At 33.8% G+C, this 72,089-nt stretch overlaps 1 protein-coding gene across 1 annotated transcript; it reads left to right on the top strand.

Annotated features, from left to right (window-relative positions):
- The first annotated feature begins 37,497 nt into the window (after positions 1-37,497).
- LOC111643606 (uncharacterized) lies at positions 37,498-55,356 on the top strand. Its single transcript, XM_089590659.1, has 5 exons — positions 37,498-37,607; positions 37,732-37,803; positions 38,201-38,340; positions 48,312-48,463; positions 55,288-55,356. The coding sequence occupies exons 1-5, from the start codon at positions 37,498-37,500 to the stop codon at positions 55,354-55,356; spliced, it is 543 nt and encodes a 180-aa protein (XP_089446785.1).
- The last annotated feature ends 16,733 nt before the right edge of the window (positions 55,357-72,089 follow it).

Genomic DNA, 72,089 nt, shown 5'->3' with positions numbered 1-72,089 from the left:
GCAGAAATTAGGCGGAAATGAGTCTGTACATAAAACACCCCCCTCTTCCCCGTCGCGCACACCGGAAAATACCCAACTTAAAATAAAGAAAGTGCAAACCATTGAAAACAAATATAAATGGATAAACGTCAGCAAAACGAAGTTGCATATGGCAGATAAACAGAAAAATGAAAATTTTTCAGAAAACACCATGCTGGCCAGTTTCGACTCAATGTTGGCCGCGATTAGTCAGATGATCGAAAGGCAGGAGAAAGAAAACGAGGAGGCAAGGAAGGCAGAGGAAGAACGGGCAAGGAAGGCAGAGGAAGAAAGGCAGGAGGCTGAGAGAACAAGGGAGGAGATAATTATGGTCATGCGCAATTTTGACCAGAGGTTGTCCTGGTTGGGCGAGCGGGTGAACAGGGTCGAGTCATCCGAGGCCCAATCATCAACCGGGGCACCCCTGCAGTCATTAACTCCTCGCAACGACAGAAGACGGGTGAGTCTGCAAGACAAATTGAAAATGTTCTTGAATGACACGAAAAATGAAAATTTGTCAAAAGGCAGCGCGGAACTTCTCGCGACAACCATCAGTCAAATACATAAATTCGGCCGTGATACTCAACACATATACAATTACCATCTGTCTAAAGATATAAAGTTCGAAGTTTTTCTCGATAAATTTAAGTCTGAACTCCGGTCTAAAGGATTATTATATGTCATTGATTCTTCGATTAAAAATACGGAATTTACTAACGAAGACATGATCAAAGAAGACAAATTTAAAGTCAGAGATATTTTATTAATTAGAGTAACAGAAAAATATCATTTAAGAACTTTTCATTTGCAAGATCCAGTTGTAATATTAGAAAGTCTGAAAGAACTTAAAAAGGGGGAGACGCCCCTTACAACGGCCGCGATTCGTAAAAAATTGCATGAAATTAAATTTCACAAAGGGAAAGAATCGGTTGCTCAATTTAAAGAAAAATTTGAGGAACTGGTCAGAAATTATGAGACTATAAGTACGTCTGGTCCCTTTTCTGAAGAAGAAAAGCGAGATGCCTTTTATACTGCCGTAATCGGAGCGGTACCTAGCGTGCAGGTGACAGACTTCATGCTTAAAATGCAAAGCAGAGATGGAAAGGGTATGACATATGAAAACCTCATGTCGTACATGTTAAAGGTCGAGTCAGAAGGCCTAGCAGAAGTCACTGGAGGTCGCCCCACGACGGCAGCTTTGACTGCCTCTTGGCCCCAGGACCGTCTCCGTTGCTTCAACTGTGATGACTGGGGCCACATGGCTGACAAGTGTCCGAAGGCAGGTACCGGACTCAAGAAGTGTTACACGTGTAGCACATTCGTGTATGACATCCCAGCTCACAAGAGAAGCAGCCCGAGATGTGGTGAGCAAAATAAGTCTGATTCATGGGATTTTAAAAGGCAGGGCCGTAGAAGTCGAGGGAATCGAGGTGGCCGCGGCGGTGGCCGTGGCAGTGGCCGAGGCCGCTCCAATTACCGAAACTTTGGGCAGAAAAGGGACTCTAGCAACGTCAGGGACGAAAAAGATCCCAAAAGGCAGAAAGTTTCTGACTAGGGCCGGGAGACGAAGGGAAAACGAGATGCTTCAGGGTCAAATAAAGGTGAGTCTCTGACGTTGATCGAGCCCCCCAATACTCTGTTTTCAAACTCTGCAGGTTGGGTAAATAATTCAGAATCGGATGGAGAAAATAAAATTAAATTTGTCACTGATTCGGGAGCTACTGATCATTTTGCAAAGTCAGAAAAATTATTTACAAATATTGACAGAAACAAAATTGATAAAATAAAATGTTCAAACTCAGACTCATCCGCAGACTTGAAAACGGAGGGAGTGGGAAATTTGCTGCTTAAAAATTGCAATAACGACGTTGAGTTGCAGGGAGTGGTGTGTGCTCGCGACTTGATCGGGAATTTATTGTCGCTTCGGAAATTTGCTGATATGGGCTTGTCAATCTATTTAGATGACAAGGAGATTAGTATTTTCGATCCTAATACTGAAAATGTCTGGATATCGGGAATATATGAAAAACCCTATTGGATGGTTGAATTTGTTAAGTCAGACAACAAAAGAATGAAAGTCTTGACGGCTGAGTCAAAAGCACATACTATTCCTGAAAATTCAACTGCAGATATAAAATTAAATAATAAGTCGGAAAATTCAGAGAGCTCGGTCGGTAAGTTAAATAATGACAGTTTTGAAGATGTATTTTTAATAAATGACAGAAAATTTCATAAAGTCGGAAAAGTCCTGACCGAAGAAATAAAAGACATTCAAAGTCCGTTTAGCGAAAATTATAAAAAATTCAAAGATAACAACGGGGCCATACTGTGGCATGTCAGACTGGGTCATGCTTCGTTGGGGTATCTAAGGGAACTGCAGAAAAACTATCTGGAAGTAAAAAGTCTAAAAGAAGCCGTATTTAATGATGTGATTAAGACTTGTGATGTGTGTTTAAGAACAAAATCCCAAAAACTGCCTTTCCCTTCGGTACGCGAACGAGCATCCCAACCTCTGCAAATAATTCATTCAGATACAATGGGAATTATTAATCCACCCTCTTACCCAAAAAGATACAGATTTATTTCGGTATTTATTGATGATTATTCCAAATTTGCAATTGCTTACCCGATGAAAAACAAAAGTGATACGGGTGAATGTTTAGATAATTTTGTTAAAGGCTGTAGAAATCTTCTCGGGTTTGAAGCTAAAGTGTGTTATCTGAGGTCTGATCAGGGTACCGAGTACACGGGAGGCTCCGTGCGAAAAATATTAAATGACCTTGGAGCTGAACTCCAACTGAGTTGTCCGGATACCCCTGAACATAATGGCACGTCAGAAAGGCTGAACAAAACAATTCAAATGAAAGTCCGAGCTCTGATATGTGATTCGGGACTCTCGGAAAACATGTGGGACTTGGCACTAAACGCAGCTGTATTTGCGTACAATCGTACTCCGCATCGCTCAAATAACATGGAAATCCCTTTAATGAAGCTGGCTCCGAATAAAAGGACAGACCTAAGTCAGATGAAAAGATTCGGCTGCATCGCGTATTTGAGAGTTCAGAGAAACACTGAAACTAAATTCCATGCAAAAGGGAAACGAGCAGTTATGGCAGGATACACGCCGACAGGGTATCGTCTGCTTTGTCCAGACGAAGGAAATTTTTATGAAAGTCGGGACGTCAGATTTAACGAGAGTTTTGTGTATGGAGACGTTTTTGGTAAAAATTCAATTAAAAACTGGGAAAATGTGACTGTAGATATTAAATTAGACGAGTGGTTTTTAAAATTCGAAAAGAAAAGAGAATAGACAGTGTCATCGGAGGAAGCGCCCCCGGTGGTACAACGGAAAAGAGGAAGGCCGAAAAGGCTGATAGAAACAATGGAGGCCAACTTGGTCCAAGAAAGTCGTGTAAAGGACGTCAGCTTTGCGGGCTTAGCTCTCGGGGAAGAATTAACAAAAGGCCTAATTTTTAAGAACGGTGATACTGAAACGTCAGGAAATAATGCCATTTATGCGGAAGATCTAGTTTACCACTCTTTGTTGGCAGAAATAAATAAAGATCCAGCTTTATATAAAGAAGCAATGAAGGCTGTGGATAAAGAAGGCTGGAATCAAGCCATCCAAGAAAAACTTGACTCAATGGCAAAGAATCAAGTCTGGAAGTTAGTAAACAGACCTGCAGGACTGGTAAATGGTAAACGTCCGAATATCATCGATTCTCGATGGGTTCTTAAGAAAAAGGTAGATGCTCAAGGATGTGAGAAACACAAAGCACGGCTGGTAATACGGGGTTTTAAAGATAAAAATGAGTATGATCTTACGGAGACTTACGCCCCGGTGTCAAGACTGACTTTAATAAGGACTGCTTTGGCTGTTATCAATAAATTAAATTTAGATACATGTCAGCTTGACATTAAAACGGCATTTCTAAATGGTAACCTTGACGACGAGATATTTATGGAGTTACCAGAAAGTTTGGTCTGTTCCGATCTGGAAAAACAAAGCAAGGTATGTAAGCTTCAGAGAGCCCTCTACGGCCTTAAAGTCAGTCCGAAAAAATGGCATGAAAGATTCTCTAGAGGCAGCAACGAAAATAGGTCTAAGATCTCCCATCTTGGAACCTTGCCTATTTACTTGGCATGAGGCAGATAAAATCCTGATATTGGTTCTCTATGTTGATGACATGCTTATAGCAAGTAATGATTCTGGCAAATTGAAGTCTGTGAAGGAAAGACTGCAAAGTGAGTTTGAAATGACTGACCTAGGAGAAGTTAAATCGTTTTTAGGCATTGAAGTCAGAAGAGTTAGAAAAAACCAAGTTCTAACTTAAACCCAGACCAATTACATAAATAAGATACTTAAAAAGTTTGGGTTTGATGATTCTAAGCCAGTGAAAACTCCTATGGTCACAGGTCACGTGTTAAATCAACAAAGAAAACAAAGAGAGAAATCAGAAAGGCAGATTGACTTGAATGAGTTCAGATCGACTGAAAGTGTTCCCTACCGGGAGGCTGTTGGGAGCTTATTATATGCTGCCAATACTGTACGTCCGGATATAAGCTATGCAGTGAATGTGCTGAGCAGGCATCAAATAAGTCCGACTAACGAAGACTGGAATATGGTTAAAAGAGTGTTTCGGTATCTGGCAGGGACCAAATCTTATGGTCTAAGATATTGTGGAAGGCAGCAAGGGCTGGAAGCATTCTCCGATGCCAGTTTTGGCGACTGTAAAGGGTCTCTAACCACAAGCGGTTACGTAATTAAAATCTTTGGAGACTCAGTGGCATGGAGAACTCACAAACAAACGTATGTGTCTTTGTCAACATGTCAGGCAGAGTATGTGTCGCTCAGTGAAGCATGTAGAGAAATGATGGCAGTTGATAATTCGATTAAAATCATACTGAATAATACTTTGTGTCCGGCAGATCTATGGTGCGACAATAAGGCAGCTGAGCAAAATGCTAAAATTATAGGCAGTGGTAAATTAAGACATATGACAGAAATTCATGAGCATTATGTTAAAGAATGTGTAAATTATGGTAGAGTAAACGTCAGATGGCTGAATACTAAAGAACAGATGGCCGATATATTCACAAAACCTCTACCGATCGAGCTCCATGAAAAATTTGCTATCAGAATCGCGAACAGCTTTTGCGACTCTGACTGGTAACTAATAAGTTGTCTCTGTTCCAGATAGGCGATAAAGGAGCCATGGACCGACTCATGGACTGCTTGGGTGCATTCCCAGAGCCGTGGAGCCGAGTCAAGAACACACATTTATTTATCTATTTATCTGTTTTAAATCATGATTTTTGTCTAATATACTTAGCTATCTTAAGTCGGGAGGAAGTGTTAGCATGTACGATTTTTCAATAGGCTGTATATATAGTGTGTAAGACAGCGCCACAGGCAAGGTAATACTTGCGGGCCCTGTGGTTAGTACAGTGTAAGCCACCGTGCCTTCTACACCTCTCGTCGTTTCTAGCTTTATTGTCTTTGTCTGATAAGTCGGTTGAAAGTCTGTAAAGTCAGTAAATTGTATCTGTTGTGTTCTACGTCGGTTGGCAGTTTTGTTAAATAAACTTTCTGTCTAACTTGTAATACTCGTTTTATTATTTCGCGCACTCCCTTTACTCACACCTCTTCAATAAAATTTTAATTTAAAATGTTTAAATATTAAATGTAGGCACCATAATAATCAACGGAATCGTAGTATTATTTGTAATTAAAAAATTATACATCATTTATTGTACAAGATATCTTACTAATATATAAAGCAAAGTCGCTAAAACCGTTGTAATCGCTAACCGCGAAAACTACTGAACCGATTTTGCTGAAATTTTGCACACTGATTCATGATACTTCCTAGATGGTTTTAGTATAGTTTTTATCTTAAAAAATTTAATAACAATAGCAACAAATGAGCTCAAAGTTTTGCAAAAATACGCCAGCTTTTCACTTTAGTTCAGTAAAATCCGCTAGCTGGCGTCGACTAAAATCGAAGCTACCTGCAACATAATTAAATAAGTGTGGTTATAATAGGCCGGAGCGTATCGATAGCTGTATAGTCGAGCTTCGGCAGCTCATCAAGCTGTTCAGAGAATGCTGGTGATAGTCCTGCAGCTGGGTATCCCGGTTACGGACGACACTCTTCTCTAAGGGGGAAGGAACCTAAGTGTCCCTTCACCCTGAATCTCGACGAGTGCGATCAAAGAAAAATAAATTAATTCCAACCGATGCCGTCTCTGCCAGAATACCAGGAGACATATCTAGCCAGAGCACAATCTGCACCAACTCTTCAGAGTTGTGTGGCAGTCCCACCATCCCACCTGGTGTAGTTAGAGAATTTGTGGCTACAAATGTAAGCAAGGAAAAACAGCTCTGAGGGGCACGGGCAGCCACAACGGCTACCTTCTTGGTCGTCGCGTCCCCAACGCGCTTACCCACATGTTCCCGTCTAAAGATGAGCAATTGAGCAGTTGGTTATCCGGGGAACGACCCGAGACGAGATATTCTTTGGTCAGCGGCGTACCTCCCTCCATCACAGTCTCCGTACATCGAGACTCCCAGGGTAAGAATTAAGCAACCCGTAGCCAGCTCTTTATCATCAGAAATAATAATAAAGAATAGCCTGGAAGTTTCACCACTGGCGCTTTTTAGGGCCATTATAAGTATTTACGTTCCCTACTTCACCATCAATTTCATCGGTTCTTTTTAGGGGCAACTTTAGTGTAAACTACCTTGCCAACAAATACATTCTTATTACCATTTCCGGAAGCGATTCGTCGACTAAAAGACTATATTAACTAAAGACGGGCACTATTAAACCAAGTCAGCTATTCACTGGCAGACGTCACCTGCGGAGTTGTTCTTCGCAAGGCTGGGAAACCCGGTGACCGACGACTCTATATTACTCTCTCGACTCTAAGCATTCAACCAGGAATCACTGATCCTTTCCAAGGTCTGCGCTGGGCAAACCTATAACAGCTATAAAGGAAAAAAAACTTGAGCCAACGGGACAGCCTCCACTGGACAACTATCACTAACCAATCTCCCCATCTAAGATCACCAAAACAACTGAATCTGCAAATAAAAAAGGTGCTTTAGACACCAACGTCTTCGACGTTATACCGGGAGACGTTGGGAAAGAGCACTACAACTAGCTCCAAAGCTTCGGACTTTGTAATTTTTCTCCCAATCAGTCTGGGTCTTCAACAGTAAGCCAGAGAAGATCACCCTGAGGTATCCAGGCAGTCACAATTGCTGTCAACTGCAGTCAAGAAAGAGTTAACTTAAGAAGCTCACCGGTCTTTTTTAGGGCCATCGGACGTCGAACTACCTTGCCAACAAATGTATTAAAATTAACAAAGTTGACTGAAAATAGCCTTTAGGGGTCATAAAAGTCGTAAGCATACCAATAGTCGCAAAAGGGTATATTGGAAAGAAAACCTTAAATGTATCTAATGAATACAATTTGAGGCGTCAAGAAACTGACGCAGAAAATTTATCGAGATTGAAACAGCAGCGTCAAAATCGTCAACTTAAGAGTCCATTACGTGAGAGATCAGCTTTTCATTGTACCCTCACAGCAATCTCTGAAATCTTTAAAGATCCTACTTCAGATTTTTCAATGAGTAGAAAATGTATTTGTGTTTTTGTGGCAATAAAAATGTTGGGTTTAAGGTCCAGGACTTTGTTGCTCTGGTAATAAAATTGTGAGATATAAGAAAAAACAATTTTTTTTTTATATAAATTTTTTGGGGGTTTAAAATCTTAACAGCTTTAAAAAATAGCCCTTTTCGTAAATTACACAGAAGAAACCAAATCAACAACTTTTTATAGCCATCGATTATTTTATGGCATAAAGAACGCACGGTACTTTTCAGCATAATTATTTTTTTTGAATTTGTACACCTTATTATTTGACCAAATAAACTATATGGATTCCGAAAAAATATGTTTTTAATAAGAAGATTTTTGTTCTGAGATGTATCGGGAAAATGTGTAAAATTTTCTAACTAAAAATGTTTCACATTACGTGTCAACACACTACGGTGTTTTATTTAGTAAGTCTCGGGCGAAGCCGAGACGGGGGGCTGCTAGTATTATTATATTTTCTGTTATAATCTAAACTATATATAATCATGTAACTTAAGATGAGCAAGTTTATGTAGTTTTAAATTATTTTATACAACACAATTTTAATAAAGTTATTAATTATCTAAGATTTATCAATGAAAAAAAACTGCATGTATAGTTATCGGGATTTAAAAAAAAGATTACAATTTCATTGATAATAAAAGTCTTATTTTGTTTACGGTTAACAAATAAAATGTATTGTAAATTTATTTTTTGAAAAACCACGTAATTTTTAAGTGTTTATTCACGTGACTATTTGGTCAACAATATCAGGTGAAAACTCACGAGAATTATCACATAATTTCTCACGAGATTTTTCTTGTGATGATTTTAAGGTGGGTTGGTAATACATTTTTGTAGGATGCCTCTAAGAAAATAGTATAAAAATTATTTTGGGAAGGCTTAATTTCCTTATGATACATACATTTTGTACTCAGCTTATGAGCTCTGAATGACCCTCGTATTTGGAGAGTGATTATTTTAAGTAAATATTACCAATCAAGGCAACGTTGTTAGCAGTTAGAAGCTGCTTATTTGACTCTTCTCATTATGTGTCACTTAAGGTGTAATAATATTTTTTTCAACAAGTGTCATTGAAATTTTTAAAGATAGTAGTTTGCACTTAAGTATCCAACATTATTTTTTTGACTGACGTGGTAACGTGCTTTTTTGCGCTCATAAAAATACTGCACTCTAGGATAGTACTGTAATTTAAGCTAGAAGGGCCAAAAATTTCTGTTTTAAGACATACTGTTCTCAAAGGCAAAAAATCAGGTGCCGGAGGTAAAAAAAAAAATTGCAACAAAAGTATTCCATTTTCTCGAACAAAGCACAATTGCCTTACATTTGGTAAAGAATTTTATTGCTTTTTTTGGCGTAGTTTTTGACCCATAAGTGCATATGTTGTCTCCACTACAGCTATGCAAAGTCCTGTTGGATAGCCTTGATTAGAAAATGCGGAAAGAGATCAAATACAGTCCATTCTAAATATACATAGTATAAAGTGCAGAAGTAAGGAATAACACTGATATCCATTTTAAGGAAGTAAAAATGACACCAAGGCGAGTAACGTAACCTTCATTTTGTAGTATCAAGGCAGCAGAGAATATAGAATATATCCTCTTTAAGTATAGAAGGCCAAAGCGGCCAGTTTCTTGATGCTGAAAGCTCACGTCTCCCAGCTGTAGTAGGCCCTCCATAAGGCAGGTAGCGTTAGCTTCGATGCAGCAGTTACCAATAATACCATAAGAAATCGGTAATTACCATGCGAACTGTTGGTGTCGATAATAATTTTCGTAATAATGAGGAATTCCGAGGAATACACACTAAAACAATAATCTTTCATTAGAAAATAATTAAAACAACAAAATTTGAATAAGAATTTTCAATTTTAACTAAAGCTCTTGTACCTGGTTGAACACTTTAAGTATGGCTAATAACTCTATCGGAGAGGTGTGTCTTAAATAGCTGAGCGGTCAAGAGCGCTGGATTTGCTTTTGCGCTCTAGGCTTCAAATCTGAACTATGCTAGTTTTTATTTTTTATTTTTTTTTCAAGTATATATTATCATAATACTTATTTTATTACATTTCATTTGTTTATAATTATATAATTTTATAAATATAATTGTTTTATAAGACTTCACACTGTAATAATAAGATTTCAAAAACTACTCTTGGCTAATGCCAGTGAAATACTATTGCGAGCATAAATTCAGTACTATACTATTACAACAAGTATAATTTATTTTTTATTGGCATTATTATTTAAGGGCATATTAGATGTGAGGGAAAGTTAGTTCACATAAAGCTAGTTCCAGTTGCCGAAAATAAATCCATACTGATCAATGCAGTAAATAATTAAATAAATAATATTTACACTTGTAATAATAATAATATACAAAAAGTATTTACACATTTTTGCATTAGTTATTTATTGGCATTAGTCAAGAGTAGTTTTTTAAATCTTATTATAACAGTGTGTAAAATGTTGTAAAACAAATATATTTATAAAAATATTTAATAATTATTAAAAAATGTAATGTAATAAAATAAGTATTATTAAAATGTATACTTGAAAAAAAAAAAAAAGGCATAGTCAAATTTGAAGCCCAGAGCGCAAAAGCAAATCTAGCACTCTTGACCGCTCAGCTATCGAAGACACACCTCTGCGACAGAGTTATTAGCCATACATAAAGTGTTTAACCAGGTATAAGAGTTTTAGTTAAAATTAAAAATTTTTATTCAAATTTTGATGTTTTGATTATTTTTTAATGAAAGATTATTATTTTAGTGTGTATGCCTTAGGGGGGGCCTACTACAGCTGGGGGACGTGAGCTTTCAGCAACAAGAAACTGGCCGCTTTGGCCTTCTATACTTAAAGAGGATATATTCTATATTCTTTGGAGGCAGAACGAACTTAGGTGGCCCGTAAAGTGACGCGAGTATAACGTGTATAACGTGAATGTATGTAAAGTACTTTTTACTGGCTTTGTTTAACGTGGCTTAGGCGATTTTTATCGGCTTGATGAAAACCTCTAAAATTCTGAAATTATGTAAATAAAGCATGCCAAATTCATTTGCGATAAGAAGCTACTGGGATCAACGACTTAATTTTTTCGCAAATCGCTACTAAAAATTCAACAATTTAACAACTACTCTCATGGACAGTGGTCACAAAATCGACTATATCTTTGGAAATCTTTGATTAACCTCAAAACTTCGAAATAGTTATTGTGTATTATTTTACAAAGAATCTAATAAATTCTTAAAAATATAGGGTCAATGACTCAACTTAAGAAAAAATCAGATCACATGATTTTTTGATCTTGTACATCCAGGAAAATGTGATTCTTTCCCGGCGCTGACCCCAAATGGCAACAACGCACATTAATTGTACTTTGTCGATCAGAGATGGCGTTAGTTCTGCAGGGCAGCCGGAGTTTGGTCATATTCCTAGAGAAAAAAAGAGAGAGAGAGAGAGAAAGAACCTGATTATTTACAGTTTCTACTGCATCTTCTGCTACCGTTCATGCATTATTTTGGAGTTTTTGGTCCATACATGGAAGTGAGACATATTTTCCAGTTAAGATTATCCTAACGATATTATTTCTGTAATTTATTAGGGTTTGACGTTAGAGTCCTAATGACAGTGAAGTATGAACTCCTAGACAAGAGTGTGCACGTTGTAAGCTGATAGCCACTGCATTTGTTTATGAAAAGCTTGTGTTTATTTCTAGAAACTTTAACTCCAATATATATATGTTGATATCAGATGCATAGAATCAAGAAGTCGTTAAATTCTACGATGAATTCCACGTAATATACTAGAACTGTTTTCATACATGGTTGTTCAAGCTTTCATCTAATGAATTTCAAGACTGCGAGTACAGTTCAAACCTAGGAGAACAGTAAAATGTCAGATAAGTACCACGAATTCTTTTTCAGTTAAATAAATGGAACCCAAGCAATGCGATACTTTGTGTTTTTATGGATTTTTTTCAGGTTGTCACTTTTATTAAGGAATTCCCATCAGCTTACCATAAACATAAGCACAAAAAAAAAATGATCATTTTAATTATTCACACTCATAAGAAGTTATTATGTTTATCTTTCGTAAGCTTTCAATAATGAGATGTTGTCAACGAGTAGCTCGACCAGAACGGGAACAATCTTCTGTCTGTTAAGGGTTTATATTCGTCGATGCTGGTATTTCAACCAAGTATTCTTCAATCATCGTGGCAACTGAACTAAACTCGTCATCCAAGTGGCCTGAATGTGATTCTGATGTCTTTTGCAGCCAACATTATGTAAAGGTTACTTTATCGGGGGTACGCTACTGTGTTTTATGATTATTATTATTATTATTATTATTATAATTATTATTATTATTATTACCTCTTCTCTCAACAATAGTCTTTCAGAAACAGTATTCATTACAAATGTCTTCGTATTTGGACAAAATTTAATGTTAATTACCCGTTATCTTAGTGGACAAGTCACCCGAACACTTATGCATGCATGCGTCTCGCTGAGTTGAGGATGATAACGGAATGGCACTCAAGAAGACTCAGGTAGCTTACGCAAGTTAACGACCGTTGTTTTTTGTAGAATTACTCTTGTTACTAAATAAGTTTGTGGTCTCTGCGAAGCCCCTATTTCGTCTCATACTTTCTTCCTTTATCAGTCACAAGATTAATACATTTTGGAATAAGTATCTATTTTTAGTATTTGTATAAAAAATAGCAGTTTATTTGTACAAAGAATTGAAAAAAATTGTTGATCTACATTTGCAACTTAGAATTCTACACAAATACTTGCTCTAGTGATTAATATAACCACTTTCAGCGTCTATCAGGTTTCGTAAGCGAGTAGACATTGAGTTGGCCAAAGTTTCAAAGTACTGGGGCTTATCGATAAGATTTTGCCATTCTAAAATTTAAATGCCGTTCAAAAATCGAAATAGTCTGGTAATGAAAATTGAAAAATCTATGACTTTTGGTTAGGGAAACCATTCGACATTTAAATTTTTGGTTGAATCACGTCAAATTCGGTGATTAAGTATTGTTCTTCCTTTGTCAGTCTAGTCTTCCTCTTGAATCCAAATGCCAGGTCACTTGTCGAACGATTATAATCTTGTTTAAAGGTGTAATAGGATTTGGTGACAAAGTTTTTTGTAAGTATAAAACGAATAGTAAAAAATATAGTGTGTGAAATAACATTTTGTTTCCGTAATAATGTGAATCTCTTTATTTTTTCGCAACTTACTTGTTACCACAAATGGGTCAAAGCACTCAGTGAATTTATCTCACTTACTGAGACCATTTAGTTGGCAGGTTGAAATCCCCGGCTGTTTAGTCAACCGAGAGGTGACCTTCCGACCGCTTTTTTATCATTCTTGGGGAACTTTCGTTTGTTGGGAATCACTTTTATTTTTTTCTTGATGAGTATTTGATTGGGTGAACGACGCTCTCGTGTTGTGGTCTTCACAGTGGCACGGGCTGTATGTGTACGCTGCCTGTAGATTTTTCTTTGCTTTTGATCAAAACTGTAGAGTATGAGCCGTGGTGCATTTCGATGATGTTACTTTTATCTATAATAATTGTAAACATATAATTACCTTACCCTTTATTATTTTTTGTTTTTGTATAAATAGAATAGTTTGTAAGCCCAACTTTGAGAAAAACGAGTTTGACCGAGAAGGGTTACGTAGTGGCGAAAGGCGATATATAGGGAAGATTCCACAAAAGTTTTCATGAATCAATTATAGATTTTCCTTGTAATCCAAGGTGGTGCGATTTTTGGTTACAATTTTTTAAGTGTGAATTTTGATTCCTTGATCGGATCATGTGATGACCTTTCATAAATTTATTTGGTGAATCCACAAAGTTATTTTTATTCGTATAACTTTTTCTTTAATTCTTAAAACACACAAAGTTTTTTTTGGCGTTAATTATTGTTCTTCTAACCATCGGAAATCAGTTTTGATTATTAAAATAAATGATCGAGCATTGAAGCTGAAAAAACGATGTATATTTTGTTTTTCGTTTGTCATTTAAGTTTGAATAAATATTTCGAAGTTAATCAAAATTCTCATTGAGTTTTGACATTATTCAGTTGCCTATACCCTAATCTCCTCTGTCCGCCATTCTTTAGCCTCGAACCACCCTCAATAAAAGTGGACCGTTCAATCTTGGTACCCCTGGTGGGACAGAGGAGTTTGGAGGTACTTGTAGACTGCTACTCGCTCATTATTATTAAATACACCGTTTCTTTTGCTAATATGACTCTGAGATCACCACCCACTGGGAGTGGCGATTTAACCACCACTTTTTCACAAACGGACAATCTTAATATTCCGGTCGAAACAGGGGAGACACGGCGTAAACATAAGACGAAGAAAAATATTAACAAAAGTGTTCCACCATCGACGCGAGTCCTTCGCTCATCGGAAGAGAACGTAGACGAAGCGAGTGGGGGCTTAAGTAAACTTGACGGTAATAATCTCGAATTTCTTTTGTCTGGCAATACGGGTCACATTTTTTTCGGGGAGGAGTCAAACACAAGTATGATTTTTCCGAATGCCATTAATGCACCCATGACTCAAACTTTGTTTGGGAGGACTGTTCAGACTGATGAAAATGCGCCGGTAAACACACAAGTTCGTGTCCGCGAATTAGAAGACATGTGTTGGTGGTTAACGGATGTCAATATTAACCTTGATCGGACGGTGAGAGAACAGAGGGAAGTTTTAGAACAAACGAGGGAGGAGCTTCGTCGCACTCGTCACGAACAAGAAAATTGTTTTGAAGCGTTCGAGAGAGAATCTCGAAATATACAACGACTTAATGAAAGGGAAATTCCATGCAGAACAACTAGAATGCTTGACGCTGGAGAGCGAGCGATTCTGACTTTAAAATTAGAGTTACCCACGTTCGCCGGGGCACCTTTTGACCACCCACCACGCTTCATACGTGATCTTACCGATTACGTAGAGGGCATGCGCGTTCATCCCAACGAACTTAGGTATGTTCTGGGGCAGGCTTTAAAGGGATCAGCGCACGATTGGTGGTTGTATATTTCGGGAACGATTAGGGATTTACCAAATTTTATGAATTGTTTTAACGAAAAGTATTGAAGCGCAGAAACGCAAAATAAAATACGTAGGGAACTGGAATTTGGATATTACCAAGCAGAAGGAAACATGTCGTGAAGTGAGTACGTCATGTATTTGTATAACAAAGTCAGCCAATTAACTGATGGACCAAACGAGCGGGAAGCTGTATGCCGATTTGCATACCACTTCGATGCTCAAGTCCAGCAATTGATAACAATGCGCGAGGTTTATACAATTAGTGAATTAACAAGAATATTAGACTCACTTGACATGATGGGTGACCTACATTCTCTTTACGAGAATGAATCTCTTTCACGTGTTCGTTGATACCTCCACGCCAATCAAGAACGTGCCTCAGATCTTCAATAGACAAAATAATAGGTCAGATTGCAATCGTAATAATAATAATAACAATAGCCGTTTTAATAATTCAAATGGTCAACCTTCTCGTTCAAACAATACTTACTCTAGTTCGTCTAGTCCACCCGGGAACGATCAATCTTATTCCCCTCCACACAATAATACAGGGGGTGCCCGAAAAAATTGGAGAGCTAGGCGACAAGTTAATGAGGTTGATGTTGATGTTCAGGAAAACTAGAAGAGGTTGTGAATGATGTTGCCCCGACATTTACAACGCAGTGTGCAGAAAATTGCGGGGAGTTTAATCATGTTTCTCGATTAACAAATTGTTATTCTGTTAGTTCTTTTAATGTGTCCCCAGCGGAAGAATTGCTTAATGAAAGCCATTTTACGAATAACATTTCTTATGAAAAGCGCAATTTCGCTAGTTGTCTAGAAATTCATGCTATGATTAACGGCATTCCGGTACGGGCATTGGTCGATACAGGTAGTAGAGTAACTTGTATCTCGGAAGAGTTTTTTGAAAAGAATCAAAAAAGTTTCGAGGGATGTTTGTCTTTCCCGACCGTCGGCATGCGGGCTACGAGATTTGTCGGAGAGAAATCCGCGCGTATAAAAAAGCAATTACGCTGCATGACTCAAATCAATCGATTCGAAATCTTTTTCGATTTTTTCGTTATTCCTCGGTTGGCGCGTGACTGTATTTTCGGGATCGATAGTCAAACGGTCATGGGACTAGTGATGGATATTGCGAAGGGAACAATTTATTTTTCTACAGGTGAAATGATTGGATATTTCGAATCTGAAACTAGTAGTACCGAAGGTAAAAGGGAGGTTGCCGAAGAAGTTAAATTCGCAAATTTGGAACCCGAAAGGGTATGCCACGTTGGCGTGGAGGCATCGGTTTTATCGGATCGAGATATTGACGAAAAAATTAATAGCCTTCAGGAAGTTTCCACTGATGAAAGGGCTTCGTTACGTTCGTTAATCTGCCGATTCAGACCTACATTCTGCGAGACACCCGGTTGTTTTAGTCGATACGAGCATAAATTAATTTTGAAAGATAACGAATCGTATTTTCACAAGAATTACCCTGTTCCAATGAATTTATGTGACCAAGTTGCAAACTATTACTCAAATATAGCACTCTCAAGCTCAATTTCTTTTTAACAAAGTAATTGTGAATCTTAAGTTCATGGTAGTTATCGTTATCGTCATGTATGATTTAAGATCGATTTCGATTTCGATACCAGATTTCGCCCTATGAGATCAACAATATTCAAACAATCCATCTATTCACAATTTGGGGCAAAAAAGTTATACTACCCAAGCGGAAATAATATTGTCTAAAAACTTTTATAAACTTTTTGAAACTTTCAGAAAAAGACTGATTTGAGACTCCATAAGAAGTTTATAAAAATTTATAAAACTTAAAAACTTTTATAAACTTTTTGTAGCTTCTTTTATGTTCGTCAAAAGTATCTATGTCATCCATTAAAACTTTTATGAACTTTTATTAACTTTTTATAGCGTTTTGTATGTTGTGAAAAGGAGGATTTGATATATTTGAGATATGATATAATAATTAGGGAATGTTACATAGGTACCAACTTGGAATCCTATGTGGTGATTAGATTATTTATTAGTCTTTGGATAATGAATACTTGCAATAACACTAGGCTTACAGATTTCTTTATTATTCAAATACCTATAATACTTAATACAAAACTGCTTTTAAAAAGTGGTGTAGCACAATTACTATTACAAAAGAAAACAAATTAGTTTGGTTACAACAAATAATTGTTTAATTAAAAATATCTACAGAACAATGTTTTTGATATTTTTTTAGAGAAGAGTTAATAAGTAAAGTTAATATTAACATAAAGTGCATAAGCATAATAGCATAAGCAACAATGCAAAATGAATATGCTAGAACAAGTTTACAACGAGTAACATTATTGGATATTTTTTTAAGGAGTCTCTAAGTACCTTATAACTCGATTCGTAAAATTTAGGAAACTTTAATACATATCAACAACATCAATCTAAATTATATTGCATTTGTTAATATGTTTCTGATAATAATGCATTTAAGAGATATCAACACTTAAAATTATGATAAACCTGATAATACCATGGTAACGTTTAAACAACACGCTTAACCTCAATAACACTTATTTTCTTCAAACAAAGTGTTTGTATTTAAACTAACAATTTTTATATTTTAAAAGATATAATTTGGCTTTAACCGATTAATGCGAATGTGGTAATGTAACTAGTTTTTATGCGATTGGAACATTTTTTATCGAAATAGATATTATTGACCAATTGACTAAATTATTTTCGAATCCAATTATATACAATAGTTTAGATGAAAGGTTCAATCGAGAAAAAAAGAAGCCAGGCAACTTGGAGGACATTTCTGATGGCGCACACTACAGGTGTCATTAATCGTTGTATTAACTAAAAAAAAGCTGTTGCTAGAAAATCGTATGTTTTATCGTTGACTTTTCATCTCTTTCATAGTTTGCTAATAAAAAAAATGTATCAATTTTCTAAAAATATTAATATTATTTTTTAAATAACTGCAACTTATGTAAAAAATGTAATATTAAGTTGATGCATAATACTCATGTATATTTATTTTTAAGCAAACAAATAAAAATTAACAGATGTATATGTATATCTAGTTAAAACATTTATTTACCATATAAACAAATAAATAGAAGTTCACAAAAATTAGTAAAATTTTATGTAAGTTGATAAAATTTCCAATCAGAAGCCTACATTTTACATATTAAAAAAAAAAAAAGTTACTCAACCTTTGTAAAAGCTATAAAAACTTAGTAAAAGTTTATAAAAGTTTTTTAAAATAAGTAAAAGTTTTTAAAAGTTTTGAAGTATTATATATCTACTTTTGACCAACATAAAATAAAGCTAAAAACAGTTTATAAAAGTTTATAAGAATTGACAAAAGTTTTTAACTTTTAAAATTTTTTATAAACTTTTAGTAACTTTCATTTGTGTAAAAAAATTTCCGCTTGGGTAGTATCGTTATTGAAATTAATCATATGATTTTGTTTAGATGTGAAAGGAAGTTCAGAGACAATAAAGAATTTAATTTTTTAGTAGAGATTTCGATTTTTTCACCATTGAAGAATTGGTATATAGGAATAATCCCATTTCCTAGTCTAGTTTTACAAATGGTGATGTTTGCATCTGAAATATAGATTATGGAGTCATCTACGTACTGCAGAAAATTAATATCCAGGTGAACGTGCTTGTTTAGTTCATGGATGTATATATTATAGAGAAGAGGGCTAAGAACACGTCCTAGAGGGACTCCGATATTCTTTGGAAATGGGCCTGTTGGGTCATTAGCAACTATGAAGTATAGACTACGTTATTGACAAGGTGGTTTATGAAGTTCCTGGTTTTTAGACGGATTAGATATGAGTCAGGAGCTTTTTAAAGCATTAGATTATTAATTTGGTTTAGGTCTGGAGTGTAGGTGTAATTACTGGCATCTGTTGCAAGCTTGAGTTCTTGAAGTGAGAGTAGCTTCATCCAAGTAGTCATTGACAGGAGTTAGGTTATGGTTAGCTGGGATTTTTGTCAATCTTAAATCTGTAACGATGTATCTGGTCGACGTTGAAGGTTCGTGACAGTAATCAGCTATGAATTTGCGAGCATTATTTGTTTGTTTAATATCTTTCAATGAGATGGGTGTTTTGTTGTTACCCATATTTTTGAAGGATTTGATGGTATTCCATACTGTTTTGGGATCTTAATTAGGAGTGATTTACTCTTCAACAAATTATTTGAACTTGTATTTCTTGATGTTTCTTGTTTATTTCTGGATGAGCTCGGGCTGTTGTTAGTATTGTAAAATTTTATGATAAAGGGTTATTTCGAAATCCTGTGGTGGCCTTTCTTCTATTTTCACAGGGAGAGGAACACTTTTTATGCTACCATGAAGCTTTTTTCGGTTGACATTTAAAATTTTTTAAAAATTGGTGTTGTTTATTTTTACTGTTATGGATGTAAAGTTATTTCAGGGACTGTCTTCATCAGTTTTAGTAGAGATTTCTCGGTCTTGAATAGAGTCGTCCGGAGTGGTATCATTTTGATTTTTATTTAAATAGTTTATGGTAGTACTCACCAAGTTGATCAGAGCTTCATATTTGTAGTCCGGATGTAGTGCGTTTATGTTATTGGAATTGTCTTGTATGAATTTGTCCAAAAGGATACGGTAAGATTTCCAGTTAAAATTTTTGGTATTAAGTTTGTGAGTGCTACTGAAAGGAGTTTTAGGGATCTTCAAGTGCAGGGCACATGAAATCAGACAATGATCACTATCTGTCGTCTAATACTTGCCAAGAGAAATTGGGGATGGTGTTAGTTGTGAGTAATCTGAAATCAAGGATTGACAAGACTACTGAGTCGCTAGGTAATTGGGATTGTAAGAATACTGTTTTAGTTACGTTTTTGTAATACGTATGTGTGTTGTCATTTAGTATGGTATAGTCGAAGTCAATAAGCGTGTCATCTGGTTTATCTTCAGAGGGGTAGGGCTTAGTGGCTCCCCATAATTGATGGTGGGTATTAAAGTCTCCTGCAATAATGGTTGATTTGTATTGCGCGGTAGAGTTAAATAGATTATTCCACTCGTTCGTCGTTGTAAGTTTAGAGGGAACTCTGTACAGCGAGATTATGAGTAAAGAATTGGAAGTGTCATTGAAATTATTAGTGAGTGGGATCATGGCTGTCAGAATCTCGAGTGTAATTTATATAATATAAATGCTGCTAGCAAGTTGAAAAGGAATATTGTTTTTTATAGCTAAGATTAAACTACCGTTGTCTATATTTTTTCTGTCTTTCCTGATTATATTGTAGTTTTGAATTTAAAAGTTGTTATTATTTTTTAACCATGTTTCTGACGAGGTAATTATATCAAATTCATTTATTACATTATTTAGATGTATAGTTCCTGCCCTATCTTAAATTATGGCGTCAATCATGACATCACAAAATACGCCATTGATGACATCATAAATAACGTCATGTCGGCATCAATATGACGTAATTTACGACGTCGCTAAAGATGTATCTTACGACGTCTCAAAAGACGTCATTTACACAGGTTGTTATTTAACAAAGGGCTGTTTAAAAACATTTATTGGCTGCATAGGTGCTACCATCCGGATAGTAGCACTCAAAACGAGGGGTTCAAGTATTTTTTCATAAAAATGAAAAAAAAATTTTGTTTCCCTGAAACAGGGAAAAATTTCTTAATTCAAAAACTTTTTGAATCCCCTTGTTTTGGTGATACCATCCTGATTTTGCAATGTCACAAATGTAGTCATAACTCGAAATAGGGTTGAGTATGCTACGACAATCTCATTCAAGGATTTTTAGATTGGCAATGTTATGATTAGTATTACTGTGATGGTTCAGGGTCTTCAGATTGTGTGTTTATATTCGATGGGTCCAGAAATTGTTGAAATAGATTTTTAGTATAATGTAACTGTAGATTTTAAGGAGTTACTCGTGTTATGTTTGTTTTGAATTTGAAGAAACTGGCTATATCTTCTATGGGCACTAGAACATCAGCCTAGAGCATCTATAACATATTGCCTTTTATTTTTTGGATCATTGTTATCCTCAAGAATGTCTTGCAAAGTGTTTTCTTCACCTAGTTCTAAAAAGTCAGAAAATTCAAACCTCTTATTTCTACTACTCAAGTCTTTGTAGGTGAGTCTGACATCTTGGGCTGTGACAAATTGTCTGACAGCATAAGTCAATTTTTTTGAATTTTGTAGTTATAACCTGTAGGCACTTGGGGTGATTTTTTGCAATTAATGCTTACAACCTGTTTAACTGGGATAAGAAAAGTTTTTTTACATGTTCAGTGCTATCACAATGGATGTATCTGGGCTTAGTTCTACAATAAGTTCTGATGGGACCATGTCTGTAACACTGCGTGCAGAGTTTAACTTTAGGAATGTAAATTGTAACTGGGATTTTGAATTTATATGAATAGGCGTGATGGAGTAAGAGCTAACCGGTGTATCTTAGTAGTACTGTTCCAGTTGGAGTATACGCAATCTTTTTGACTTCTGTAACCCTTCTATTAAGTCTGACGTTGCAGACCTTTAGTTCAACAATTTCCAATTTTGCAGTGGAACGTAACAAGTGCTAGCTTATCTTTTCCTGAGTACCAAAAACTTTCGATTCAGTTTGGGTAGAAAGTGGTTATTAGTTTCGCAATATTTAAAGGTTAAATATGTTTTTTGTTTAGAGCAAACAAGGATGAGATTTTTGGTTGGATGATGATGTTGTATGAGCTGTTTATATTTGCTGGGTACTCAGAGATCCTGAGAAGGGATTTGAAAGGTGGGAGTTTCTTTTGTTGTTGGAGTTGGGAGTTATCAGTGGTTATGAAATTTTTAGTTATATTGGGTTTTTCAAAGTCTTTATTAACTTCACTTTCTTGATCAATTGCGTTAATTCTTTTTCTAAACACGTAAAGCTCAGACTTTATGTCTTTGTCATTATTTTTTAGGGTAAAAATCTGTGTAGCTGGAGATCCCTAGAAGCATTTTGATTAAGGTAACCTAAAGAGCTAGTCTGGTTCTTAAACGTACCTTATAGGTTAGAAGAATTGTTTACAGTTTAAGAGCAAGAACAAACCAAAAAAACTATAAAATAACGGTAGCATGTGTAGAACTAAAAATAATAGGGTAATTTTACCAGCAAGTTTATAATAAGACAAGTTATTTAATTAAATATTTCAAAATTTGTGACAGATAGTTACCAGCTAGTTCGTACCTGATTCAACTCCCGTACAAACTCTGTCAACTCGTTGGTGTTGTTGTTGGCACGCACCTCGTTCCTGCTCCCATGAATTATCGCTTGGTCTCGTTCTCGTACATTGTGCCTTGAAGTGTCCATATTTTTTGCATTCAAAACATGCTCCATCTTTTTTTCTTTCAGTTTTAGACGTACTTAAACTGTTTTTGCTTTCATCTTCCTATTCTTTGAATTCACATATTTTTACTTAACTTTTCACGTACTCAACTATTTGATCGGATTCTTTTAACACATCGATTAAACTACCAGTATAACTTAACAAACTTGGAAGCATTTTTATCATGTAGCTTAATTGTATTTTAACAAATTTCTTTATTATTTCGTACGTCATTTCTGTGTCCTTTACGAACCGTAACTGATCATTCAAAATTCCACGATGTATTACATTGATTGCCTTTAAGTCCTTTTTGGTCTACTTTTCTTCATCCATCATAATACTCATAATCTTTTCTATCAAACACCAGAGTTCTTATTTCACTCACCATTTTGGCTTTTTTTATGAACTTTTCTTCATCTACAATAATAATTATTTTCGTTGTAAGAATATCAATTCAAACTCTTTTTAAGGTGGCTTGGGCGATTTTTATCAACTTGATCAAAACCTCTAAAATTTTGGAACTATGTAAATAAAGTAAGCCAAATTTATTTGCAATAATAAAATACTGGGGTCAATGACTTAATTTTTTTGCAAATTTCTACTGAAAACTAATCAGTTTAACACCTACTTTTATGGACAGTAGTCACAAAATTAACTATATCTTCGGAAATCTTTGATTAATCTCAAAACTTTGAAATAGTTCTTGTGTATTTTTTTAACAAAGAATCTATTAAATTCTTAAAAATATAGGGTCAACGACTTAACTTAAGAAAAAATCAGAAGAAATGTATGGAATGTTAATCTGGCCTGCCTCGCAACATCTCGCAATTTTCACAATTATAATTTTACGGTAGTTTTATGACAATTTCTTGATGTTGCACTTTGGTTTTATCGAAATAACCATATTTATTAAAAAATTTACCGTTGAAAAAGCTTTGATTTTTTAGGAGCCCTTTTGGCACCCTACCCTAGGTACGGTACTCACTGCCCAAGCCACCTTAAAAACATTTTTTACTCCTTTCACTGTTGTATTATAACTTATATATTTTTCGGTCTTCTCCATGCACGTGCTTATTACAGTTCACATCTCTCGAAGGTACACATGAAAATTGAAAAATAGAAAATACGCTATGTTACTATGTTTAATATACTGACTACAACGAAGTGGATCAATAATGTCACACTTATAAACACTTCAAAGAATATATTTTATAACAGAAATAAAGATAACTTGAGAATATAAAATCTTTCCTTATGATCAGGAGAACGACTATACGAGAGTGAGCGTACAAGGTAATGGCGTTAAAATCATTAGTGTAATTTAATTTTTGCTCATTGTAAGCATTGTGTTTACTGTAAAAAAAACTGAACAAAATTTGATGTATGTATATACATTTATATTACTTCATGGAGCATATAGCAATAAAAAAATGGAAATATTACGTAGGTCAGTATTTCATTTATAGAATAATAAGATTCTTATTTTAAGTTAGACTAGTGGGGGGTTGTCGTATGAAGCGCCTAGGCATATGGCGCCCAACTAGTGTATATGTTTGTATGTATGTAAATTTTTATATTATACACAAATCTAAGAGATCCTTTCACATGTCCTACCTCCATGCCCTTTAGCCTCACTCAGATCCCACTCAAAATAAGGTAAAATTCTTTTAGTATTCTTTTGATTATTTTTATTGGGTACAATATTTTGGTTCCCCCATTTATTCCTCAGCTCCCTACATCATTTTTAGCCCACCTCAGCTTTCTGAGCTCTCATCAGTGTTAGGTAAAATTCGTTCAATTTTTCTATAAGTTAACTGGGTTAAATTAAAAAAAATCCCCTTCTAGACCTCTTAACTCCCCTTATTTTAATAATACCCATTGCCTCTCTCTTATTTTTATAATACTCGTTACCCCCTCACCCCCTTACATTCATAATAATTTTTGGGCCTCTTTAGCTGCACCTTAATATTAGATTAGTACTAACTATTTTAGATTGTGTATCATTAAATTCGGCAAAATTTTTATTTCAGCTCTTAACTTCTGCGGCTCTTCCACACCTACTACTTAGTCCTGATTTAGCCACCTTTACTATTAACAGGACAACAGTTGGTTAGTCATTTTATTTGGTTAAATTTTCTGTTTGATCCTCTTAGCCCAAAAACTCTTTTTTGACTTCTACTTTAATAAATATGAGTAAAATGCTGTAGTTATTTGCTTTTGTTCAGCTGGTTAAGTACTTTTTGATCTTTTTGAAATTTTAAAACTGAATTTTGTTTTCATTTGCATTGCTATAACAGCTACTATATTTTTTGGTTAATTTTATTTCATTTTCGTGTATATATTTATTACAATATTATTTTGTGGATGATTTGTTAATACATTTTTAAACCAACATTAAGCTATTACTACGGATCGCTAATTATTTTTTAAATCACGAATAAGCTTATCCATTGTGTTATTAAACAACAATCAGAACATCGTATGATAAAATCATTTTTAATAAAAAAAATGAATAAGCTTATAGAATGTATATATAGTAGATCTTACAAGTTTTCTTATTTACAACGTAAGCAAAAAAATCTTTTTTTATTTATAACTAAAGTATATAAGTGTTTTAAAATAAGTTTAACCTTTTGTTTTAACCTGTTTGTTTTCTAAATAATACATCTAAAAAAAAAAAAAAAAATTTAATTAGCATAAATATGGTTGTGTAGATTAAATATAATGAGGTGCGTTATTACGCATTAAATATTTTTATTTTATGCATTTGATGCACAAAATACCGACCGATTTTTATTAAACCTGATGTTTTTTTGGCGTTACAGTAATGCTAATAATTACTATTATAAATAAATTATTTTATAAATAAAAAAAAGGGAATGAAAAATATAAGATTAAATAGAAAAATAAACAAAGAAATGAAATAAAGGAAATACAAAAGAATGAAAAAAGAAAGTAATAAAATTAAATACAAATAAAAAGAAATGATACATGAAAAAAAAAAAATGAAAAAAAAGGAAATTAAATAAAATAAAACTGAACAAGAAATGGAAACGAAAAATTAAATAAATGAGTAAAATATAAAGGGAATTAAACAGCAAATCAGGGGGGATAAATGGGTCATGGGACCCACGGTAAGAACGAAGTTCTTTAAACATGACATGAGTATAAAAACATAATTTCTCAGGTAACAAGGGAGTCACCAGACCCGTAGGAAGAACGAAGCTCTATAAACGTTAGTACTGCATTCATGTAGTTCACTAATGAAAACTTCAAAAACGAATTAAAAAAAAAAAAAAAAAAAATTTCAGTACTCACGATGGTTAAACTTCGTGAGTACTGTATTTATGCATGACGTTCTCACAAAGTTCAACCATCGTGAGTACTGAACTATTTTTTTTTTTTTTTTTATGCGTTTTTGAAGTTTTTATTAGTAAACTACATGAATGCAGTACTAACGTTCGTAGAGCTTCGTTCTTCCTACGGGTCTGGCGACCCCTTGTTACCTGAGAAATTATGTTTTTATACTCATGTCATGTTTGAAGAATTTCGTTCTTACCGTGGGTCCCATGACCCATTTATCCCCCCTGGTTTGCTGTTTTGATTCCCTTTATATTTTTTTCATTTATTTAATTTTTTGTTTCCATTTCTTGTTCAGTTTTATTTCATTTAATTTTCTTTTTTTTCATTTCTTTTTTTTTCATGTATCACTTCTTTTTATTTGTGTTTAATTTCCATACTTTCTTTTTTTATTCGTTTGTATTTCCTTTATTTAATTTCTTCGTTTATTTTTCTATTTAAACTTATATTTTTCATTCCTTTTTTTTTATTTATAAAATAATTTATTTATAACAGTAATTATTAGCATAACTGTAATGTTATGTTATAAAACATCTATTTTTAGCATTTGTATGTTACATGAGAAACAAAATTTATCTTCTAATTAAATAATTTTATTTATGCAAAAAATATTATTTTTATAACTTCGATTATTTACATCAAAACTTTTTGTGGAGTAATTATTACAGCCTTACTAACTAAGTACCGAACAAAAATTGTTTTAACTAAAAAAAAAAGAAATCCACCATAATATTACACTCTTCAAGGTTTTGTAAGTTGTATTGTTTTGTACATTACGATACTAGTGCGCGAAGAAGGCAATGGATGCACGCGTATCAGATCGCACACGAGCGCTAGCGAGTGTGCAAAAACACGCGTGTGTCAATCCCCTAACCTCTCGCACGTGTGATGCATGCAGCTAATAGACACATCGTGCGTGGGGAACGAGATTATAAGCCATCTAATGTGGCTCTAAAGATCTCGACGTATACAGGCACTTGCACGAGTGCACAGCACGAGTTGTGAGTCACGTGTGTGAATCAAGGTCTTTAGAGCTACAACAGATGGCTCATAATCGAGGGCTGCGTTCACAGTGGTAGACACTAGTATAAAACTAGTGTCAGGGCTGAGCATGTAACTTGAGCCATGTCGTAAATATAATTGGCATCGGGTCAAATATTATATTTACGACGTTTCATAAAAACCAAAATCTTAAATTTGGTGATTTTACGCCACATGTCCCATCGTTGCTGTGAAAAGGGTGTGTAGACGTGCAAAAAATACTTCAACACCAGCAAAAGGATTTGACTGGGGCCATTCGGGTGTAATATTAAATATTTGTTCAAAAGTATCTTACCACTAGGCATGCATTATCTTAAAACTCGGGCTGAATTTAAACTTGATTTGATTGTTAAGACACGTAACAGAAAAAAAAAATGTTAAAGTGTGCGATCTATTTCTTACTAGTTTTAGGGCATTCGGTGTAGGTATGCGTCTTACCTTACGGGCTCCACTAGTTTAGTTAATTGTATCGCGCTCGCCAGGAATCGATATTAATGGCTTTTTGAGAGTTGATCGCAACCGGTGACCGGTCACAATACACTCAGAAACTCAGTGGTTCAATCGGGGAATCCGATAATCGTCGACTTCGACGAGATAAATCAAAGTAACGTGGCGTCAACTTAACCTTTTATCCCATATTTAAAAAGTAAATAACGTAACAAGACCAATACACTTTCCGATTTATCGAATTCACCGATTGATCCCCTGTTGGGGGATCTGATCGCGATATTTCGATACAGCCTGATACTGTTCTATAAATCTCGAAAATAGCGCTCTAATTGGTTAGTTCCAGTGATATTCGATGGAATACTTAGTTCAGAATAACTGACCAATCAAAGAGCTGCATCGAGTGATATCGGGCTGTACCGAAGTATCGCGATCAAAAGCACAGGGACGTAAGAAAAGCATTGGTTGATACATATGTATGTGGGGAAGTATGGGGCACTACCGGCAGCCCAACTTTATTAATTAATAATGACGAAACTTCTTGGAGTAAAGCTATGAAAAAAATGTCATTTCAAATGCACAGTATTATAATCATGTATACTAAACATTGCCGTGTCAAACTGGTATTTGAAAATTCTCGTACGGCCATTTTTTTCGATTGACAATTGTAACCGCTACTTGTACTAAATTACTGTTATTATTATAATCGTAATTTAGTTTTTTAGAAGAATCAGCAAAAAACATTCAGGACAATCAATTCAAAATAGTTTTTTTTATTAATTCCTTGTTAGTATTGGAGACATACAGGGTGAAGGAGTGACATAACTTCCGCCGCATGCTCCGTTTTCACACTATCTGTGAAAACGTAAGTGCATAGTGCTTGTGTATGCACGTGTATATAGATGTACTAAACAGTGCTATTCTTACGTCTTTGCATATCATGTATAGGCCAATTTAAATTTGGAATCGTTATGTTGTGGTAGCCCCATAGATGCAGGGTAGAGCTGCAGGACAGAATTCTCTCTATAAGCTGCTATGCTTAGTCTATCCTGGGGCTCTACAATAGTAAACGATGTATCGTCATATTGCAAAATTCCTCTCTAAAATTTCTTTAGTTTTCTCAATTTTCTCAAACCTTCTTTATTCGAAGACTTTCAAGAGAAGTTTGTGATATCGTGATATATTTTTAAGTTGGTAGAGCCTCTTGTGACGAGTTTCGATATATCGAAAAAAATAGTTCTTTGCGATATCCGATAGACCACGCATGCGGCTTAACATAAAAAAACTAAAATCGCGAGCACAGTCTTAGGGAGTATCGCACAATTTTTTAGTTTTTTCGATATATCGAGACGTGTGACAAGGCTCCTTGAGTGGTTTTGGGTATCTTAAATATATGATTTTAGCTCTGGTCTCAACTTCAACATAAAAACCTGACGTCGCGTTAACATTTAGATATCTGTTTGGACGTGACGTCAAGATTCATGGTTGATGCTGCGACCGCAGCAAAACCCAGATACTTAAGGGTGCGTTCGATTCACATCGGGCGATCGCGTATTGATCTCTCATTGGTTAGTTACTCCCAAGTACAGTATATCTACAAATAATACTGGTACTTGTACATGAATATACCAGACTATATCCGATCAGCAATCGATACGTGACTGATACGCAACCGACTGATGTAAATCGAACGCAGCCTTAGGTAACGCAATACCACCGTTACTACAGGATAGACCTTTTGCACTGCAGGATAGACTTCACACGGCAGCTTATGGAGAAATTCCATCCTGCATCGCTCTGTTGAGCATCATGTGAATGGGTTCGTATTCCGTAACTTGTCCAGCTTACATTTACGCTTACTACAGTAGACTTTAGTTAGCGCAAGTGTCAGCAGCTAGCTAGCTATTGCATGAAGTTACCCCCGGGGTGGTATTTTGTAACGTGTCTAGCTTACATTTGCCCTAGCTAGACTAGACAAACTAAAATTGACGTCATGTTACAATGCTGAAGTGAATGGTAACATTCTGTCAAAGCTAGCTAGTCTATAGTCTAGCGCTAGGCTAGCTGGTGCACGAAGTTACGGAATGCAGTCTTTGGACTAACACTGAACGTATTAGGTTATGCCACACAAGCTTATCCCCCAGATGGCGCGATCGTGCCTACGAGAATGTGGCGTCTTCAAGTGTAAGCATATATACAATGTCTACATGTATTCGTTTGTATTGGGATCGGGTTATTGAGTTATTTGGAACTCAAAAGCCTAATATTGGAGTTTCAAATATTTACCACAATGTACATGGATAGAAGGAGGCGTGGCGCTGACGTCGGAGAGCCTACTCTCGTGGAGTCTCGCAGCTTCCAAAATTCAGCACCTCACGTAAAACTACATTGGTAATTGGCGCTTGAGCTTAGTTTCAATCACAATATATATATATATATATATATATATATATATATATATATATATATATATATATACATGCGCACACTATATGTATACACGTCTTTTTGCGGTACACCGTACTTTCACGTGAGGTGATGCGTCGATGTCGCGCGATGCATTAACATGCGTTTTAAATGGGATTGCTTCACGTGACAATACGGATGGGCAAAATATATATCGATATACCGGAAGTACCGATATTTTTTCACCGATATATCTACACGTTTTGCCGTTACATTTTTCCACCGATCTATCGTAGATCGATAGATTTTTAACGGTATCGAAATAACATCTCGAACAATACATTTTCGTCCATACAAACATTTAACAGTCAAGATTATTAAAAACAAGAAAAACGGTGGAAAAAATTACGCACTGCAAATATACACAGTGCGTTTTTTATCAGTTAATTATTTTTGTATGTGCTAATACTTGAAATTAAACCCAATTTTCGTGTGCATTTATATACACATCTATCGATGTATCGGAATATGGGTGTACTATTCTGATAACATTGATATGCTTCAGATATATCATCAATATATGGATATATTTTCTGAGTTGGCTCAAAGTAACTCATTGTACACTACACTTACACTGCCATCTATGCAACTCAACTACCCTATGTCTTTAAACGAATTTCGATACTTTCGAATGTATATGTGATAGTCTCCCAGTGTCCGGACACCGTTAAGACTATCATATATATATATATATATATATATATATATATATATATATATATATATATTTTTTTTTTTCAATACACTGACACTGCCATCTATGAATCTTGGGTGCTCCAACTATCTAAACAAATTTCGATACTATCGACTATATACGCGATACTCATGCAGTGCCGATCCATCGTTGAGACTATTAATTTTGTCGAGTCACTGTTGCGTCGTGTCGTGATACTCTCGCAGTGTCGAGACACTATTGACACTATCGTTTTTGTCGCGTAGCTGTTGAGTCGTGTCGCGATAATTAAACGTCGGTACAGAAGTATTTTTGGCATTTTTGCATTTGGAACTTTTTCTACATGTATATGCCGTATTTACAGATATACATATATTGATTTACCAGATAGATATTATGCGCACAATAGTAACTCATGCAACCCATAGTAACTCTGGATTCTCTTTACTTATAAAATTATTTAAAAAATAAAAATTGTACAGCCATTTGTAGGTACCATCCGGTTAACGACGACGACGACGACGTTGCACACTACTACAGTACTAATTTAGAGTATACTGCATACTACGTACGTACAACTTTTTGTTCCACTACCTGTCTGTAAACAGAGTTTAAATGTATAAAACCCCGCATTAACATTAGAACACGGTACACAAACCCGTATGTACACCTACTGTGTATATTGTCGTTCTTTTATTCTTTCTACCTCAGGAGCATAAAATAAAGTACCAATAAGTATGATCCGATGATAATAAACACAACTGAGCACCTTGGGCCACATGATGGCTCTGTTGGTAGCGTGTCTGCCTACAAATCTTGATGTCCGGGGTTCAAATCCCACTCTGGATAAAAATTTCATCAATGAATGAGGTTCTTTTCAGGATGGGATTTGTACTTCAATAAACCCACCAATCTATCTACCGTTTTCCCCTACTATTATTAAGGACGTTCGGTAGTGTTAGCGGGGGGAAACATTTGCGCGGTGAGGGGAAACCAGCGATGAATGAAGATTTGGCAACGTCGTACGGGTCTTAAGTGTGTGAGTGTTCATGTACACGCATCAGGTGTCTCTGCACACTCTACACTGTCTGCTCGTCTGCTGCGTGCTGCGTCGGTTACGACAGCGTTCGTGTATCAATGTTTTTGTGATAAAGCTGTAAGTTATTAACCGCTACATATCTTTCATAGGATGATATTTCAACGAACGTGTTTTCCGTAAAAGATGTTCTTGCGAAAATTCAAAGAATTTCTGATGAAAAAATGTATTCGCCAACTTTTTCCCCCATGTCGTCTATCATTCCCAAAACAGTGATTAAAAATCTAAGTCAAAATAAAGTAGATTTTAATATTATTGTTGATAAATTTATGGAAGGTAATGATGGTTTAAGATCGTTTCTAATAAATGGGCAAAGCCCTTTAATCAAAAGAGCTACCAGTGTAAGTAAAATACTTGAATTTTTAAATGACTTGACAAGTCTCATACAGCATGGGATGTCAGATAAGTAGGATGATTTCTAAGATGAGTGATTCAAACTATGAGCATGTGATTTTGTAATGTGCAAAAATATTGTATCTTAAGAAGAAATAATAAATTTGAAATTAAAAAAAAAAAATAAATAGCGTGTTATTAACATTTATTGTTTTTTATGGGAAGGGGTGGGCGTTCTGTACATACACTTACGCACACACGTAAGCTTGTATTTTATGCGTGAATGCATAAATATCTACAATAATATTGAGATATTTACTGATCAACATCCTGGAACATTTTGAATTTCCCGCCACTTGCGACGTTGCCGTTGCGTTTCGGTCGAGCTTTTATTTAATTTTTTATTTATAAACGAATCAGACGATCGTCGCAAAACTTGGTATACATCAAATTAATAACATTATCTGTAACATATAAAAAAATTGGCCAAATTCACTGGCCCAATTTGCTTAAAACTGTGATTTAGTCAGTTCTCCCATAAGCGACAGTGTTAAAATGACTTAACTTTGAAATTCAATATCTCGAAAACGAAACAGAGGAACCTCTTTAAATTTTGACTGGTTTATTGTAACAACAATAAAAACGTCTGGTCAAAATTTCAAAAAAATTCGTTGGAAAATGCAATCACTACCGACCGTCCTTAAACCAAACGTATGGCTAAATACACTTTATAGGGTCAAAATAGCCATGTCTGAGCCCTTAAGGGGAGATGATTAATATAGAAACAAAAAGAAAAACAAAAAAACAACTGATTACCTATATATATGTATAACTAAATACAAAGGTTACTTTTCACTAAATTCTTGAAGACGCTCCTAGCTGTCTAAATCACTAAATGCAAAAATGCCGAAAATCCTTCTGTACCGACGTTTAATTGTCGCGACACGACTCAACAGCTACGCGACAAAAACGATAGTGTCAATAGTGTCTCGACACTGCGAGAGTATCACGACACGACGCAACAGTGACTCGACAAAATTAATAGTCTCAACGATGGATCGGCACTGCATGAGTATCGCGTATATAGTCGATAGTATCGAAATTTGTTTAGATAGTTGGAGCACCCAAGATTCATAGATGGCAGTGTCAGTGTATTGACAAAAATATATATATATATATATATATATATATATATATGATAGTCTCAACGGTGTCCGGACACTGGGAGACTATCACATATACATTCGAAAGTATCGAAATTCGTTTAAAGACATAGGGTAGTTGAGTTGCATAGATGGCAGTGTAAGTGTAGTGTACAATGAGTTACTTTGAGCCAACTCAGAAAATATATCCATATATTGATGATATATCTGAAGCATATCAATGTTATCAGAATAGTACACCCATATTCCGATACATCGATAGATGTGTATATAAATGCACACGAAAATTGGGTTTAATTTCAAGTATTAGCACATACAAAAATAATTAACTGATAAAAAACGCACTGTGTATATTTGCAGTGCGTAATTTTTTCCACCGTTTTTCTTGTTTTTAATAATCTTGACTGTTAAATGTTTGTATGGACGAAAATGTATTGTTCAAGATGTTATTTCGATACCGTTAAAAATCTATCGATCTACGATAGATCGGTGGAAAAATGTAACGGCAAAACGTGTAGATATATCGGTGAAAAAATATCGGTACTTCCGGTATATCGATATATATTTTGCCCATCCGTATTGTCACGTGAAGCAATCCCATTTAAAACGCATGTTAATGCATCGCGCGACATCGACGCATCACCTCACGTGAAAGTACGGTGTACCGCAAAAAGACGTGTATACATATAGTGTGCGCATGTATATATATATATATATATATATATATATATATATATATATATATATATATATATATATATATATATATATTGTGATTGAAACTAAGCTCAAGCGCCAATTACCAATGTAGTTTTACGTGAGGTGCTGAATTTTGGAAGCTGCGAGACTCCACGAGAGTAGGCTCTCCGACGTCAGCGCCACGCCTCCTTCTATCCATGTACATTGTGGTAAATATTTGAAACTCCAATATTAGGCTTTTGAGTTCCAAATAACTCAATAACCCGATCCCAATACAAACGAATACATGTAGACATTGTATATATGCTTACACTTGAAGACGCCACATTCTCGTAGGCACGATCGCGCCATCTGGGGGATAAGCTTGTGTGGCATAACCTAATACGTTCAGTGTTAGTCCAAAGACTGCATTCCGTAACTTCGTGCACCAGCTAGCCTAGCGCTAGACTATAGACTAGCTAGCTTTGACAGAATGTTACCATTCACTTCAGCATTGTAACATGACGTCAATTTTAGTTTGTCTAGTCTAGCTAGGGCAAATGTAAGCTAGACACGTTACAAAATACCACCCCGGGGGTAACTTCATGCAATAGCTAGCTAGCTGCTGACACTTGCGCTAACTAAAGTCTACTGTAGTAAGCGTAAATGTAAGCTGGACAAGTTACGGAATACGAACCCATTCACATGATGCTCAACAGAGCGATGCAGGATGGAATTTCTCCATAAGCTGCCGTGTGAAGTCTATCCTGCAGTGCAAAAGGTCTATCCTGTAGTAACGGTGGTATTGCGTTACCTAAGGCTGCGTTCGATTTACATCAGTCGGTTGCGTATCAGTCACGTATCGATTGCTGATCGGATATAGTCTGGTATATTCATGTACAAGTACCAGTATTATTTGTAGATATACTGTACTTGGGAGTAACTAACCAATGAGAGATCAATACGCGATCGCCCGATGTGAATCGAACGCACCCTTAAGTATCTGGGTTTTGCTGCGGTCGCAGCATCAACCATGAATCTTGACGTCACGTCCAAACAGATATCTAAATGTTAACGCGACGTCAGGTTTTTATGTTGAAGTTGAGACCAGAGCTAAAATCATATATTTAAGATACCCAAAACCACTCAAGGAGCCTTGTCACACGTCTCGATATATCGAAAAAACTAAAAAATTGTGCGATACTCCCTAAGACTGTGCTCGCGATTTTAGTTTTTTTATGTTAAGCCGCATGCGTGGTCTATCGGATATCGCAAAGAACTATTTTTTTCGATATATCGAAACTCGTCACAAGAGGCTCTACCAACTTAAAAATATATCACGATATCACAAACTTCTCTTGAAAGTCTTCGAATAAAGAAGGTTTGAGAAAATTGAGAAAACTAAAGAAATTTTAGAGAGGAATTTTGCAATATGACGATACATCGTTTACTATTGTAGAGCCCCAGGATAGACTAAGCATAGCAGCTTATAGAGAGAATTCTGTCCTGCAGCTCTACCCTGCATCTATGGGGCTACCACAACATAACGATTCCAAATTTAAATTGGCCTATACATGATATGCAAAGACGTAAGAATAGCACTGTTTAGTACATCTATATACACGTGCATACACAAGCACTATGCACTTACGTTTTCACAGATAGTGTGAAAACGGAGCATGCGGCGGAAGTTATGTCACTCCTTCACCCTGTATGTCTCCAATACTAACAAGGAATTAATAAAAAAAACTATTTTGAATTGATTGTCCTGAATGTTTTTTGCTGATTCTTCTAAAAAACTAAATTACGATTATAATAATAACAGTAATTTAGTACAAGTAGCGGTTACAATTGTCAATCGAAAAAAATGGCCGTACGAGAATTTTCAAATACCAGTTTGACACGGCAATGTTTAGTATACATGATTATAATACTGTGCATTTGAAATGACATTTTTTTCATAGCTTTACTCCAAGAAGTTTCGTCATTATTAATTAATAAAGTTGGGCTGCCGGTAGTGCCCCATACTTCCCCACATACATATGTATCAACCAATGCTTTTCTTACGTCCCTGTGCTTTTGATCGCGATACTTCGGTACAGCCCGATATCACTCGATGCAGCTCTTTGATTGGTCAGTTATTCTGAACTAAGTATTCCATCGAATATCACTGGAACTAACCAATTAGAGCGCTATTTTCGAGATTTATAGAACAGTATCAGGCTGTATCGAAATATCGCGATCAGATCCCCCAACAGGGGATCAATCGGTGAATTCGATAAATCGGAAAGTGTATTGGTCTTGTTACGTTATTTACTTTTTAAATATGGGATAAAAGGTTAAGTTGACGCCACGTTACTTTGATTTATCTCGTCGAAGTCGACGATTATCGGATTCCCCGATTGAACCACTGAGTTTCTGAGTGTATTGTGACCGGTCACCGGTTGCGATCAACTCTCAAAAAGCCATTAATATCGATTCCTGGCGAGCGCGCTACAATTAACTAAACTAGTGGAGCCCGTAAGGTAAGACGCATACCTACACCGAATGCCCTAAAACTAGTAAGAAATAGATCGCACACTTTAACATTTTTTTTTTCTGTTACGTGTCTTAACAATCAAATCAAGTTTAAATTGAGCCCGAGTTTTAAGATAATGCATGCCTAGTGGTAAGATACTTTTGAACAAATATTTAATATTACACCCGAATGGCCCCAGTCAAATCCTTTTGCTGGTGTTGAAGTATTTTTTGCACGTCTACACACCCTTTTCACAGCAACGATGGGACATGTGGCGTAAAATCACCAAATTTAAGATTTTGTTTTTTATGAAACGTCGTAAATATAATATTTGACCCGATGCCAATTATATTTACGACATGGCTCAAGTTACACGCTCAGCCCTGACACTAGTTTTATACTAGTGTCTACCACTGTAAACGCAGCCTACGTCCCCGCGCACGGCGTGTCGAAAAAATTTTTTCGTATATTTATTAAAGTGGAAGTTCAAAGGAAGTTGTGAGTGTAACAGGATTGAACAAAATATTAAAGTAAATAAAATAATAAACCAACTATAGCAGTTTTACCTTATAGTAAAGGTGGCTAAAGCAGGGCTACATAGGTGACAGAGAGCTCTTGAGAAAAAGAACTGAAATAAAAATTTTTCTGAATTAAATGGCAAACAAACTGAAATAGATTATACGAATACTAAGGGGGACTAGGGAGGGCCAAAGAAGTATTATAAAAATGGGTGGGGTATAATCGGAGAATACAGGTGGGTATTATGAAAATGAAGGGGGCTAAGTGTTATTATAAAAATGAGGGTGGACACGAGATATCATCAAAATGAGAGGGGAGGAGGAGGGGTTCTTCAAGAAGTTTTGACCCAATAAAATGATAGACTAACTGAAAGAATTTTAATCTATATTGAGGGGAAGCTGAGAGGGCTTTGCACTAAAAAGCAAAAAAATGGCCAGTAAAGCTTGGCTGCACGGCTACTGTAGCTTGTCAACCCAAGCAGCTACTTTCAGGCAAGGTTTTCCTGCGAGCTAAGCAGAATCTGCTTGGCAACCAAGGCAAATGTGACCGGCCACTAACTGAGCACTGTGTACTGCGGCACATAGGCGTCGGCCAAGCACATTCTGCTTGGCTCCCAGGCTAACCTAGCCTGAAAGTAGCTACTTGGTTCGACAGGCTACAGTAGCTGTGCAGCCAAACTATACTGGCCGTTTTTTTTTTTTCAGTGTTAAACAATAAGGAGGCTGGCAAAGGGTTGAAGATGGGGTTAACGAAAAATTCAACCTAATCAAAATAATGAACACGTTAAGGTTATTATGGGGAAAAATAAATTTCTTACGGCAGTTTAAAAAAAAATTACAAGGTGTTGGTTTTCATGATGTTAACAACAGATTAAAACTTCAGGAACCGTAACGTCATAATAGCAAACTTAGGATCTTATAAACAGAAATTCGTCACTCTTAAAGTTCAAGTTAGTAATATTAATTGTAATGAAATTGAAATTGTAATAAAAAATTGGAAAAAAGTCTCAAGACCACGTAAAGTACAAAAAATACAATTGATTGTAGTCAATAAGAACCACAACAGCAAAAAAATAACAGTAATATTAATAAAAATATCATGAAAAACAAAAGATTCCTAATCGTTGATATTTTTATTTTTGTTTCAGTTACTTGTGGAGTTGGAGTAGATTTTGCTTTTTATGGACACCAACTTGGTTTTTACGTTTTGTAAGACATAAGCTCAATACACTTTTTTATGTTAATATTTTTTAAAGTATCATAAATGCACATCAAATAAAACTTTGTGGCTTTTTACGTGTGCTTTACTTATGTTAGAACTTCTCATTTCTAGGTTTTTTTCAGCAATAATTTTTCTTCTAGAAATCGAATGGATAATAACTTTTCTTATTAAAATTTGTCAAAGGTGAGATAATCTTGATTTTTATAGAAATTATAGGTTATATTTTAAATATTACGAAAGTTAGATTTTTTAAACCTTTTTTACCTAAATTTGTTAATAGAACTTTTGTTAAAACATTATGCTACACAATTTTAAAAAAATACTTATTTTAAATTGACTTGTCTTTTATTTATTACTAAGTAGATGCTAGTAAAATTATTTAACTACTGACAATTAAAGTTACTTTTATTTGATTTAACTTATACTAAAAATAAATAAATTTGTCTGTTATTATTAAAGATGTAGCTTAATGTTTTTTTTTTTCTAAAAAAAAAAAGTTTTACAAAAAAATTTTAGTAGAATGTATTATGAAAATTCTTTTATACGAATTGTTGGAAAAAAATTATTATTGTTTTCATAGGGATGATGAAAACCTCGAAATTCGCTGCTGGTCTTCAACACTTGTGACCAGAAGTGGCTGGCGCAGAGTATTATTTTATCTTCCAATAGCTTGTCTTCTGGCTTGGGAATCCTACGAGCTCTGGCTTGCATTTTTTGACGGTACGAGACTACGATTAATAAAATATTGTTTTAAATTCACTATGGCTTTCTGTTGGAAACTTATTATTTGCGGTTATTAAGTTATTAGGGCAGTACAAACGTACTTATATGTATTGCAACGCCAATCAACGTCTTGAAATTTTTGTAACAACGCAAAATGATAATGGACGAAAGATAATGACTTAAAACTTTTTTTTACCAGATTTGAAAAATGCTTTTAGTTACCAAAAAGAGTGTTGACACTTTAAGTCAATCGAATTATTGACTATCATACGGGGAGCAACTGCCACAAATTTTGCCATGGTTGATAGTAAAGAAAGGGAAAACTAAATAAACAGCAAGAACAAATTTCTTAACTTATGGAACGAAATTGACTTTATTTGTTTTTGTTTTACCTTTCGAAAGATCTCGAATAATATCGTTGCCTGGCCTCTCGCAAAACACACTCCTATTATCTCTTCTTATAGTAAATTTACGAAATACCTGCGCTGTGTTACTAATCTTGCTCGCAGATGTTAAGGTGAGACGAAGGCCCCGATTTGACGAAGAAAAAACGATGTATTTGTCGGTGCCTGCAAAAGGCTGCTCGTTGCTGATGAAGTCCACGGCAATTGATAAGTTGTGGTCTTGTCGCTCTCTCGAATCTCCAAGTTTGAAGAAGAGTTGACTCCGTGGCTTCCCAGTTGCTTGCTCCGACCGAACAGAACATAAAACCGAACTCGAATACGCCTCGCACCATCAACTATCTCAAGAAATTTTCCCCCACGCATAAGGAAAAACGAGCTATCCTTGTCTAGTTAATACCTAACAACACACAGACTCACACGGAGAGAGCATACCTACTACTCAAATTACAAATTTACTCTCTACTCTTACAGCTCTCTCTCTCTCTCTTTCTCATACATCCAAACAAAGAGGTACGACTTTAATCGTTTTTAGGTTACATAAAAGATTTCTTAAACTGTAACAATAGAGTTTTATAAGACCTAATATTTATAAAAAACCTTTTTCATGACAACGTAATTAAATACACTGTATTATTTCTAAACGTCTATTGATAACATTTTCAGTAAAAACTTTATTTTTTGGAGCAAAACTTCAACTAGGTGCACATATACCGTACTAACCATTTCTTATGGGCTTTTTTTATAAAAACGTACTTACCTTGAGAAAATGCACACTGTACCGTCAAACGTTTTATTTTCTTATTCTTCTTATTTTCATGTTGTATTTAAAAATGAATCCCGAATTGTCAAAGTAACGATCAGTTGATTCATTTTGTTTGAAATTTCTTCTTCTGTAAATCTTACTCTTACTAATATATAAAGCAAAGTCACTAAAACCGTTGTAATTGCTAACTGCAAAAACTACTGAACCGATTTTGCTGAAATTTTTCACACTGATTCATGATACTTCCTAGATGGTTTTCGTATGGTTTTTATCTTGGAAAATTTAATAACAATAGCAATAAATACGCTCAAAGTTTTGCAAAAATACGCCAGCTTTTCACTTTAGTTCAGTAAAATCCGCTAGGTGGCGTTGACATAAAATCGAGGCTACCTGCAACAGAATTAAATGAGTGTGGTTATAATAAGCTGGAGCGTCTCGATAGTGATGCAGTCGTGCTTCGGCAGTTCAACGAGCTGTATAGAGAATGCTGATGATAGTCTTGCAGCTGGGTATCCCGGTTACGAACGACACTCTTCTGTAAGGGGGAAGGGACCTAAGTGTCCATTCACCCTGAATCTCGAAGAGTGCGATCAAAAATAATTCATTCCAACCGATAACGTCTCTGGCATAATACCAGGAGACATATCTAGCCAGAGCACAATCTGCACCAACTCTTCAGAGTTTTGTGGCAGTCCCACGATCCCGCCTGGTGCAGTTAGAGAATTTTTGGCTACAAATGAAAGCCAGGGAGAACAGCTCAGAGGGGCACGGGCAAGCCACAACGGCTACCTTCTTGGTCGTCGCGTCCCCAACGCGCTTACCCACATGTTCCCGTCTAACGATAAGCGGTTGGTTATCTGGGGAACGACCCCAAGACGAGAAATTCTTTGGTCAGCGGTGCACCTTCCTCCATCACAATCTCCGTACATAGAGACTCCCAGGGTAAGAATCAAGCTACCCATAGCCAGCTCTTCATCATCAGAAATAATAATAAGGAATGGCCTGGAAGTTTCACTACTGGTGCTTTTTAGGGCCATTATAAATATTTACGTTCCCTACTTAACCATCAATTTCATCGGTTCTTTTTAGGGGCCACCTAAGTGTAAACTACCTTGCCAACAAATACATTTTTACTACCATTTCCGGAAGCGATTCGTCGACTAAAAGACTATATAAACTAAAGACGGGCACTATTAAACCAAGTCAGCCATTTACTAGCAGACGTCCCCTGTGGAGTTGTTCTTCGCAAGGCTGGAAAACCTGGTGACCGACGACCCTATATTACCCTCTCGACTCTAAGCATCTAACCAGGGATCACTGATGCTCTTCAAGGTCTGCGCTGGGCAAACCTATAACAACTATGAAGGAAAAAAAACTTAAGCCAACGGGATAGCTTCCACTGGACAAGTATCACTAACCAATCTCCCCATCTAAGATCACCAAAACAACTGAATCTGCAAATAAAAAAGATGCTTTAGACACCATCGTCTTCGACGTTATACCGGGAGACGTTGAGAAAGAGCACTACAACTAGCCCTAAAGCTTCGGACTTTGTAATTTTTCTCCCGATCAGTCTGAGTTTTCAACAGCAGGCTAGAGAAGATCACCCTGAGGAATCCAGGCAGTCACAATTGCTGTTAACTGCAGTCAAGAAAGAGTTAACTTAAGAAGCTCACCGATCTTTTTTAGAGCCATCGGACGTTGAACTAAATTGCCAACAAATATATTAGAACTTAACAAAGTTGACAGAAAACAGCTTTTAGGGGTCTCAAAAATTTTAAGCATGCCAAAAGTCGCAAGAGGGTGAATTGGAAGAAAAAATTCAAATGTATCTAATGAATACAGTTTTAGGCGTTAAGAAACTGACGCAGAAAATTTATCGAGATTGAAACAGCAGCGTCAAAATCGACAAATAAAGAGTCCATAACGTGAGAGATCAGCTTTTCATTGTACCCTCACAGCAATCTCTGAAATCTTTAAAGATCCTACTTCAGATTTTTAAGGAGGCTTGGACGATTTTAAATTAAATGCTGGCTAGGTCTGAAATTCAGAGATTATATAGATAAAGTTTGCTAGATTTTTTTAGGAAAACAAAATAGGTAGGTCAACACATTTATTTTCGAGAAAATCGCTTGTGAAAATTCGTCAGTTTAACACGTAACCTTACGGAACCCGAAATTCAATAGACTACCGTACCGCAATAAAAAGCTGTGGGCCCACACATTAAATTGGTACATGTACTTGAAAGTATAAAGAATCTATTGTTTAAAAAAAAGAATAGGATCAACACGTTAAATTTTGAGAAAATAGCGAGGAAAACATCGAACATGAGAATTGTTTTGTTCAGTTACTGTGAGTGCGCATGCGCCATAAAAGTTGCAACAGTGCATCAATAAGATGGCGCGCCATTTAAATAGACAGTATACATGAACGCGAGTAATGGTACGTTACGTATACTAGTAATTGAAAAATAATTAATGAAAACTGAAAATAAAATGATATAGATATTAAATAATAACTAATCAAATATAATTAACTTTGTTAGAATCATTTATTTACTGTTCTACAGCATTTGTAACAAACAATATGTACACTATTTTCTCTTGTGTAGCTGATCAAAAATATTCTGGACGATTCTTTTGTTGGTGGTAACTCGTGGTTTATTGTTCATATTTTCCCCTAGTAGGAATGTCAAACCATCTAATCCTCCTGTTTCAATTACTTTGAGGAGCATTGTTTGATCAATACCAGCCTTAGAATTTTTGTTTTCATAGCTGGTTTTATGTTCGTTAAATCAGTCATTGAGTTCTTATTGTCTTTGATTTTTTGTAATCTAGCTTTAGTATTTAATATAAATTCAATACTTTTTGTATTTTTAACAATTTCAGATGTGTCAATACAAATCTTATGAATAAGTTTTTGTAAAACTAAAACATCATTTAACGCATTATGTGCGCTCATAACATCACTTTTATCCAAAAAGTCATTGGCTAAATCGACTTGTTTAAATGATCCTTTTTTTGTCTTACGCTCAGTCAATATACTTTTAAATAAAGGCAAAGTATCACAGACTCCTTTCACAGATAGTAATAATTCCTTCAAAAGATTTAAGGATTTTGCTAAAGCAAGTATTCTTGGTACATCAAATTTATCTCCATTGTGAGCTACCAAGATGCATGGTTTTTTTTTCAGTTTCAGAAAGTATAGAAAACTAATAAAAGCTTCCCTAGGTGAAGTTGTTATCACAGCAAACCCATCGACAAACATTTGATCATTACGAATCTGTATCCGAGTAACTTCAGAAGCTTTAACTGACATGGATTTTCTTGGCATAACGTAAATATTGAATGAACTGTTGCCACTGGTTGCTGCAATCTAAAGTAAATAGCAACATTGTCAAATATTGATTTGAAATAAACGTTATTTCAGGGAAAAAAAAATAACCTGAACTATTTCATCAGTCATAGCTTAACCAGTTGTTTCAATGTCGAATACGACAACCTCACAATTGGTCTTATCAACGATATCTGAAAGAAATAAAGTACAAAAAGTGCAATGCAACGTGCATATAAAAAAAAAAAATTTAAATACCAGTAAGTGGAACTTCGTCTATTAAATCCGATGTATTCAAATATCCACAACCAGATTGGTATGAAACACCTTCGCGATTTTCTTTTTGGCAATTTCTTGATGTTCTTTCTTTCTTTAAAACAAGACGTCTCCTTTTAAAAGAAATTGTTTTTTTCTTCTCGACTTCATAAGTCAGAGTATCTTCTTTTCTTTTACGAAACTTCTTTGTATAATTACCGGGAGATAAATTCAATTTTTCATTGAGTTTTACAATAAAAGTAACTCCAAGATTTTTTTGCGACACAGCTATTGCTACGCGAAAACAATGCGATTCCGACCCGCCGTAAAATAAAGATTTCGAATGTTTTGTTATGACCGTGTTATTAAAAGACTCGTTTACCTGACTAGATGCGCACGGTGCTATTTGTTGAGCATTATTTACATACGGTTCAACTATTTTTTCCAATCGTTCTCTTAAATTCAGATCTGATAAGCATTTGCCATCTTTAAAATACTTATATACGTGCGTACCTTCCTCTTGAATAGTACAATATGAACCACACCTTTGGTGTTCTCCGAAAGCATGTGGAATAATATTTTCTAAAGCAATTTTCACATTCAGCTCATCTCCTTTATTTTGTTTAATTGCTATAGTAAAAGTTTTCGAAAAATATTCTCTGAGTGACGCATTTAATTTCATTTCATACAATTTAGAATTAAAAGTTTTTGCAACATGGTTCAAGTCAGACCATTTTGTAATTGTGTAAGGTGACAGCCACCTCAGAGCTGCAATGGCAGATGAGTCATCATCACCGATTAGTGTCGTGATTTGGCATCGTTTTTTGACTAGATCTTCATTCTTCAATACTAGCTCTACAACCATATCTGCCTCCATTGCTTTCGAAGAAGCATTGTGATTCTTCTTGCAATCATGACTTTTGGACTCATTTACTTTACACTGTTTACAGTATATATTGCGACAAGTAAAAGCTATAACTTTTTTATTAAAAAATCCAATTAACGACGAGTGACCTGCATAGTTATGTTATTGTTTAATAAATCAGTACTTGAAAGCACGAGAATTTTAAAAAAAGTTTGCTTTCATACCACTAAAACTATTATTTTGGCGGGATCTTTTTGTCCATGCAGCATCGTAGGAAGCAGTTAATTTCGTGATTACTTCATTTTCATCTTTAACTGTCAAACCACTACGAAGGGAAAAAAATGATGAATGATGGGCAGGTACAGGATTAATAACAAGTACAAAATCAACATTATACACAAAGTTATGTTTTTGTATACTATCATATATTATACATCAAAATATAGTAAACGGAGTTTTGCAAATAATTTTCTTGTAAATAGTGTAAAAAGTATTTAAAAAATCATATTGATAAGTATTCAATAAATATGAAAAAAATAATTTGTGTATAAATAGAAATGTACAAAATTAATCACATATAATAACAGTGATCGAAGATTTTGCATAAAATGTTAGTGTAAATATTGTATGAATAATGTGTAATAAATTTAGTTTGTAAATAAAATAATAAGTCGATTATTTACAAGTGTAAGGATGTACAAAATTCTCACTGGAATGACGAAGCTCAACGATTGTTTTAGTACGAGAGGACTTACTTATTACTTTTGTGTGCAATGGTTGCCAATTTTTCATCTTCTAGGGCTGCAACGGTTGACTCCTTTGCTAAAGATTCAATTTTTTTACCTACGTATCTTTCACTACGTTTCAAGGATTTAGCATCATGAGTGTGACAATTCAAGGCTGATAAATAAGAGTTGATCTTCGTTGCACCAAGACCTGCATCAAGCATTCCTATAAATTTAAATACGCTGTTAAAAAATAGTGAATTTCAATATTGAGTATTGCATCTAACGTTGTATGCTCACCAATGGCTGATTTTAAGTTAGTATCATAGTGACCATGGTTTGATCTCTTTCCAGTGTCTACTTCCACAATAATATCACAAAAATGGCATTTTATGTACCATTTGCTGACTATTCCTTGGAACTTTTCATGCTGCAAATGTCGAAGGGACAACGGCTTGTCACAAGACTTACACCATAAATTTTCTGCCACTGTCTTCTTTTCAATAATTACTCGACCTTCTAAGAGTGTTTTCGACTGTTCATCAGAAACCTGTATACAAAAACACGAATTTAACAAGTTTTTATTTTGTAATTAAAATGTTAAATCGAAAAATATTTTGCATTTTCCAATGTTTACAAATTGTACAATAACCTCACTTTTCGAATGTATACGCCTTCCCTGTTTCCCGGCTGTATTTACCAATAGTTTTGCTATGTTCTCTTTTTCTTTTCTTTTAATGAACTTTCCTTTCTTCTTACCCACAACTCCATGTTCTCTCTGAGACATTTTCACTTAATATGTGCTGACAAAAATATACGAGGACGACGACAGATCGGACAGGTTTCAGTCCAACACAAGTGTAGATATAACAGCAGAATAGACAAGAGTGCGGTGTTGCCAGTTTAACAGTGGCAGGGCCGTCAACTGTATACACGGTACCTCGGGAAAACTAATAAATTTTTTAATATCGATTTTTCCAATGACTTTTCCGCGTATTATTGCTATTTTGTTCACACATGTGTATAATCAAAATGATAAAAAAAAAAATATTACAAAGAATCATTTGTATGACAAGTACCCCACAGGGGCCCCTCAATAGATACGACACCAAACGCCCAAGCCTCCTTAAATAAGTAGAAAATGTATTTGTGTTTTTGTGGCAATAAAAATGTAGGGTTTAAGGTATAGAACTTTGTTGCTCTGGTAATAAAGTTGTGAGATATGAGAAAAAAAATTTTTTTTTAATATAAATTTTTTAAGGGTTTAAAATCTTAACAGCTTAAAAAAATAGCCCTTTTCGTGAACTACACGGGAGAAACTGTAAATCAACGGCTTGTTATGGCCACCGATTATTTTATGGCATAAAGAACGCACGGTACTTTTCAGCATAATTATTTTTTTGAATTTTTACACCTTATTATTTGACCAAATAAACTAGATGGATTCCGAAAAAACATTTTTTTAATAAGAAGATTTTTGTTCTGAGATGTGTCAGGAATATGTGTAAAATTTCTAAGTGAAAAGGTTTCACATTACATGTCAACACACTACGGTGTTCCATTTAGTAAGTCTCGGGCAAAGCCGAGATGGGGGGCTGCTACTATAAATATAAATATGCTTTTTTAAACGATGTTGTGTACAAAGGTGGTGCAATTATCGTTGGAATAAGTATACCGACGTTAGTTGGGTGCGGTTTCAATTAATATTTTGGTATTTAACAACTAAACAATTGTATACCATACTAGCGGCCCCTCGTCTCGGCTTCGCCCAAAACTTACTAAATGGAACACCGTAGTGTGGTGACATGCAACGTGAAACATTTTCAGTTAGAAATTTTACATATATCCCTGACACTTCTCAGAGCAAAAATCTTCTTTCTTTCTTATTTAAAGTTGTGTACACCACACGTGCGGAAGGGTTATGAAACTGATACGTGTACGTCAATCGTATTCCCCTCGCTTTAGTATCGTAATGTTATATTTTAGATTTTTAATTTTTTGTACCTATCAGAAAACTAGATGAAGCCTGCATAGTCAATTATAAATCGGATAAAGTTTTTGTATAGAGTAAGTAGAGTGTTTGGATGGGCAGCCCACCAAGTACCTCATAGATATTTAATTATATTTATGTCAGCCTATATCTTCTGTGCACATAAACTGAATTGTGACACAAGTGTTTTATGCCACCCTATTGGCTATGTCAATTTTATGGAGCCAACTGATTTATTGAGTAATAATAATTAAGAGAACTGAAACGCAAGTACAATATAAACGCTAGAAAGCTAACACAATGATTCAGAAAAAACAAACTTCTAAATTTAAATGCAATGGTTTAACAGCTAAATATAAAATTGATTTGTTATGAAAAATGAAATTTAATTGTTAACAGAATTTACTTCAATTAAGCGGAGGATATAGTAGGCTAGAGTTCCAAAAATAAATAAAAAACACGATTTATGAGTCCTTGATGAAGATATAATTTACAGCTTAATTTGTCAATACATGGACGAAATTTTGAACGTACATATTGATTTTCTTTTAACGATCTAGCAACGATCTACAACGATTGTACATGTAATTAAGTTAGGTTGATAAATTGTTTTCAGGACCCATTTTGATCGATATCTAAATAATATTATTTGGTGATAATCGTTTTTTGAAATGCTAATCTGTTCAGAGTTATATAAGATTTCTCGCATAAATTATTTGCCTCTGTGGTTCTTGCTTCCAAATCTATTTTGTTTTAAAACGAATACAGAAAAACACAACCTATTATAAGAGCTTACATTATAGTTTATAATTTTATCATTTTGTAAATTTAAAAGTCATTCAATATAAAGTATTAAACAGACAGCTTCGATGGCTTAGTGGTTAGCGTGCTAGCCTTCTAGCCAGAAATACTCGAGGGGTTGTGGGTTTGAATCCCGTTGAAAATTATTGAAATTTTTTTCTCGGACTTTTTTTATTGGAAGAGTACCCAGGATACCAAAACACTATTTATCCGATTTTTAAAACCAAATAGTCAATTTTTCAGGCGATGTCTGGACCTCCAGAGGCTTCCTATCCGAAGGAAATTTAACACATGACCAGCTTATCGGGTAAAGTTACTTTGGTTATGAAAAGGTCAGTCAGCGAGTTTAGATGGTTAATTGGAAAATATCTTTCCATTAAATTTGATAATAGTTGAGGTATGATTGAGACAACCGCTGCGATCTGTAAATAGTACCCGGTAGGATAGATGACCAAGTCGTCTGAGGGAAACTTTGCAAGGGGCCCGCTTGAAAGACTCGCATACTTGGGAGATAGAATGATAATTACGAAAAAAGAACAAGAAAGGTAAAAATCAAGGACATAAGATACATAAAACCCTACAATCGGTGTACGTTAGTATCTTAATACAATACAGTACAATATAAGGTATTGAACAAAATTGTTAGATTCCTGACAATTTAACTAACGATAATTCTGATTTCTACTTTCAAAATACCTACTTACTTGTTAAAAAGAATAAGTCGTTTCAAAATGCATAAAAGCATAAAAGTATAGAAATACACTGTTTGAAGCACGCCTATTGTGTTTTAGTTTTTTTAATATTCAAATAAATTATTAATATTTTGTTTCAGCTGGATTACTTGTAATTTTATCAATGATTCATTGTGCACTAAACATATTAAACATTCAGATTGTGGGTCAAGCTCAACAAGCATCAAATTCAATGAGTGAAAGTCTTTTACACCCACCGCTGAGCTGCTACAATCAGTTTGATGAGATTTTGGTAAGTGAAATGATCCATAATTTTTTTTTGTTGCACGTTCTATTTAGTGATCCTTATTTTGTATTATATTCTCGATGTTTGTCGATATTATTTCATGGGTACATATAAGTTGATTCCATTTACTTTTAATAACTAATGTGTATATTCATCGCTTACGAATATAAATTTACCACCCGATAGTGAAATACAATTTTTTCGTGTCTCATTTTGTTGTTTTCTTTCTATCGTGCAATAATTCGTATTATTTTTCTTCAATCAGAGAAAAAATTACCGTAACTTCATGGTAAAATGTAAAACTAAGATTAATTTTTCAACTCCAGAAAAATTTCCCTAAAGGTACTGTAAAAATTATAGTGAAGATATATTGATCACAACTTTAGCGTTGCTTTTACAGTAAAAATTCATTTTTTTTTCTCTGTGTATTTATTTTAATATTATCATGGGATTAGTTGGTTCTCTGACAATTAAAATTTACCCTATATTTTATCAAGTTTTAAAACATCATATATTACTGTACAAAATGCATATGAATTCTGTTTTCTACTGCCTATTTGGATACTCGTATATTTTTTCTATAAAATTTGTAAGAGAAATCATGATAAGATCCACTAATGTGTAAATAAATATATATAAAAACAAAAGATGAATAATCTATAGCGTTGTTTTTATTATTAGGAATGATATTGTGATAAAATTTAATACTTAAAAAATCTAAAAAAATGATTTATTCTTGAAGAACTTGATAAAAAACGTTATTTTAATAAATTTTCTGGTGGTACTATATGCTTTACTTATAGTTGGACGCTAATGTCAACATTTAAATTTTGTTGATGTGGTTGAATTCCACAATGAGCTCTTTAACTCATAATTCTTAGAAACGGCAAATTTCAATTCTTATAGAAGACATGATTCAATCTCGTTAATTTACTGTAAAAAAAAAAATCCACTCTATCGTTAAGAAAAAAAATTAATAATTATTTTGATTAAAGTTTAAAATATATAAGAATTTAAATTCAAATATCGAAATATCAAGGATTCTAAAGTGGCCCACCAGAAATCGACCTTTTGAATTCCCTATGATTTTCTGACGATTTTTGAAGATTCATGTGTTATAAAAAATATCCCAAAATATTTATGAAAAATTGATTTTTGCAAAAGTTATAAGCAATTAGTTTTTAAGACACGTTTTTGTTTAACTGGCAATTTCTTAGCAACTAATCAATGAGTATTAATGAAAATTTAATGGCATGTTTATATTTTACAGTGGAACCAAAAATCATGCAGTTTGCAGAAAAAAATTAACTTATTGATAAGTACAGTAGGCAAATTTGTTTTTTTTATTTTTAACTGAATACTTAATTACATAAGTATAAACAATATCTTACAAATATAAGTATATATAACATCTTATGAATTATGTTAATTAAGGAAACCAACTTTTTTATATTGTTTCAATTTGACAAGAATCAATAACTAAAACAAGGAGAAGCCGGAAATCTGAAGCCAAATCAATACAGATTCAGGAAGCTGTTAGACTTTTATACATATTGTATTAAGATTCAAACGTATACCTGTTGCAGGGTTTTTACATATCTTGTGTCCCTAATCTTTACCGTCTTTGTTCTTTTTTCGTTATTACCATTACATATCTCCGACGACTCGGTCATCTATCCTACCAGGTACTCTTTACAGAGCGCAGCGGTTGTCTCAAGCACACCCCAACTACTATCAAATTTAATGGAAAGATATTATGTGAACCATCTAAACTCACTGTACCGACCTTTTTATGATCAACAGTGACATTACCCGATAAGCTGGCCATGTGTTGGCTTTTCTTTTTTTTTTTTTTTTTATAGTGCTCTACGTCCGGCTCCTTTAATAAGGGCACTACTATGGACACTTAGCACTTTGGAGAAGGAAGGGAAGAGGGATGGGAGGCCTCACATTACTGGGAGGGGGATAGGGGGAAATTAGGCAATTATGCTGCGAGGAGGTCGCCTAAACCCTCCTCGAGGAGCATTGCGTGGTGAAAAAGCACATATGAAAAATCACAGAGGTACTTGCCCGATAGGTCGCACTGGCCGGGAATCGAACCACGGTCTCCCGCGTGCCAATCCACGACCTAGCCGACTGAGCCACCGCGCGCTCTTTGTTGGCTTTCCTTTGGAAAAAAATCCTCCATGTATTGGCTTTCCTTCGGAAAGGAAGGTCCAGTTATCACCAGAAATAATAACTATTTGGTTGTAAACATCGGATTAGTGGTGTTTCGGCATCCTGGGTACTCACCTCATCGGGAAAAACAGAGAAAAAAATCTATAATTTTCTATGCGATTTGAACCCATGACCCCCCGAAATATCTCCGGCTAGTAAGCTAGCACCCTCACTACTAAGCCATCGAAGCATTCTGTTAGTCTTATATATTTTGCAAACATAAGCGGTTTGGTCGATCGGATTCTTGTTTTTTATTTCTTGTTCCATAGATTATCTAGATACCAAATCGAGATACCAAAATACTATTCAACTGTATTTTTCCTTATATCTCCTAAACGCTAACAAGTAAACGGATAAATCTTTTTTCCCTTTTTTTTCCTTTACCATATACAAAAATAATTTTTTTAGTTACGTTTTCTTTATATGTTTATCAGAGTTTGGATAAATGCTCTTAAGTAATTAATTTAATCTTCTCTTTCGAATACTTCAAAATTTTTTTATCGGAAGTAAAGCATTTTTAGCTATTGTTTAATGATACAAAGATTTTGGATTGATTCTTTCTCTCAAAAAAAGAAATTTAATTGACGACTTACTTTGTTGATTTTCCACCTTTAAAAATTGTTTTTTTTGGTACCTCAAAAATTGAAAGTTAATTTACATGAGGTCAAGAAATACGTACTTTTCTTGTAAAATTGCATCAAACTATTGTGTTTTGCAGGTATGGATGTGTTTAAACTTTGTAAAAAGTAGGCAAACTCGCTCTTAGTCGTACTTAACATTTTTTACAGACATATTATTTCATCACAGATAACTAAAAACAAATAAAACATTAAATGAATATAGATTACGCTGATTTTAATATAGTTTGTTTATTATTATAAAAAAAATAAGCAGCTAAACAGAAGTATTTATCAACTGTTAATTTAGTGCTTTTGGAAAATATTTTAATGAGTTTATCAAATAAAAGTGCATACATTACAGTCATGCATTCTTATTCCTGTCAAAATTTTGGAGTTTAACAAAAAAATTTGGGTATGTGTGTGTTTAAAGTAGCATGATTTTTACAGAATTAAGATATTAACTGATTAATTTTTATCTTAGGGTTTACTTCTCCTAGCATCCTTAGTATTTTATGCCAATTTTATATGGAATAATGAAAAAATAAGATATAAAAATTATTTTATTTAGTAGCATTTGTGAGGTATGCATAAAACTGACATACTATGAAAATGTTAAAGTTAGATTTTGATTTTTGGGGTGTTTTCAATTTTGTTGAGTTAAGTATTAAGTATTCATGTAAATCTCTTTGTGCTGGCAATGTATCCCAGAATTCATAGTTTAATGAGTATATTTATATCAGATACTCAAGTCATGAGTTAATTAGTATATTTTTATGATATTATAATGAATAACAAAAAGATTTTAAAAAATGCCTTTAAATGATTGCGTTGGCAAGGTATATAAAATGTTAAAGATTAGATCTCGATTTCTAGGCTTTCGTAAATATTATTTACATTTATGTATTAAATCTAGATGGAAATAAAATAAAATAATCTTATTGTTTTCTCGCACTTGCAAAATGTTCAAGAATTCATGGTTTAATGATTATTTTTTAGGTTAGGTACTGATACTAGGATCTTTTTTGTATTTTTTTATATTTATATACTGAATAACAGAGAGAATTAAAAATAAACTGTACCTCTGAATATTTCTGTTTTCGATATATCTATCAAATTGACATGTAACTGAAATTTGAAATTAGATTTTTGCTTCACAAGCTTCTTTGACTTTCTTACATACACACAATTAAATTAAAAGTGAATGAAAAAATAAGTTTTTTCCTTGCATGGACGAAATATTAAAAAACTTGGTGTTTAGTACTAATTTTAAGGTTAGAAGTTGATTTTGAGGCTTGGGCAGTATTTAGCTTTATATTCAGATACTACAGCAAAGAAAGTTAAAAAAATTTCTTGTTCTATTTACTTCTGTTTTAAACATATTAGGTTAAAAAAAACGAAAAAAATTTTCTTACTGTGCTTATCAATAAATTAATTGTATTTCCTTAAATAATATGGTTTTTATTCTACAGTGATTAATAAACACGCCGTTCAATTTTCATTAATTTTTATTGACTAATTGCTGAAAAATAATTATTTCAACAGAAATGTGCCTTAAAAATCAGTAACCTATAACTTTTGTAAAAATTAATTTTTCACAAATAATTTGGGATGGTTCTTCTCACTAATATATAAAGCAAAGTCGCAAAAACCGTTGTAATCGCTAACCGCGAAAACTACTGAACCGATTTTGCTGAAATTTTGCATACCGATTCTTGACACTTCCTAGATGGTTTTCGTATGGTTTTTATCTTGAAAAATTTTAAAACAATAGCAATAAATACGCTCAAAGTATTGCAAAAATACGCCAGCTTTTCACTTTAGTTCAGTAGGATCCGCCAGGTGGCTTCGAAATAAAATCGAAGCTACCTGCAACAGAATGAAATAAGTGTAGTTATAATAGTTTGGAGCGTCGCACTTTTATTGGCAATCGTTGACTGGCAGTTCATCAAACTGTATTGAGATTGTAGCTAGAGTGGTGCAGTTTGGTATCCCGATTACCGATGACGCTCTTCTCCGAAGGGGAAGTATTCTGGGTCTTCACTTTCACCGGAAAACCAGGTGACGTGTTAAGCCAGATAACATCCTGCTCCAACACTTCAGAGTTATGTGGCCGTACCACAATCTGGCCTAGTCGCCTGGTACCGTCAGAGAATTTTTACTACAAATATAAGTACGGGCAGCCACAACTACCAACTTCTTAAAGGTCGTTCCAACAGCATACCTACAGAGAAGGTATTCTCCAGGCCTACTTTCCCGACTAACGATGAGAGGTTGGTCATCCGGGGAACGACCTGAAGACAGATATTTTGATCAGCGGCGTATATCTCCCTCATGTACGGTCTCCGTACACAGAGACTCCAAGGGTAAGAGTCAAGCTATCCACAGCTGGCTCTCCATCATCAAGCATAATAATAAGGAATAACTAGAAATTTCATCACTGGCCTTTTTCAGGGCCAATATAAGTATTTACGTTCATTACTTAACCTTCAATCTCATCGGTGGTTTTAAGGGCCCCCTAAGTTTAAACTATCGTGCCAACAAATACATTCTTACTAGCATTTCCGGAAACATTATCCGTCGATTAAAAGACTACGTAAAGCTGGCCACTATTGAGCCAAGTCAGTCATTCACTGGCAGACGTCACGAGCAGAGTTGTCCGTCACAAGGCTGGGAACCCCGGTGACCGACGACCCTATATTACCCCCTCGACTCTTAGCATGTAACCAGAAATCACCGATCCTCTCCAAGGTCTGCGCTGGGCGTACCTAACAGCTATGAAGGAAAAAAAAACTTAAGCCAACGAGAGTCTCCAACGGGCAAGCATCACGAACCAATCTCTACTAATCTCTCCACCTTAGATCATCAAAACAACTGAGTCTGCAAAAAAAGGTGCTTTAGACACCAACGTCTTCGACGTTATGCCAGGAGACGTTGGGAAAGAGCACTGCAATTAGCCCCAATGCTTCGGACTTTGTAATTTTTCTCCCGATCCGTCTGGGTCTTCAACAGCAGGCCAGAGGAGATCACCCTGAGGTATCCAGGCAGTCACAGTTGCTGTAAACTTTAGTCAAGAAAGAGTTTACTTAAGAAACTCACCGGTCTTTTTAAGGGCAATCGGACGTCGAACTACCTTGCCAACAAATATATTAGAACTTAACAAAGTTGACAGAAAATAGCCATTAGGGGTCACAAAAGTCGCAAGGGGATAAATTGGAAGGAAAACTTCAAATGTATCTAATGAATACAATTTTAGGCGTCAAGAAACTGACGCAGAAAATTTATCGAGATTGGAACAGCAGCCTCAAAATCGACAAATAAAGAGTCCATAACGTGAGAGATCAGCTTTTCATTTTACCCTCACAGCAATCTCTAAAATCTTTAAAGATCCTACTTCAGATTTTTAAATAAGTAGAAAATGTATTTTTTTTTTTGTGGCAATAAAAATGTAGGGTTTAAGGTCCAGAACTTTGTTGCTCTGGTAATAAAGTTGCTAGATAAGAGAAAAAAAAATTTTTTTAATGTATATTTTTGGGAGTTTAAAATCTTAACATCTTTAAAAAATAGCCCTTTTCAAAAATTACACGGGAGGAACTGATAATCAACTGCTCCTTATGTCTAAAGATTATTTTATGGCATAAGGAACGCACGATACTTTTCAGCATAATTAAATTTTTTTTAATTTTTACAGCCTATTATTTGACCAAATAAACTGTATGGATTGCGAACAAATATGTTTTTAGTAAGAAGATTTTTGTTCTGAGAAGTGTCAGGAATAAATGTAAAATTTCTAACTGGAAACGTTTCACATTACATGTCAACACATTACGGTGTTCCATTTAGTAAGTCTCGGGCGAAGCCGAGACGAGGGGCTGCTAGTCTAACATACGTCTCTTTAAAAATCATCAATAAGCAATACGAAGCTCGATAGGTTAATTTTTGGTGGTCAACCCTTAAAAGTTCAACTCTATACTATTTTATTTTATTATTTAACAGGTAACAGAAGTGTTTGAAAACTACACTTCAAGTAGAATAGATTTTGTTGAAGTTGGCAAAAATATATGACTAGAGCATCAGTCCTCGTGGATGACTGATACCGACGAGGACAGTGAACCAGAACTACCTCAAGTGTGTCAAATTGCGACAGTTTCCTAGACAAAGGTAAACTTAGACGTTAATAAAAGTTCATTCACTGTCGAAAAACATTTCCTTTTATTTCCTTTCATTTTGTCCTATTAACTTTTTTTCAATGTAGACTTTATTGGATTTTTTGCTTTAAAATGGTGAAAAAATTATGTACCAATAAATAAATTAAGTTCTCTATTTCGTAAAAAAACAATCTGAGATGGTTGTATTCAGATAAAAACAATTCTAATTTACTGTATTGAAACGAAAGCAATCCCAGCTCATTTGGTTTTAACAGAAAAATTCACAAGTAATTGCGTTCGCACGAAGACAAAGATTACTCCATTGTCAGTAAACTAACAGCTTCACTTTATCTGTAACAATTTAGAATCATACACTTTTAAATCATTTTTTTTGTGTCATAACAACATTGTAAAATAATTGTTAAAAAAAAATTCTTTATTTTAATAAACTTAAAAAAAATTTTAACAAGAAGCAAGAAAAAATTCCTGAAAGTATTCTTTATAAAACTGTCCTTCATAGAAAAATATATATAGCCTCCTCCACAAGTGTTAAGCAGGTTAACACTGACTCACGTAGTATCCGGTAGACGGGAATTTAGAAATATATAAACTTAAATTTAGAGAATATAATTTGAAAAAATAAAAATAAAAATATCACAGTTTCTTGCGTAGTGAGCTGTAACTATTGTAATACCATGTTTATTTCAATATTCTAACTCCCAGACACCGTAGCCCGACAATAATTAAACGTGGTCTTTGTTAGATACCAACTCAGATACATAAAAAAATTTAAAAGGATATTATGAGTATTCTTATTTGTCGTATAAAATAAGCTCGTAAACATAATACCCATTTTTCAAACTTGCCTCATCGCGCCATCCCTTGCCACGTAACTTGATCAATTCTGAATGCACAGAGTTGGATACTCTTATAATTTTTAGTATTATTATGTACACACTGTTTCATATTATGGATGTCTCGTAATGACCTCTCATTTATATTTCATACAATTTTTCATTGAAACATAAAAAAAATATCATATGTTAACTGTTAAAATTTTGATTTTATTTGAAACTTTTAAGCATACGTCAAAAGCCAAGTTAAAAAAAAATTAATTCTACAAAAGCTTGTTTCAACGACAAAAGGTTACTTTTAACATCAGATTAATCGTTAAGAATTTTATTTATCTTATGAATATTTTTGCTTTTTTAAGAATGTTCACTACATTCGTCGTGGGGTAAGAAAGGGGAAGAAAAAAAGGGGAAAAAAGTACTATGTCAATTATTAATAAAAGACATGGTAGAAGTTGCTCACTTTAACAATATTTAACAGTACAGATTAAAATTTCAACTTTGTCTTTTTACATAAACTTAACTATAAGGCAAATAAATCCAAAAGAAATCAATCCTTTTTTCATAACAAACTACAATATATTGAAAATTCAGAAAATTCGTACATTTTTTATAAGTTGTGAATATTCTATCCATCTTTTGCAAATATCCAGAGCATTTGGTAATCATTGAAAAAAAAAATCTTATACTTATCGTTCGTTTTATTTTTTCCTGTAAATATAGCTAAAAAGGCAATTTCCGCAACTCATGCTTCTCCTCTGCGTTTAATCCACTCAAAACTTTTATTTATTTTAACTTTTATTTAAATCTTCCAGATTGAAGACAAAGATAAGGATCAAACTTAAATCGGGTTTCATGATTCAGCAGAGGAGTAATAGAACTCAAAAGTCAAGCTTCAGAAGTATATTTACAAGTAAATATCTTCATGAGTTTCAGCATGACAGGAGCAATGATATAAATTTTGAAGTTATCAACTTTTCATTATAAGTAATGTTAGGTTATTAAAAATTTTTTTATAACGTTAAAGGAAGAATAAACGTCTTGAGTGTACATTGGGCACTAATAAAGGCAAGTCATAATAGGTTGATATGAGTCAGTTTTCAGTAGAATGCTCTGAAAACAACAAACTGTCATGAAATTTGAGTGGATCTGCTGCTAGTTTGTCAATATAATATACGAGATGACAATCAATGCAAAACTAATAAATTTAATTCATGATGGTGAGTTTTAAAATAAAAAATATAATAAAAAAGAGCAAAAAGTCTTGAAACAAACATCTAAATTAATAAAGTAGCTAATTCATTAGAATTGTATTTAATTTCTAGTTATTGTAGTAGTCTCAAACTATGTGATCATTAAATTTAGTTCAAAACTTCATTCATAAACTTATTACTGATATAAATGATAAAAAAAAAATTGAACAAAAAATTTAAATATGAATGGTTAATATTGGAGCAGTGTGAATAAAATGTTATTACACTACTTGTTTTAACGTCCTTGCTATTAAAATAGAAGACTTATATCTGTTGTATGCACTGTTGATAGTATGGAACGTAAATGTAAAAAAAAAAATTATTTGTTGCTTACTATTTGATAGATAATCACGTGTTGTAAACAATACTTTAATTTTTAATATTCAATTGCTTCATTATGATAGAGAAACTAAATTTGTTGTAAGAGGTGTTGCTTATTCCAAACGGTGTGTTAAATTTTTTAAAATTTTTTAAAAATAACATAAGTAAAATTTTCTTGTCAATCAATTACTATAATGGTCGGTTCTTAAGGAGGCTCGATACGTATCATCGACAATAGTTGGGAGCTCTAATCAAGTTTTTGATTCATTGTATATGTTATCAAAGACAAATGTACGTATTCTGAGTGATCTCAGCCACGTAGTTATTAAGATATTTCAAAATTAAAAGTGAACAATTTAACATGGGCTGTTATGGGAAAATCTTATGACCTAATAATAATGTACCTTAGTAATTATAAAAAAAAAAAAAATGTAATTTAACATTTTAAATACTGTGGATTTACATGATCCTTTTATTTTTATCAGTATCCGTACTAACTTACGAGAAAATCATTATTTTAAAAATAAAAAATAAGAACTTTGGTTAGGTGTATAAGATGGATGCATTTATGCCAAAGTCAACCCAAGATTTTGTGAATTTACCCAAAGTCATAAGACCAAGTATGAAGTAAGAGAAGTATTATTGTTAAAAAAAATTTTTTATTGGTATCTATGAAGTACTGAATTAAAATGTTTTGCTCCAAATAATGCGTGTTTTAAGAATAAAAACGATTTTTTAATTTAAAAACGTATTTTTATTGAACCTGATTGGTAGAAAAATACAGATGTATCTATGAAACATAACCAAATAAAAAGGTTGTCAGGAATTATCATTTAAAGTCACTGTCAAATATAGAGATTTAAAAAGTTAAACAAAGAAACGAATTGTTGCTGATTTTAAAAAATGTTCACGTTTGAGCGAATGTTGGTGGACAAATTTATCTATAAAAAAACCAGGTGTGGATCTCGGGACCCTTCGGAGAAGTAAAACTTTCAACTTAAATGTCATTAAGCTTGGTATAACAGAAACTGAGAAACTCAGAGTACACCTAATTTCAATTAGTATACTTCCATGTTTGTTATAGTATGTGTAATAATACATGTATGAACTGTTTGTCATGTAATGCAGAACAAAACAAAAATGTTCACTATACTGCGCCGAAACAAGGTACTTTTTTCTCGTTACGCACCATTTAATTTAAAATTACTATTCAAGCATTTGATATGACAACATATATGTACAATAAATTTTTTTTAGAATCATTGTATCCAACAAATAAAATTTTTTTTTAAATTTTGGCTACCATAAAAATAAAATAATCTACTCTAATTGAGATTAAGGAAGACAATAGACATATAGCTATTTTCCATTGTAAAGTTGTATTTTTCATTAAATTAGTTTCGTATAATTATTTATTTAATTATACGAAACAACTCTTATTTTCTATACGTGGGATTACTTTTGAACTATCTGGCTTCCTTTTGATATACAACTGTTTTCTAATTTTGAGAGGTTATGTTGTAACAAAAGTTTTTAAAAGATTTTGTCACTAACCGTATTAGTCTTCCAAACATGCCATACTAAGTTCAAAAATTTTTTTGATTTGTTCTTTTGAAGATACATTCGAAAAACAAGAAAATTTGTGTGCATAGTCCAGCCCCTCTCTATTCATGTTCGTTGACTATGTAGTTCCCCTAAGGAGACTCGGAAAATAATTATTTTGGGTATATCTAGCTTCCTTTTCAAGATATACTGTTTTTCGAATTTTGAGAGGTTGTGTTGTCATAAAAAATTTTTAAAGATTTTGTAAATTTTCATATTAATTTTTCAAACACGGCATACACAACAAAATTTTTTTTGACTAGTTCTTTTTAAAATGTAGTTAAAAAAAGAAATAATTAACGTTATGTTTGTGCATAGTACAACCCTTCTATATTTGTGTGCCTCAATCATGTAGTTCCTCCTTTCTTTGAAGACTTCAAAGAAATCAAGTGACTTTTTGTGTCAGATATTATTTAACTGACAGTACCTTAGCTATAACAGAGGCCCGTAGTACAGCCACGTTACCATTTTCACCATGTAGCAGTAGATATAGAGTACTATAGAGAGCATAGACATATATATGTCTATAATAAACAGTGGAATGTAGTGGAGAGAGGCTTCATGATATAATTATATAGATAGAATAACTGCGGCGCACCATTGTGCGCATCGAGAGGGACGGAGAGAGAGAAAGAGAGATAGACAAACAGATTCTCTGCGCTGCAGTCAGCGCTGGCTAGTACATATAGATAATATATATAGATATGTGCATAGCAGCGTTTGCTCGCTCGCTCGCTCGTTTCACGGATTAAATTTCCATAGAAGGTGTGCGTCAAAAGAAGTTTAACTTCAAAAATAAAGAGAAACTTTAATTGTTAAAAAAAAATCTTATGGAATTTATGTTTACATATATCATTAAAAACTATTCTAAGAAAAGTCAACAGGATAAAAACATATTTTTGGTAAAAAAGTGCTTTCTAGTGTTGCGTAACATATCACCTTCTCTTTCATTCTTACAACGTTTCACATTAAGCTGTCCTTTGAAAGTAGTTCAGTTTGGTAAGTTAAATTTATGGAGAATATTCGCAGGTAGACGAGGCAGAAACGATATCGCAGAGAACGGAGTTGCGATGAATACCACAGCACTGGAACCGATAATCATCCAAATTCAGGGTGATTGGCCACGAGAAGATCAGCTTAGCAATGGCAATATTAAGTAAATGAATAAAATAAATCATTAGTAAAAAATATATGCACTGTCGATTAAAGATGAAAGAAAAAAAATGAATTTTTTTTTTTAATTTTATAAATGAAAAAAAATGACAAAAGGAAATATTTTCATATGTAATTAATGATGCAACCTCATTAGTACATAAAAATATTCTTAAATTTATACACCAGTTGTAAAAGAGAAGAGTTCACCCATGAATACTGGATTAGTACAACGGTGCGTTAATGACAAATATTTTATAATACGCAATTACACAGGTAGACACTTGTTTACTAGGACTGTACAGTCTTTGCCTTCTTTGGCTTTCCTTCGGCGCTACGCCTTCTTTCTGATTTCTCACACATGAAGCAAAATAACGGACCAAACCTGGGTCTCGATTAGTCTTACCGTAGGTATTCATGAATTTCTCTCTTTAGGGCGCATTTCGGCACACAGGAAAAAGAGAAAAATGTCCATGTCATCAGATACTTAGGAGCAGAGAGTTGAGGGTAGTTCATCGATAGCAGACGAGTCTTAAGATAGCCAGCAAGGGGTTGGTAGTCAACGGCAGAAGGAGTAATAGCCCCTCTTGCCTCGTCAATACAGAGATAGTTAAGCATAATCGTCGTTGTGTGTGTACCCTAAGCCACTGTTTTCCCACATAATACTATTAAGTTCCAACTGAATGTTTTATTCGTAGATCTCATGATTTTTTATTACACGTAACAAGTTTTGATATTTAAAATTAGTGGGAAATTTGTGGACCTTATGACAAAAATTTTTCATTTTTACTGTTAAAAATTTATAAACGTATTAAATATTATACAAATATTGATATTTGTGAGATAAGTGAAGCTTATTTCATTTTGAACCGTGCTGTAATAAAAATCCTAATTAAGACTCTTTGCGCTTGCGAGATTCTTTTTTTTTATAAGTGGATGCATGTCCACACGATACGGATAGACGAGGTGGATGATTTGACCTTCACCGGGCTGGTGTTGCTAGGATACTCTCAGCGTCACCTCCTATAATATGATGCACGGGTTTCGTCCGTCGATGCGTAGATATTGCAGCTGCTGACATCGTCACTTTTCGTGGCTATCTCAACGTCATACATAAGAGAGGAATAGGGTATACAGAGATAAATCACTCGTGACTAGTACTAAAATAAAATAGTATATATTCAAAAAAAAGTAAGATACAAATATCTTTTCGCGAGTACGTGTCTACGTGTTTGTGTACACACACGTCGAGCGCAAATGCTCAATGAACTCGTGGCGCAAAATAACGTCACAGGCAGATGCAAGTGGGCTGAGGATGGTCGTTGCCCTTTACAAACTACCTGATGTCAGGTGGGTACTTACAGCTGCTGTAGGTAAAGCACTGTCTCTTATAATTGTCAAGGCGTTAAAGAGCGTGCCAACTCGAGTCAGAAGGCGTCCCTGCTGACCAAGACCTCCAACCCCTCCTGTCCTATGCCCTGTACCCCCTTTCCTTCGTTTTCTTACTCACCTAGCCTACCTGAGGCACCCCAACAGTGTCTCACTGTTATCTTACTAATATATAAAGCAAAGTTGCTAAAACCGTTGTAATCGCTAACCGCAAAAACTACTGAACCGATTTTGCTGAAATTTTGCACATTAATTCATCATACTTCCTCGATGGTTTAAGTATAGTTTTTATCTTAAAAAATTTAATAACAATAGCAATGAATAAGCTCAAAGTTTTGCAAAAATACGCCAGCTTTTCACTTTAGTTCAGTGAAAATCCGCTAGGTGGCGTCGACATAAAATCGAAGCTACCTGCAACATAATTGAATAAGTGTGGTTATAATACGCCAGAGCGTCTCGATAGTGATGTAGTCGAGCTTCGGCAGTTCTACGAGCTGTAAAGAGAATGCTGATAATAGTCTTGCAGCTGGGTATCCCAGTTACGGACGACACTCTTCTCCAAGGGAGAAGGGACATAGATTTTCATTCACCCTGAATCTCAACTCGACGAGTGCAATCAAAAAAAATAAAAAAATTGCAACCGATGCCGTCTCTGCCACAACACCAGGAGACATATGTAGCCAGAGCACAGTCTGCACTAAATCTTCAGAATTGTGTGGCAGTCCCACCATCCCACCTGGTGCACTTAGAGAATATGTGACTACAAATGTAAGCTAGAGAAAACAGCTCTGAGGGGCACGGGCAGCCACAACGGCTACCTTCTTGGTCGTCGCGTCCCCAATGCGCTTACCACCAACTCTTTATCATCAGGAATAATAATAAAGAATAGCCGGAAAGTTCCACCACTGGCGCTTTTTAGGGCCATTATAAGTATTTACGTTCCCTACTTAACCATCCATTTCATCGGTTCTTCTTAGGATCCACCTAAGTGTAAACTACCTTGCCAACAAATACATTTTTATTACCATTTCCGGAAGCGATTCGTCGACTAAAAGACTATATTAACTTAAGACGGGCACTATTAAACCAAGTCAGCCATTCACTGGCAGACGTCACCTGCGGAGTTGTTCTTCGCAAGGCTGGAGAACTCGGTGACCGACGATCCTATATTACCCTCTCGACTCTAAGCATTCAACCAGTAATCACTAATCCTCTCCAAGGTTTGCGTTGCGCAAACCTATAACAGCTGTGTAGGAAAAAAAACTTGAGCCAACGGGACAGCCTCCACTGGACAAGTATCACTAACCAATCTCCCCATCTAAGATCAACAAAACAACTGAATCTGCAAATAAAAAAGGTGCTTTAGACACCAATGTCTTCGACTTTATACCGGGAGACGTTGGGAAAGAGCACTACAACTAGCCCCAAAGCTTCGGACTTTGTAATTTTTCTCCCGATCAGTCTGGGTTTTCAACAGCAGGCCAGAGAAGATCACCCTGAGGTATCCAGGCAGTCACAATTGCTGTTAACTGCAGTCAAGAAAGAGTTAACTTAAGAAGCTCACCGGTCTTTTTTAGGGCCATCGGACGTCGAACTATCTTGCCAACAAATATATTAGAACTTAACAAAGTTGACAGAAAACTCTTTAGGGGTCACAAAAATTTAAAGCATGCCAAAAGTCGCAAGAGGGTGAATTGGAAGAAAAAATTCAAATGTATCTAATAAATACAATTTTACTTAGGCGTCAAGAAACTGACGCAGAAAGTTTATCGAGATTGAAACAGCAGCGTCAAAATCGACAAATAAAGAGTCCATTACGTGAGAGATCAGCTTTTCATTGTACCCTCACAGCAATCTCTGAAATCTTTAAAGATCCTACTTCAGATTTTAAAATAAGTAGAAAATGTATTTGTGTTTTTGTGGCAGTAAAAATGTAGGGTTTAAGGTCCAGGACTTTTTCGCTCTGGTAATAAAGTTGTGAGATATGAGAAAAAAATTTTTTTTTAATATAAATTTTTGGGAGGTTTAAAATCTTATTAGTTTCAAAAAATAGTCGTTTTTGTGAATTACACAGGAGTAACTATAAATCAACGGCTTCTTATGGCCACCGATTATTTTATGACATAAAGAACTCACGGTACTTTTCAGCATAATTATTTTTTTGAATTTTTACACCTTATCATTTGACCAAATAAACTATATGGATTCCGAAAAAATATGTTTTTAATAAGAAGATTTTTGTTCTGAGATGTATCAGGAATATATGTAAAGTTTCTAACTGAAAATGTTTCACATTACGTGTCAACACACTACGGTGTTTTATTTAGTAAGTCTCGGGCGAAGCCGAGACGGCGGGCTGCTAGTTATATATATTTTAATTTATACTAGTGGGCAATGGGCCGCTTTGGGCGCCAACCCCCCCTTATTTTAAATACTTATTGATGAAATATAATTGTCATATAAATGAATGATTCTTCAATAGCATGGTTTGAACGAAAAAAAATTGATGAAAGAGCAAAATCAATAAAATACGTGAACATTCCTGAATACTATACATTCAAAAATGTAACAAAACAGTGGAATAAACGAAAACTTGTTAAAAAAAATATTATTGGCAGATTACATGTAGTTTTTCCAAAAAATCAGGAAAGATTTTATTTAAAATTGATACTTAATAAAGTAGCAGGAAAAACTTCTTTCATACATTGAAGAACTGTTAATGGTATTACTTACAGTTCTTATAAAAAAACAGCTATTTCTATGGGTAGTAGAACACGATTTTTAAATCTGTATAATTTTTGACAACAATAAAAGTATATTTTGTAAGCATAAATTTCATAAAACGTTTTTACAACTCAGTCATGATTACCATCTAACTTTTCAAGAAATTTGAAAAAAAAAAAATGGATCTGGAAAACTTTTTCTTATAAAACATTAATTTATTATTTCATATCAATTAAAAATAAATTCTTACAATGGCTTGGACAGGTATTGCTTCTATTTTACTTCCAAGGGGAATGATCACTCACAGAACTTTCAGACTTCCTTCAGACTTGAGCACTATAGAAAGTGCGTTCTTCCAGTTTAAGCCAGATAAACAAAAATTACGTAATGTAGAAGTAATTATTTGGGATGAAGCTTTTATGATACAAAAAAAGCGTTTGAAATCGTTGATAGAACTTTACGAGATTCATCTAGTAATAATAAACCTTCTGGAAATAAAATTATTATAATTTTAGGTGATGGCTTTCGTCAAATTCTCCTATTAGTAAAAAACAGAAGCAAAATACTATTGTTCAAAATTATTGTTCAAGGAAATTAGTCAACAAAATTTATACTTTTTTATATGTATATAAAATTAATTTTTTTTTTTTTATATATTTTGTTGATATATATATATGTATATATCGCCCCCCTGCGTGCTTTGCACGCCAACCCCCCACTCACAGATATTCGATAAATATAGTCTTTTCTGAATTAGTTTGCGGGAGCGAATCGTCAAATACTTTCTTTTTAAAGTTTTTTTTTGTACATATACTTTATCGATATATTCTATAAAATATTATAAAATCTTATAATATCAGTTTTCTTCAAAAATACTTTCATCCAAATTCTGAAATAAATGAAATAATTATAGATTACAATTATAGAATTAATAAATATTTGATGAAATTTTAACGTTAAAATTTTACTTACTTTTTTATGATATATCTTACTATGCTTTTTTTGTGAATTATTACTAGATAATTTTTTTCCACATTCAATGCAAATTTTTCCATTATGTGGGTCATGTGTTTTCATGTGTCTTCTCAAATGTGTATTTCTTTTAAATTTTTTCTGACAAATATGACATTGTATTTTTTTTTCAGATTTATGTTTTTGTTATATCTCGTAAATTAATTTCTTGATTTTATATTTATTCTACAAACATTACATTCAAAGCTTTTCAATGTATGTATTGTTTCATGAATTTTAAAAATTTTATATTAGCAAAAACGTACGCTTAAGCAACTGTTTCTTTCTGAAAAATAATAATGTTGTACTTGGCAATACCTCTTATATTTTTTCTTTTAACTTAATTTAATGTTTCTCTATAAGTTTTTTTTTTTTTTTTTGAAAAACAAAAGCTTACGAATTCTGTCTGATGTACCGGATCTTATTAAATTTTACCAAAATCATTTTATTTCCATGAGAAATTCTGAAAGGAAATGACCAATTTTTTCTCTACTGAAAAAGAAGATTAAGGTAGTTGTTTCTCAAATCAAAAGTATCTAAAAAAGTACGAAATTTTTAGTAAAACGTATATAAGTGTCGAGAAATATGTGTAAAAAGTTTTCAATTTTAATCCTAATAAAAAACCAAAAAAAAGTCAACTGTATATATATCATGATGATGAAATTGCTATTGATCTAAGGTTAAAATCTATAAATAATGGTAAGATTCTAAAAAAACATATTGAAACTTTGACAAAAATTATGAAAGAAAATCCAATAGCAAAAAAGTAGAAACATTACCATCAAATCACAAATCTAGAAAAACTACCAAATTATAAAATAATTTTTTTAAGAAAAACCGGCTATCAAAAACATACGTACAATAAACCATTAACTGCAGAATGTGGTGCTATTATAGTTTCAAACTCTGGAATTCCAGAAAGTTTCGATCTTTGTGTGTACCCATAAGAATTACTCGATAATTATCCTAAAGAAACATTTTTAAACAAACTATCTCGTTTTATTGATCTCATGGTGTTTCCATTATTACTTTCCTTAGGAGATTTTGGTTGGAGTACTGGTTATTTTGAAAATTACTTAAATAAGAGCGAAAAACTAACTATGTGAAAACATTATTCCTACAGACTGTCTTACAGATGAAACGGAATACATTTTAATTCATTATTATATGGGGAACGGCTAACACTATAATTTTTTATTTCTTCTTACATCATGATTGAATATAACCGTTTAAATTATTTGAGACATATTTAAAAAAATTTAAGAATTGAATGTTATCAAGGTTTATTAGACGCAATCGTTAACAGTGCATCCAACATTTCTAGAAATTTCGAGACAAAGGTAAAAATTGGAAATCTTTTTATACTTCCATCTACATACATTGGAAGTCCCAGATATATGCAGAAACATTATCAAGATGCAATGTCTATAATGAGAAAATGTGGTAGACCAGATTTATTTATGACAGTAACTTGCAATCCTAAATGGAAAGAATTGAAGCTAATTTTATCAAAATTTTTTAAAAATACAAAACCAAATGATATTCTAAACATAACGGTTAGACTATTACATTTAAAATTTATGTCAGTTTTGGAGGACATCATTAAAAACGATATATTCGGTAAGGTATTAGCATATGTCTATACCATCGAATTCCAAAAACGTCGTCTACCTCATGCACACATTTTAATAACTTTACATCCTGATAAAAAAATTACTACACCTGAACAAATTGATGCAATTATTTCGGCTGAAATTCCTTCTGGTCATACAAAACTTACAAAATTAGTGATTAAGCACATGCTTTATGGATCTCATACAGAACAAAGTCCTTGTACGATTGATAAAAAATGTACAAAAAATTTTCCAAAATCTTTTACAAGCGTAACTTCATTTCAAACGAATGGTTACCCCGAATATAAAAGAGAAAATAATACTTCCAACAAACATGTTCATAAACTTTGGAGAAAAGATGAAATTTTAGTAGATAATTCTATGGTTGTACCGTACAATAAATTTTTGTTAATGAAATATAAATATCATCGTCGAATTTTGTGCATCTATTCAAAGTATAAAATATATTTATGACTACATACATAAAGGTAATGACAGAGCATACATCAAAATTCAAAAATTAAAATATCAAGACGAAGAAATATTTGATAAAATTAATAGTTACGTTGATGCAAGATATGTAGGTCCAATGGAAGCAGCTTGGAGACTGCAAGAATTTTCAATTTGTGGCAGAAGTCATACAGTTGTAAATTTAGCTGTTCACTTTGAAAGCAAACAAAAACTTGTGTTCGAAGAAAATAGTATTGAAACTGTTATAGGAAACTATGAAATACAGTTAACTGCTTGGTTCAAATTAAATATATATGATGACTTTGCAAAATCCATAAAGTATGTGAACATTCCAGAATACTACATTTTTGATAATAAATTAAAAATTTGGAAAAGAGGAAAAAATGTAATAAAAAATACTGCAATAAGTAGATTAAATATTGTATCTCCAAAATATCATGAAAGATTTTTTTTTAAACTTGTATTAAATAAAGTAAATGGTGCGACAGCGTCCAAAGATATTAGAACATATAGACATCACATATAAAACATTCAAAGATACTGCAATTGCAATGGGTTAAATAGATAATGATGAAAAAATAGATGATATTTTTAAAGAAGCAATTGCTGTTATGCTTCCATATCAATTAAGACAATTTTTTGCTTGATTTTTAATGTCAGAAAACGTTCAAGGTGATAAAATGTGGAATCAATACAAAGAATTTTTCCGGAGGATTTACCTGATAATAAAGATAATATAGCTCTTTTACATATTGCCCGAATTTTAGAATCAGAAGATAAATCATGTAATGGCTTTAACTTACCAATTCCAAAAAAAAATGGAGAATAATAAAGAAGATAGAGACGAAAAAATATCTTTCAGCCAAGAAATGTTTTATACAATGTATAAAAGTTTAAATAATGACCAAAAAAATATATTTCATATTATTTGCAAAAAAAAAAAATAACGTTTTCTTCATAGATGGTCCAGGAGGGTCGGGAAAAACTTAGTTATAAAAAACCATAATTTACTTTTTTATTTCTCAAAATAAAAAAATCATGTCACTGGCATGGACTGGCATAGCATGAATTTTGCTTCCAAAAGGGATGACAAGCCATAGAACTTTTAGACTTCCTTTAGATCTCAATAACATAGAAAGTGCCTTTTTAGAAGTTAAGTCAGATAAAAAAAATTAAGAGAAGTTGATGTATTTATTTGGGATGAGGCTTCAATAATTCCAAAAAAAGCACTGGAAATAGTAGACAGAACGTTAAGAGATTTGTGTAATACTAAAAAATATTTTGGAAATAAATTAATTATTTTAGAAGGTGATTTCCGTCAGATTCTCCCAGTGATAAGAAATGGTAATAGAAAAGTTATCATTGAACAAACTATTAAATCTTCATTTTTATGGAACTCATTCCAAGTTTTAAGACTAGAAATAAATATTCGTTTTGATGATAAAGGATTTTCAAAATTATTATTAAAAATTGGGGAAGGTGAAATAAAAATTTTTAACATTCCTCAAAATTGGATATCAAATGATGTGTGTTCTCAAATATTTTCTAATATCTATAATTATTTGATGAATAGTGTCACACTAACATCGCATAACAAGTATACCTGTTATTTAAATAATAAACTTCTTAAAAAATTAACTGGATAGATTAAAGCTTACTATAGTATAGATAACGCAACTTATGAAGGAGTTAATAAATCGGACGATAATATTCACTTTAATTTTTTCGATGGAGATGTTAAATAATATTCGTGAAGGATTACCACCTCATGAACTAAATATAAAAATTTGTTACAATAGTGATGTTACTTATAAATTTAAGTATATCAGATGGACTGTGTATTTAAACACGTTTATGAATTACGAAATAATTACAGTGTAATATATAAGGAGAAATAACAACTGGAGAAAAAATTGGAAATAGAGTATTCATTCCAAGAATAACATTAGACACAGGAAATAGCTCAAGATTACCTTTTATTTTATATCGTAAATGATTTCCAATCGTTGTTGCATTTTCTATGACAATAAACAAATCCCAAGGTCAAAGTTTCGATAATGTAGGTTTGTATTTTAAAAAACCCTTATTTTCTCATGTTCAATTATACGTGGCTTTATCAAGATGCAAAAATGAAAATAATATATTTATTTGAGTAGAAAGAGAAAAAAATACTAAAGTAGAGAATATTGTTTGGAAAGAAATTTCTACTTGATTAATTGACTTTACTAACTAATTCTTATAAATAAGTCGACAAAACTTATGAACATAACTAAGAAGTTATAATAATTTGAAATATTTCATCCTTTAACAATAATACATGACGTGATGTATTCTTCTTCTATGATAATACTTTTTTGTTAAAAAAATTTAGTCTTGAATTTTTTAGAATAAAAAATCTTTAATTAAAAAAAAAAATTTATTTTTATATAATTGCTTAGTATACATGTTATAAAAAAAATTACTATACGTTTTCAAAACATTTGGTTGGTTTGATTATCATCAATTATTTGAATTGCAGTTGTAAAATTAAATTCTTATTAGTTGATTTATAAAATTAGAATACTACAATAATTTTTTTATAACACGTATACGTCGAAGGAATAGATAAGAAACAGACGAGTTTTTTAAATTGGGATTGTAAATAATATATATAAATGTACATATAAATTATTAATATTTACAACAAATGTACAAATTGATAATATTTATAAATATTGTCAATTATTTTCCTAATTTAAAATTGGGTACGGGGAGCTCTGTCTCTTCGTGGTTATAATATCGCTAAATTTAATAGATTATTCACTTATCCTCTTCAAATAAGGCGATGCTTCCATGGTTATTATTATTTAATAGCTAGCGGTCCCCCCGTCTCGGCTTCGCCCGAGACTCACGAAATAGAACACTGTAGTGTGTTGACATGTAATGTGAAACGTTTTCAATTAAAAATTTTACATCTAGTTCTGACAGTGCTCAGAACAATCATTTTCTTTTTGAAAACATATTTGTTCGGAATGCATACAATTTATTTGATCAAGTAAAAAGCTGTAAATAGTGAAAAAAAAATTACCCTTAAAAGTACCGTGCATAAATTATCTCATAAAATATGTGTTGTCCTTAAAAGACTGTAGATTTGCAGTTTTTCCTCTAATCTATAAACAGGGCTTTTTTTTAAAGCTGTAAAGATTCAAAGCTCACAAAAAAAATATCATTAAAATTTTTTTTCTTGTATCACAACTTTATTACCAGAGTAACAAAGTCCTGGAGCTTTATCGCTACGTTCTTTATCGCAACAAAAATACAAATACATATTCTACCTATTTAAAAATCTGAAAAATTCAAGAGATTACTATGAGGGTCTTAGTGAAAAGCTGATCTCATACTTAATAAATTATTTTATTTTCTCAACGCTTAAAATTGAATTCATAAGATGCATTTAAAGTTTTTCTTCTAATTAAACTTCTTGTGACTTTTGGCATAGTTGAGACTCTTGTGAGCCCTAAAGGCTATTTTTTTAAACTTTATTAGGTTGTAATATATTTGTTGGCAAGGTAGTTCGACGTCCAATAAACCTAAAAAGGACCGATGAGCTTCTTAAGTAAAGTCTTTCTTGACTGAAGTTTCCAGCAAACGTGACTGCCTGGATACCTTAGGGTGATCTTCTCGGGCCTGTTATTGTAGCACCACACGTATCGGGAAGAAAACTACAACGTTTAAAGCTTTAGAGCTAGTTGTAGAGCTCTTTTCCAACGTCTCCTAATATAACGTCGAAGACTGTGTCTAAAGCACCTTCTATTTTTGCAGACTCAGTTGTTTTGGTGATCTAAGGTGGAAAGGTTGGTTCGTGATGCTTGCCCGTTGATAACCGTCTCGTTGGCTCACGTTTATTATTTTTTCTTCATAGCTGTTAGGTTCTCCCTGCGTAGACCTTGGAAAGGATCGGTGATTCCTGGTTGAATGCTTCAAGTCGAGAGGGTAATATAGGGTCGTTGGTCACCGGGGTTCCCAGATTTGCGACAAACAACTCTGCTCATGACGTCTGCCAGTAAATGACTGACTTGGTTTAATAGTAGCCGGCTTAACATAGTCTTTTAGTCGTTTACATAATCGTTCCCGGAAATGGTAGTAAAAGTATTTTTGTTGGCAAGGTAATTTGAACTTAAGTGGACCTTAAAAGAACCGATGAGATTGATGGTTAAGTAGGGAACGTAAATACTTATGATGGCCCTGAAAAGGGCTGGTGGTAAAACTTGCAAACTTGAAAGC

This window comes from Copidosoma floridanum, unplaced genomic scaffold (assembly GCF_036245765.1).
Source record: "Copidosoma floridanum isolate Cflo_tuat_1 unplaced genomic scaffold, Cflo_Japanese_pri ptg000013l, whole genome shotgun sequence".
Lineage (NCBI taxonomy): Eukaryota > Metazoa > Arthropoda > Insecta > Hymenoptera > Encyrtidae > Copidosoma > Copidosoma floridanum.
The sequence above is the reverse complement of the archived record's forward strand: the minus strand, read 5'-3'. Positions and strand labels throughout refer to the sequence as shown.

What these genes read in the sequence shown, in the direction of transcription:
- LOC111643606 (XM_089590659.1), top strand. Translation starts at nt 37,498, where the DNA reads ATGAAAAACAAAAGATTCCTAATCGTTGATATTTTTATTTTTGTTTCA. An exon ending in CAACTTGGTTTTTACGTTTT is followed by an intron (nt 37,608 to 37,731) that starts GTAAGACATAAG and finishes TCTCATTTCTAG; the next exon opens with GTTTTTTTCAGCAATAATTT. An exon ending in CTGGCTTGCATTTTTTGACG is followed by an intron (nt 38,341 to 48,311) that starts GTACGAGACTAC and finishes ATTTTGTTTCAG; the next exon opens with CTGGATTACTTGTAATTTTA.